Below are 72,089 nucleotides of genomic sequence, written 5' to 3' on the forward strand. Positions count from 1 at the left end.
CCTGTGTTTCTCTCATGCAAAGAGCATAGATGATAAACCCAACATTGATTCATTAGAAAAATTCCCCATCTCTCACCTTTCCTACTTCAGCAGGGCACTGGCTTTTGTCCCTTTTCACTTCCTACTCATACCGTATAAGGGATGCCTTTCCAAAAAGTGAACCTCTTAGCCCTGACCTGCCACATCCCAGAGTCTACCACAACTTGCAGGAGGTTTGGGCTATGTTGATTCATTTGCTCATTCAACAAAAGTTACTGAGCACTTACTCTACAATGGCCCCGGAACAAATGTGGTTATATACAGCAGACTGAGAAAGAAGCAAGGGGACCCTGCTTCCACAGGGCTCTTGTTGTTTCTTGAGGCAATAAATAAGTAGAAACTAGAATTGAGGCTTCATGAGAGTAGACACTTTGTTTTGTTGTCTTATTTTATCCCAAGACCCTGAGCAGAGGCAAGCATTAATGAAGCCTCAATGGATATTTGTAGTATAAAATAAAGTTATGATATAATGTGGGAGTAGCAAATGTAATGGAGTAAAATAAAGCAGTTTCAAAATGCCCTTTATTATACCATGATATGCATTTCAAAAAGTAATACTGTTCTTCTGGTTGTATAGTTAGCAAAAATAAAAGTTAGTAATACTTTATAAATATCTAAATTTGGGGAAGATGGGAATTTTCCTGGTCTATAAAATCAGCATCATAAAATTACTGTCACTGACAGTCCAGTGATAAAGAAGAACTACTACTACTACACACACACACACACACACACACACACACACACACACTCGTTTGTGACCTCATTGGGGATCAAATGGACTCTGTAATTTACATTTGAATTCTAAGCACTTGATGCTTGAATATAATACATGCTCATTCAATATTTATTTACTGAACAAAAAAATTCTAGGCTACCATTCACAGTAAATATAAAGAAGGAACATGGAATAAAGTAACATGTATGGGGTCTAAAAAATTTTTGGAATCCCATCGAAGTGCTGACCAGACCAGTTGGGACAGAAAATAAAGAATAAAAGAAATCAAGATGATGGATCTTTGTGGGTAACAAATAATGGATAAGGGAGAAGAAACAGGAATCTTCCGTTTAGTTAATCCCTATCCACTCCACCCATTCCCAGACCGGTAACAAGATAACTGTAAAGATTTGTGAAAACCCGTTTATACCTTATACAAACGTTACTACATGGGAATGACGAGTTAAGCAGCTACATAGGCTAGAGCCTTCTATAGGTTCAAATTGCAACACAGAAAATCATACAATCGATCCAGCTTTGATTTGATCACACTTAATAATTATGAGCTTATGTTGTATTTGCTTTTGCCTCTGCATACCGTCAGTCTTCCTCTTAATATCCTAGGTTATTATGGTCTCACACTGTCCAAATCATTGTTTCCATGATTAGGTCCCTAATGTTGAATGTGAAGAGATGTGGGGTTGTGAGTGAATGTACCCTGCTGAAATTTTATACTTCTGAGAAAGAGAGATACAGGAATTGGGATATCAACTCCTTGTCTGCCTCTCAAGACAGTAAATTTTTAAAATTACTGTCTTTGAGGCTACTCCTATCTAGCAGTCAGCTATACTGTTCATCAAACACTTTAACACAATAAAGTTGAAAAATAGGATAAAGAACCTGAAGACAGAAATAAAGCTGAACAGGCACATCGGCACTAGTGTGTGCAAAATTAAGACAGGGAAAAAAATCACCCTAACTTAAAAGCATCCCAAATGGTTCAGAATGCAACTGAGATAATGATATGCTATTTCATATAAATATCTAATGGCTCCAATACGAGTAGCTTAACTATAATGAACGGTCTTATTAAAATATAAAAATCACTGAGGGAGCATGTAGGAGCAATCCAATCTCGGCAGCACACTTTATGGGCAGTTCTTGGTTTGAAGATCAGTGAAGATGCCAGTGCTTCTTAATTTATGTTAAGCCCGATAATTTGCGGTTCTCTGCAACTTTTTCTCCTAACAAAGCAGAACTCACATATTGAAATGAAATCAAAGTAGTACAATGTTATTTTAAGGTGTTTGTACTGAAATTTAATTAAAACATAAAATCTCATAAAACACTAAAGACTAGTTATAAATAAAGCTCCTAGGCACACACAAATTAGATTTAAATAGCAAATAGGAGTTGAGACTTTAACTTTGGCTCGAAGCAGTGTTTGTTTGTTTAAAGGTAATTGGAGAAAAACATGATATTTACACTTTCCATAATTCATACAGATATCACTGAGCAAACCTTACAATAATAATAAAAACTAGAGTGCTCTGGCCAGCATTGACAGATTTAGCAAAGAAAAATATGGGGTGCACAGGAAAGTCTGAATTTCAGATAGGCAATGTTTTTTTTTTGTTCTTTTTTCTTTTCTTTTCTTTTTTTTTTTTTTTTTTTTTGGTCTGGCCCATACAATTTTGGGGAATATTTTACTAAAAATTACTTACCGTTTAGCTGAATTTCAAATTTAACTGGTCATTCTATATTTTATCTGGCAAACCTAAGATCACCCAATGCTGATGAAGATATATCATATGTATGGTTGTTTTAATGATTATTTTTTAAAGGCCTGTTTAAAATAGAAAGGCCTGTTTATATATTATTTTATCATTAATTTAAATTCTTGTATCCTTAATCATGTCAAAATAATGATTTCAAATAGATGATAATTGATAGAGACAACGTGTTACAGCTCAGCAGCATTTATATTTTATTTCTTCTTCCAGGAAACACCAATGGACCTCACTGTGCAAGCTGCTTGAAGTTAGGTAAAGTCACACGACTGAGATCTAGACAAGCGATTGTGGGCAAAAGTGATATTCACCATTTCCAGTCTTCTCTTTCTTTTCACTTGTCTGCCAGTTGGAGGCAAAGCCTTTAGTGGAAAATGCTGAGCCTCTGATGATACCAGAGCCACAGTATGAAAGAGGCCTGGGTGCCTGATATAACACATGGAGCAGAAGACTGACCCCTTGTTCCCTCTTACCACCAATGCCCAATAGATGGTGAGTGACAGAAAAACAAGTTTCTGAGATTCCAAGGTTGTTTCAGCAATTAGTGTAACTTGACCTATCTGATACAGATATTCGTACTTTGCAGGGATTGCTTTTGCAGTTGAAACTTGTAATATGCAATAGTCAGCTTGGCAGGCCGGATGTGGGTGGTGGGAGAACAATACAGCAGAGCTGCACAACAGTATCAGTCAGTGTCAAACATCCGATAAAGCAGTAAGTGGAAAGCCACACGTCTACTGGGCTTCACCCGTAGGAAAAGAGGTCAGTAAAAAGAATGTTATTGGTATCTGTTGGATATGGTTATTAACTATGCTGGGCGATGTACTACCCAAAAAAGATAAGTTTAGGAAAGAATAGGCCAATTGGCAGTATTAAATAAAAGCAAATAGAAAAAAAAAATCTAGAAATTTGGCTCTTTTAAAATGTTGGAAAGTCTGCTTGTCTAAACCGCAAACGTTACAAAAAAGGGAGGGGGTGGATTTAAAAAGTCTTTCAGTTACAAAAACCAAGTAAGATTTCCTAAACAAAGTAACTCAATTCTGGGATGGGTTTAGATCAAGGGTGTGAGTATCACATCTATTGCTTTCAGATAGTTACCAGGTTATCACTCTTAAAGTTTAAAAAGGGGAACTTGGAAGTGAGAAAGTAAATAAATATGTCTAAGATAGGATTTTGAATACAGTTACTTTTGAGTCACATGGGGACTACATAGATGAGGAGCCTGCTAGTACTTTATGGAATCTTCTTTCCTTCAATTGCTAAATCTGTAGCACATACTGGAACTCCAAGCTTGTTTCTCTAAGAAACAGGCTGCAAAAGTTATGTAGGATCAGTGTCTGCACTGAAGACATGGACAAAGAGAGTTAAAGACACAAAGAAGAAACTTCAAGGGCCAGGTCAAGAACCAAAGAGAATAATGGACAATATGCTCTATTGCCTGAAGATCTCAGACTTCGCTGCATTAACTAGTTGTTACTTTGTATTGACTCCCTTGGAGAGGGGTTTTGGGTATTTCATGGATAGAAGTCAATGGAATAAAAGGATATTTGGTGACTAGAAGGACAGAAATCCACATCTTTCCTCTTCTTTTAAACAACTAATTTCCCAGTGCCTTTGCAGTAAAGTGAGGTCATGGGACTGAGTTCTCACCAACAGAAATCAGGAAGAGGAATCTATTATACGTCTGTGAATGGCAGCATGTAACACACACGGTCTATCTGTCCCTTTATCTCACAGCTGGAAGCAGAGGAGCCAGGGGAGGACAGCAAGTCACTGATAGATGGAAAAGCCATGGGGATGGAAAGAATTGGGTGTGAATGACAGCACAGAGCCACACAGCACTCCTCTCCCCTGCCACCTCCCATCTTCTAGGTCCCCCTAGATAAAGGCATATTTTGGTAAGCCAGTGAGATTTTAGGATTAGCAATTGACTTGTACTGATGAACACAGTAATGCAGCAAACACAATCCTACAATACTGTATGGTGATGTTCATATAAAGTTTAAAAATCAATTTCGATACATTTGAGATATAAATCTTAGATCTGGTGATTTAAGACACCCAGCCAAAATGGTCTCTCATTTCTCAGAGCAAGCACAGAAACATTAAGCTTTACCCTTGATTTTGGACTGTATCTGTCATTAAATCTTTCCTTATATTCCAATCATTTTTTAATAATAATTTTTTATTATGTTATGTTAGTCACCATACAGTATACCCTTAGTTTTTGATGTAATGTTCCATGATTCATTATTTGCGCATAACACCCAGTGCTCCATGCAATGCGTGCCCTCCTTAATACCCATCACCAGCCTATCCCATTCCCCCACACTCCTCCCCTCTGATGCCCTCAGTTTGTTTCTCAGAGTCCGCAGTCTCTCATAGTTCATTCCCCCTTCTGTTTACCCCCCCTTTCTTCTTCCCTTTCTTCTCCTACCGATCTTCCTACTTCTTACGTTCCATAAATTAGTGAAACCATATGGTAATTGTCTTTCTCTGCTTGACTTATTTTGCTTAGCATAATCTCCTCCAGTCCCGTCCATGTTGCTGCAAATGTTATGTAATTGTTCTTTCTGATGGCTGAATAATATTCCATTGTATATATGGACCACATCTTCTTCTTTTTTTTTTTTTAATTTATTTATTCAACAGAGATAGAGACAGCCAGTGAGAGAGGGAACACAAGCAGGGGGAGTGGGAGAGGAAGAAGCAGGCTCATAGCGGAGGAGCCTGATGTGGGGCTCGATCCCAGAACGCCGGGATCACGCCCTGAGCCGAAGGCAGACGCTTAACCGCTGTGCCACCCAGGCGCCCCTTGGACCACATCTTCTTAATCCAGTCATCTGTTGAAGGGCATCTCGGCTCCTTCCACAATTTAGCTATTGTGGACAATGCTGTTACGAACATTTGGGTGCATATGGCCCTTCTCTTCACTACGTCTGTATCTTTGGGGTAAATACCCAGTAGTGCAATTGCTGGATCATAGGGTAGCTCAATTTTTAACTTTTTAAGGGACCTCCACACTGTTTTCCAAAGTGGCTGTACCAACTTGCATTCTCACCAACAGTGTAAGAGGGATCCCTTTTCTCCACATCCTCTCCAACATTTGTTGTTTCCTGCTTGTCCATTTTGCCATTCTAACTGGCGTAAGGTGGTATCTCAAGGTGGTTTTGATTTGAATTTCCCTGATGGCTAATGATTTTGAACATTTTTATTCACTTCTCTGGGTAACACTTTTGAAATGCAAGGTTCTTGAAAACTAGGTCATTTTATACTCTTCTCTCTTGAAACTTGATAAATCAATCTGGCTGATTATTTTAAAACTCTTTTCAAAGTTTTATGACTTGTCAAACCTTGTATCATGTTTATGATAGTCTTAAAGAGAAGTTTATGTAACAAGACAAAATCACAACAGAATGGGCCAGTTGAACATGCTACTGCTGACTGGATTTATACATGAAAGGAAAGGGAGTAGAAGACACTCTGCATGGAATATGGCATAGCCAACATGCATCAGCCTGTAGGTGCTCTTTGTAAACCTAAAAACACGACAAAGTAAATGGATTACTCAAGAACTCAAAGTCAGAGAACTTTCATCTCATTTATTTCATCAAAACTCTTAGGTTCCTCATTTGTTAGTCACTCAGTTTATAATTTCATACCACAAAAAATGTGGATGTCACTACATTGATTTTATCGATGTGTAAAAGTTTGGTGTTTTTCCTGATGCCAGGCTAAATGCCTCTTAGCTCAGTGGTCCCTACACTTTGTTCCACATTTAATCCACTTGAGAACCTTTAAAAAATATCAAGACCTCCAGATATTCTGATTTAATTGGTATTGAATGCAAACAGGGCTTTGGGAATTTTTAAAGATCTTCAGGAGATTCTAATACTCGACAGAGTTAATCATCAGCAGAGAAATCACTGTTTTAACTATATTTCTGGTTTCTACATTCACCAGATTTAACTTGGAGGAAATAATTTTATGAATTCTTTTGTTAATGTCTTCCATAAAGATGCTTGAGGCAGGTTTTATAACTCCAGTCTACCTTAGACATTTTAGGTAAGGTAAAATTTCTGAGTTATGCTGATAATTACAGTCAATTTGAAGAACAGCTAAAAACTCCTTTAGTTACAAAATACAATGAGAAAAGATGAGGTGTGATCAGTAAATGTTAAATAATTTCAATCTGGTGTTGGTCATCTCCTATGTATTTTTATGTGGACAGGCTTTTCCTTTAAAAGGGACCATCTAAAGCATTGATTATGCTTTTCTTTGTGATGAAGGACAGTAATTAATCATAGCAGAATCAATAAACATGGCTGTAACTAAAAGTAGCTAAAATGCAAGTTTGAAATTTTTATTGAAGAAAAGTTCCTTACAATAAAACTTGCATATTATGATGATCAAGATAATTCTGTTCCCTTAAGAGCAATAATGTATAATAAATGGCTTTCTTATTGATTTTCAATTTTCAAAATATTGGAAAATTTTTCTCATATAAATATGACCATCCTACCTCCACAATAATTTTAACAAATAAATTTGGCAACAGAATTAAACTTAAGCATGGTTATAAATATGCTAAGTATCAGTTTGTTCTGGCAAGTTCTTAATTTTTGGATGAAAGTTCTTTTTTTTTTTTTTTAAGATTTTATTTATTTATTCGACAGAGACAGAGACAGCCAGTGAGAGAGGGAACACAAGCAGGGGGAGTGGGAGAGGAAGAAGCAGGCTCCTAGTGGAGGAGCCTGATGTGGGGCTCGATCCCATAACGCCGGGATCATGCCCTGAGCCGAAGGCAGACGCTTAACCGCTGTGCCACCCAGGCGCCCCTGGATGAAAGTTCTAATGAAATGTTGCTAACATTTTTGTTCTTTTGCTGTAGCTTTCTCCTTTTTCAACAACTTTGTACTTATTTCTCCATCTGACCTTCCCTCACAAGAGGCAGTTACAGTAAATCAATCATATTTTCTTGCTGTGCTTGAGTGAAGATCATGTTTTTTCATTTCAGAAATAATTTCCTGATGCTTTATTTAAGTAGCACATTTTATGTCAATGGGAAAAGCAGTGTGAAAGAAGGAGAACAGGTCTGAGTTAAGAGAAAACAAAAATGATCTGGCTTGTGACTTTCATATATATTATCTTTGTGACTCGTTAATGTGGGAAAGGTTCACAGTGCTTTCTCTATGTTTATGTTTATTTTATTTATTTATTTATGCTTATTTTAAATATTTTCTTCATGACAATATCCAAAAATATTAAAGACTTTAAATCAATTAGAGACTTCTACTTATACATATTGTAATATGATAGCCAAGGTTACTCATACCCTCATCACAAAGACTATAGCAAGAGAACTATTGAATTGAGAAATTGCAGAAGCACTGAATATATTAGAACTCAAAAACTAAACTTGATACTTCACAATATTCCTGCACAAATTTTCAACAGAAATTTTTCTCATTTTAAAATTAGATTATTTTCTGTGCTTTACCTCTATTGATAGAAAAACAATTATGGAAGTTAAGATCTGTTCACTATTTTATATTATTTTATTTCAGAAAATGCTAATATTATTTTTGTTTTTAACTTGCACTAATCTTGGGGAAAAAGATGGAAAATAGAAAGGAAAAACCTTCTCTAGCGGGGTTCACATATTTTAATTTTGGCCAAATGATTAATTTTGAAATAGCAATTTATTAGGTTAATGATTTTCTTTTCCAAACAATGCCACACACCGACATGATTGTCAAAAGGTTAGAGTTTATGGTTACAACTTGTAAATTAGCTGGAAGATTGCTGATTCACACTCAAGTAAGAAATTTGCAGTCTCTTATTGTTAGAAAGAAACTCAATTATTTTAAGTTAGAGAAATTATAAATATTCAGAGTTGACCAAGATGCCCTCAATGTTCCCTCAGCTGACTGAACTTTAGACAGGTTTCTTCCAGACTCTAGGTCCCTGATCTCCCTTTTCTCAGATCATTTACTTTAGAATACTTGCAATTAAAACTTGTTTCTCTGCTTCTTTGAGGTGTAAACCCTCTCCCTGCCTCTTGCCATTTTTCCAACTTAGGAATGTCTTTCCCAAAGACCTGGGCTCTATCCCTCTGAAATGTAATCATCAAAAAAGATAAGGCCCCCTACCTCCCCCTAGAATTCTCCAGTACTTTTCCACAAGCTCACCCTAATGCTTAAAATTCCCACCTTTGTTTCAAGAGAGTTGACTTTAATCTCCCTCTTCTATTTCAAGAAACTTGAATAAATTCTTGCTTAACTTTTTTTTACTCAATTCAGTTTTCTTGGACAGAGTCAATGCTGTTACTCTGACAGTCTTATAGGGTGTGTATGTTACTTCTGTTTTATGCTTCCTAAATAATCTTATTGATTTCTTTTTAAATTATAAATTCTTAGAGGACTTTACCCACATAACACGAAAGTTGTGTGGCTCTGAGGATTGACTGACAGAAAATACAGATAGGAAAAATGTAAATGAAAGCATGGGCTTTATGATTAAGCAAACAGTATATTAATATAAATGACTCAAAATAACAAATAAAAGTTTTCATTTAGATATTGAAAATGAAATTTAAAAATATGTAAATGTGCATAAGTTTTACTTAGGAAAAGTATCCTTAGTATCTGAATATTTCAAAAAGAGTTCAAGAACAAGGAATTAAATTATTCAGACACGTGTCATTTCTGCACTCTACTTTTCATTAAATATAACCACAGTACCTTTCCACAAGATGATTTTTAATCCTTTTAGACTGGTGATGGGAAATGTAGTGCACTAATTTATGTAAAATGCTCCAGTTGCTGAGATAACTGACTCCTTTTAACATTTTGTCATTAATTATAATAGATTTTTAATTACCATTGGAAGGTTTTGTAATTAGTAACATCTAGCTTATATAATCAGTGACTCTAAGCTCTCTAATTGACATAACACCTAAAAATTATTCAAAGCATGTTGTATTGTTGCTCCATGTCAAGAAATGGGATCTGAATTACATTTGTTTTGGAGAGGATGGACTTGTGAAATCCATCAAGGATGTGCTGTGGCTCAGTGCTTTTTGGCACACCTCCAATTGTCCTTGAAGAGGCTAGAAAAGGAAATTCACAATGAAGAGTTTGAAAAAAATGGATTTATAGATACAATAGACCCGTTATTACTTAGGATGGACCAAATATCTTTTTTTATCAAGCTGTCTTCATAGAGAGTTACAAAGCATCAAATTATACAATGTACTTTTCAAAGGTACAAATAGCAAACTTGAATTTAAATTTTCAGAGCAATTTGTTAACAAGATTGATTTTTTCCCCCAATTCTTGTAGCTTTCAAAACAATGGTACATCAGGTTCTAAGAAACAGGAATCAGTGAAAATCTAGAAAAATTTTGGTGAACGCAGTTGCCATTTGCAATGATATCCCATCTGCATTTAAGCATAGTACCATTTGACAGTTAGGTTTGAACTCAAAGATAAACAATGTATTTTAAGTACATTAAAAGAATGGGGCTACTTTAATATGCTTAGTTCTTCAGGTAATCATTTCTCACAATATGTCACACTGAATTCATTTAATGAAATGAGCTTATACATTAGGCAGCATTTACATTTTACTTTTTACATTTTGCAAGGCAATTTCTAGGACAATGTTTAAATATCACTAATGGGTGTTTTTAACAGAATGTGATACTCTACAAAATGGTATGTTTTTATAAGTATCTCTGCAATAAAATTTTACCAAAAGTGTAGCAATATCTCAGAATATGTTTTCAATTGTATGCAGTTGATTTGGTACTTACAACATTGTTTTTTTCAAAGTACATAAAATTTGATCAAGTAGATGCTGCCTTTAAATGGAAAGATAAATGACATTGTTCCAAAATTTTCTTATCAACAAAGTAACTTTTTAGAATACTTGCAAAATTTATTTTTATGTTGATTTTTATGTATGGTTTCATAAACAATAAGCTGCAAATCCCCAATGTTTGGAAATATTTTCTTTAATAAGTATCCTAATTTATTTTTTAAATATCCTTTTATAATTTTTTTGTATCATCTTACTACCTCCTTCCCAGCCCTTGCTATGGGTTGCTTAATAAGAACATGGTTTTTAAATATTCAAAATTGAATATCACGTTCCATGAAAATTTCAGTGCAGTATAAGTATTGTTGAATATAATTGAAACATAATCATTGAGATATTCCCATATCAAGTGTGTTATGTGCTCTTTCTATGGTAGTATCTAAAGACTACACAGATGCTGTGGGAAAACCAGTGTATTTATGGGTTGTGTAAAAACAGCAATTATTCAGTAAAAGCTTCTATATGATCATTTCATTGAGAAACAGAATATCATAGGATGTTTCTCTGGTAGACTGCATTTTTCTTAAAGCTAAAATACTTTTAACAACTCTCCTCATTATACTTGTAGGATAATTAAAAGTATAAGTAGTATTATTCGTAAGTATATACTGCTTTTTGTGGATATAAACAAAGACAGCATACAATTATTTCCTAAAAGTTTATAAATGGTTTACTAGCTGATACTCTGAACTTTGTCCGTGGGGATTCCTCTTTATTGAGACAGCAGCATCAGAGTTCAGAAAACCTAAGTGTGTTTCAAATATAGAAGAAAGACTCAGTGATTTATTTTAGTTCAAAACATATTAAATTGAAATTACTTAAGAATTTGTTCTTGAGGGCACCTGAGTGGCTCAGTCAGATAAGAATCTGACTCTTGGTTTCAGCTCCGGTTGTGATCTCAGGGTTGTGAGACTGAGCCCTGCATAGGGCTCTGCACTCAGCACACAGTCAGCTTGGTTTTCTCGCTCCTTCTCCCTCTGCCCCTCCCCCTGCTCTCTCTCAAATAAATAAATAAATCTTTTTAAAAAATTTGTTCTTTGGGGCGCCTGGGTGACTCACTCGTTAAGCATCTGCCTTCGGCTCAGGGCGTGATCCCGGCATTATGGGATCGAGTCCCGCATCAGGCTCCTCTGCTGGGAGTCTCCTTCTTCCTGTCCCACTCCCCCTGCTTGTGTTCCTTCTCTCACTGGCTGTCTCTCTCTCTGTCAAATAAATAAATAAAATATTAAAAAAAATTTTTTTGTTCTTTATATCTAATATTTGATAACAAAATCTAAATTCTTACTTCTTCCCAAGACTATGCAGAAAGTGGCTTTATATTAGTAAGACATCTTTAAAATGTCTGAGAAATGGAAACCATATAGATGTCATTTATCTAGGAAAATTTAGCCCCACAGTGGTTTACTCATTTATGTATTTATTTATTTCTATAAACATATAGACCTAAATATAGACCTATGAAGAAACTAAGTTCATTACCCAAATTAGTGAATATGCTCTTATTAATCCATGGAATTTTTTTTAAATCATGAAATTATTTAACACTAAACATTTAAAATCTCATTAAAACCCCCACATTGAGACATTCCTACAGAAGAACGTTCTCTTTTGTACCCGCCTCCTTAATTTGAATCAAGGTCACACAGCACAAAGTGGCAGAGTCCAAATTCAAACCCCTGCTGTGTTATCTTGCTCTCAGCTTGACTTGCCCCATTAGTGTTAGCACTACATGCTAGACAACATTTCTTGAAAGACTCAGGAGTGAAAGTGCCCATATCTTAGAGGACTCTATCTGCCTAAGCATAGGTTTCCAGCAGGGACCCATCTCCCTGGTTCCAGTCCCTCCTTGATTTCTCTGCCTCAATAAAGACTAGAATTCCTCATCAATCTTTTCAAACTTTATTTTCATTTTGTGAAATTTTGTAAAGACATAAAAGATCAAAAACTAATATCACCTGTGTAGCCACCTCATAAATAAAACATTGTAAATATTGCTTTATTTACTTCAAGTATTATTTTATAAAAACAAATACACAATTATGAAATAAATTGAAGTACGCTTTGTACCTGAATTCCAGTTTTATTATTTACTGCCTACCATGTACAGCACATCATATACACAGTTCTCCTTCCTTAGTTACCTTCATTTCAACAACCTCCCTTCTTTTTCTTCCCTTTTACATGCTTAAGGGCTCATGCATATTTTTAATTTTGGGGATGGGGTAGGAGTTGGGGGGGTGCTTTGGAATAAGCTTACTTTGATATGATATGGCAATTTTGTATAGGATAAAGGCAGCACTTCACGTTCGTGGGGATAAAGATGGGTTTTTAATAAAAGAGAATAAAACATTGGATGGAAATACTGGAAAAGAAAAGTTGGATTCATACCTCAAATAAAGATCAAGAAAAATACCAAATGACTCCAAGTTTCACATGTAAAAAGGATATGTGAGCATTCTTAGAATGAAATATGAACAAATTCCTCCAGCTCCTTAGTGTGAGGAAGTCTTGCTTATCATTCAAAATCTAGACACTATCAACCAGAAGTTATTCTCGCTACTCTGCAGATGACTTCTAGAAATCAGAAAATTGAACTATATTCTTTTTTTTTTTTTTAAGATTTTATTTATTTATTAGACAGAGATAGAGACAGCCAGCGAGAGAGGGAACATGGGCAGGGGGAGTGGGAGAGGAAGAAGCAGGCTCATAGCGGAGGAGCCTGATGTGGGGCTCGATCCCAGAACGCCAGGATCACGCCCTGAGCCAAAGGCAGACTCTTAACTGCTGTGCCACCCAGGCGCCCCAGAAAATTGAACTATATTCTAATAGAAAATTGGCAATATATAAGTAGAAAAGAAATCCACATGTCCTCTAAAATTTTTAAATGACTTTCAGACTCATACATGAGGATAATACAAAATAAAACCCACTGAAATATCAGTTCACATATGTATGATTTTAAAAATTCAGTTTATCAACATTGACTTCTGTTGGGCCATTACAATAGTTGCTGGTTTTGCTTTGTTTTTGTTTTTGTTTTGTTTTTGAGAGAGAGAGAGAGAAAGAGAGAGAGCATGAACAGGAGGAGGGGCAGAGATAGAGGGAGAGAGAGAATCCTCAAGCTGAGTCTTGGCTGAGTGCAGAGCCCAATGTAGGCCTCAGTCTCACAGCCCTGAGATGATGACCTGAGCCGAAATCAAGAATCGGTTGCTTAACCCATTGAGCCACCCAGGTGCCCCACTTGTTTTGTTTTTAATAAACTTCATCTAGCTAAAGTTCTTTCCATTCCTAATTTCCAAAGAGTTTATATAAAAGCTCAGAGTGAAAACTTGAAAAAATATTTTTCTGTACCTATTGAGAGGATCATACTTTTTTAATATGTTAATGTAGGCAATTGTGTTTTAATGGATTTTCCCTTAAATTCCTCTGACACTTGCTAAATAGGTATCATATATTTTTTATGTCTAATTTTGACTTGTGCTATTTTCTTTTCTTGCATTGTCTGATTTTAGGATCAAGGGTATACAGGGCTTTTAAAATGAGTTTGGGTAGCCTTCCTTATCTCTGTATCTTTGTAAAGAATAATTATTGTCTTTTCCTTGCACATACTTTGAAATGTACCTGTAAAAAACATATGACCCACATTTTAAAAAAAAATTTTAAAGGGAAATAACTTTGTTTACCAAATTAAAAAAAATTTTTTTTAAGAATTTATTTATTTATTTGAGAGAGACAGAGACAAGGAGAGAGCACACAGGCCGAGGACAGAGGCAGAGGAAGAGGGAGAAGCAGACTCCCCACTGAGCAGGGAGTCCAACGTGGGCCTCGATCCCAGGACCCTGAGATCTCAATGGGAGCCAAAGGTAAACCCTGAACCGACTGAGCCACCCAGCTGCACCTACTAAATCAAATTTTTAATGACTATTAGTTATAACTGCTTATTTTCTACTTCTCCTGTCGATGCGTTTTCTACTTTTCTCTCTTCTATCTTTTTGCTTGATATATTTCCAGCCATACCCCCTCCCACAGCTCCAGTTCTCACTGGATTCTGGCCAAACAGTTCCTTTCCTCTGCAGCTGGAGGCGTTAACAGGTTCCCACTGTGGCTGCCTGCTGTGCACTTTTCCAGTGAGTTTGGATGTCTTACCTCTGCCCCATCTCTGTGCAGAGACTCTTCAGCAAATTACCTTCCCTTAAACCTTTGCATATATTACGTTTCTGTAGAATCCTGACTAATGGAGGTCATTTAGAATGTTCTATTCCTTTCCTTGAGTCAATTTTAATAATTTCTAATTTTATGCAGCATGATGTGATTTCTTCATCTAAAGGTTTCAAATGGCATGAAGTACAGTTGTTGGAATTATTACTGTATAATTCTTATTGTTTACATCTCTAGGTATTTTGTTTCCAGAAATCTTAATTCTGCATTTCTTGTTTTCTTTTCTTTTTTCTTTAAGCCTCTACCTCTGAGTTTCTAGTGAAATAACATAGTTGTGAAGAGAGTTATCGCTGGAGCGAGGATGTCTGAATTGTAGCTTCATAATATATTGGATGAGTGACTCTTTATGCCTTAATTTCTTCCTTTTTTTATATATATAAAATAGAGATATGACTAGCACCAGTCTCATAGGGTTTATTCTGTTTATTTTGTCTGTTTGTTTGTTTAAGGAATAACTGAGTTAATTAGGCTGGCAGAGAGCACATGTTTTATAATCTTAACTGTTACCATTATTATTTGCAAAAGTACATCGTTTGATAAATGCAAATTGCTGTTAGTGTTGGGCTGAGGGCAAAAAGTCCTTTTACATTTTGTAAGTTAGGAAATGTATTTTGCCCTCATCCTTGACTAAAGTTTGGTTGAGTATAAAATTCCAAGTTTTCAGATAATTTCCTTCAGTATCTTGACACTATCGCTACTTAGTTTTCTGGTATTAGCTGTTACTGATAAATCTGCTGACATCCCAATAACTGTTTCTTTTAGTTCACTGTCATTTAGTCTGAGAGCTTTTAAGATGTTTCTTCTTAATCAAAATATTTATTAGTTACTCTGGGTTTATATTCATTTTTACTTATGACTTTTGGAAATTCATGTTTATTTTCAATCTGAGGATGACAAAAGGCTCAGAATCACTTGCTCAAATATTGCTTCTCCACCAATCTTTCCATTCTGGTTTATGGGTATTTGAAACTCTGATTTAACTAGCTATTATTTGTATAGTAGTATTGTGAAAAAGAACTTTTTGTGATGATGGAAATGTTCTATATATGTATTGTTCAGTATGGGCACATGTGTCCAGTGACTACTACGCTGGATAGTATAGCTGTGGAGTACTAGTTTTTCTATTATTTATTTTCATTTATCTTTGTCTACATGTGCATGTGCTGAATTCTGAATAAATTCATAAGTACACTCTAGATGAATTCTTAAGTATATTTTTCCAAGTCATTAATTCTTTCTTTGTATCCATTACAGAGTTAATCCTGACAATTTCATGGTTTTGGCTGTTAATTTCCCCCCCAAGACTTCTAATTAATGTTCCTATACATCTTGCTCTTCTTGTTTCATTTAGGCTTATCTTTATCTTATTGTGCTTTACTAAATGAAAATTTTGAGAAAAAAATGAGTTTGCCCTTTATTGTTCTCATTGAGGAATTTGAACGTATACAGGCTTTGAAGTCTATTAGATATTTCTATAAAACTGTCTTTTTCCCTGGAGTTTATTCATTTTCTAATTGTTCATTTTATTGACTTTATAAACAACTTGTGAGTGCATATGTTTTTTAATGTTTCTAAAAATTTCAGTAAAAAGACATGTTTTGAGGGTTGGTTTTCCTTTTCACTTTTGCTTACTCTTATCCCCACCTGTCTGACATTTTTCTAGTTCCCTCTGTCTCCTCCCTGGACTGTTTAATCAAAAAATACATTTTAAGGTTTAATTTTAGGGTACTTGTGCCAAGATTAAATCAGTGATATCTCAGATCCAGGTACTACAGACCCGGATTGCTTGGTATAGTTTCAGATTGAATAGTATAATCTGTGTCTTCCTGCTTTTCTGGGTCAGTCCACCTTGGTGGTGGTAGTTGAAAAATAGTATTTGTTTGTTTGTTTATTTCTTTGTTTATTTATTCCTTTCACAAATAAAGAGATCCACCTGAGTTTCCGATTTCAAGCAGGGAGTCAGGGACCTATTGTAAAAGTCTTTTAAAATCTTTTTTTACGTTGGAAGAAACAAAACACCAGGTTCTGTTGCCTTTTTCTGACCAAGAACTGGGTAATCCCATGGTTCAATCCCATTCACAATTTTGTAGTTTCATTTTATTTCTGTTTTCTTCTGAGCCTAATTTTTTTCTTTCTGGTTTCTACTTATGTTTATGTACTGGTTTATCTATCATTGAATGTGAAGGGATGTATCAAATGTATTCTTATGGAGTCACCCTAACGGAAATCTAAAATGCATGTTTATAAAATAAGCCCTCTTATCTGTTGTCTATTATTAGAGGACACACTGCAAATCACTGGTTTTAAATCACATTATATCTCATTATATCAAGGATACCACTTTGAAAGTTAGAAAGTGGTTTCCTCATTATTGTAAACACAGCAAAAAGGTAATTTAGTTTGCTCTAGAGTTTTAAAAAATATTTTTGAAAGGTTGCTTTTGGCCTAAATTTACTGTTTTCCTTGTCATTGTAATGACTAGTGTAAGAGACAATCTGGCACTAAAATATGCGAATCATAGGTGAGTGTGTGACTTACATTAAACCCTTACGGAAATGAAATATGTATTTACCAAGACTTTAATTGAGCAAATAAGAACATTTTTAAATTAGTAATTCTTCCAGGAGACTTCTAGGTGGTATAGGGGATGTTGTGTTAATATTTGGCTAAATGTATGTGAAAACTTGATTTATATAGCTTAACATGTTTTCAATACCTTGGGACTTTCTATTTATAACGATCTTCTTTAAATGATCAATATGTTCTGCTTTAAGAAATAACACGTTAAATGTGCATGTGCATACCTGAAAAGCCTTATGATTGTTAAAATCAATGCACGTATAAGAATTGCTTAGCCAGTGGATTTAATGTAAAAGGTGATGAATACTCTAAGTCTGAAAATTCCGTTTAAGGCACATGAGGGAAGCTGTAAAAAATTGGCTTCCAGGTGGAAGAACTGCAATTTAAATGTTTACCAGCCTCAGCTTTCAAACCTTTGAAATTTAAAAGACAGTTGCTATATTTAATACATTTCTATTTTCCTCCATGGGAAAGTACATTTCCTAGGAACAATCCCAAGATTTCCTGCAAAATTCTTTTTTGTGACTACCACAAACTATATATATATATATATATATATATATATATATATGCAAGAGACCAACTTTTATATATAAAGAGCCGCTCCTTGTACAGAGAAAAATTGTTTGAAAAGTATATAGGACCTACTGTGCTATACTAAATTATTTTCTTATCATAGAATTTTGCCCTACTGTTCCTTAATAAAGAAGATAGGCATTAATAATTATCAAACACCAATGATAGGTCAGGAATTGTTCTAGGTGTTTTATACACGTTCTTTCATTTAATCTTTAGAAGAGCATTCAAATATCCATTTTTATCTCTATATTTGGATAAAGAGAAGGAGGCATAGCCAAACTTGAATCTGAATCTCTTAGGGTCTAAAATGAACTTTTACCATAGCAATGATTATATGTATATGGCTATTGACATACATAGTTAATTAGCCAACTTTGTGTCAGAATCTATTTCTCATATTTAATAATAATTAAAGAGGATAAAATTGTTTCATACTTTTATTTTAGAAAGAAATTTTACATAAAAAATTGCAGTGAGGTGTGGAGTGAGGGTTCCCACAAGAAATGATGAAGTCAATCACAAAAAGAGAGAGGTTAGATTGTTGTTATTTTTTTAAAGATTTTATTTATTTATTTGAGAGAGAGAGAGTGTGCACATGAGCAGGGGGGATGGGCTGAGGGAGAGGGAGAAGCAGACTCTCCACTGACCAGGGATCCCAACGCAGGACTCAATTCCATGGACCTGAGCCAAAGGCAGATGCTTAACTGACGGAGCCACACAAGCACCCAAGAGGTTAGATTGTTTTATTAGTACAAAAACACTCTCTGAAGTGAAATTTTTCAGCCCTGGAAGAGGGAAGATACTATGAAAGACATTTCATAAAATGTAAAAAACTCCAGAAAAGAACAGAGCTACAAGAGAAAGATGTTCTGCTGGAGGATTTTTCTGGTGGGATTGGATGGAAATGCATTCATTAGAATTTAGTTTGTTCTATTGATTGACTGGAAGTGAAGATTCCTTATTGTGAGCACAGGTCAATTGTAGTCGCTGTTTTTCCCTTCCTGTAGGCTACTGACAAATATTTTCTCTATGTTTGTTGCAGGGTGAAGTGTAAGAGTGGGTCCAAAACTGATTATGTTTAGCTAAGGCTCAGATAAGAAGAGAAGCTTGTTTAAATTCACACCATCAGTAAGTGCCGGCCCTTGGAGTCTGTGTTCTTGTTACCCTCTTCTTTGGCCTCTCTCTCCTACTTTTGGTCCTTCATTCAACCCTTCCTGCCCATCCTTCTCTCCTTTATCAACTTTCTATTTTTTAATATCTTTGAGGGTAAGGAGAACAATAAACGTTTTGGAGGCTTCGTTACTTTTCCAAACTGTTCTTTGACTCCTCTGATAATTTCTCCCACAAATACATTTTCTCCCTTTGAAAGTTCTTTTTAGTGACCTGACGTCAACTCCGTTTCTCTAATTCGCTCTGTGTCCTACTTTTTAAATGTTTTATAAAGTTGAAGGACTGAAGATGACTATCAACTTAGTATAATAAAGGAGGGCATTTTTAAAAATAAATTAAGCAGTTTAACTGCATCTAGTATCATAAACTTTAGAACTAAAAGAAATTGCCTGCAATTATTACTTTAGAAGAAGAAAAAACAGAAGATAGAGTGACATAGATAAAATGCATGACTAATATTAGCCTAATTTATTTGGTCAAAAGTGAAAATAAATTTTATTAAGAAATTAATCAAATTTTACTCTATTAAACAAAACTATAATCTAATGAAGGTACAGTAACTGATATTTTCACATTTTTTGGTGAACTTTAAGTTCAAATGACTGGAGGTACTGAAACCTTGATTAAGACATCAAAAATTACTTTGATGAGACAAATTAAACTTTTCCTTGGTGCTATCTAGTTAATTTGGGGTATTAATTTAGACATAAGTCAATTAGTATAGTATAGTTAAATGTAAGAAATAAGCAAATGTACTAAGCATTTATCTTCCTTTTTCAGCTTGTTTTGTCCAAGAAGAGATTTAATAGAGAGAATGTGGTTCAACGAATTATGAATGCTGTTGGAAAACATTACAGCTATGCACGTAAGGGTGTTTGAAAATAAACAAAGGTTACTAGTTAGAAAGAGTAAAATATATTACATTGGAAATTTTAAACAAAAAGGAAGCCATTATTTCCTTTTTATCTGAGACATTTTGTAAAATAATGCAGAGAAGGAAGTATGTAAGCTAGTAATGATGTATGGTTTAATTAAAATATTTTATTGATAATTTAATACAGACAATTCTAGCAGGCGACTGGTTATGAATGTGTTTCCTTTAAAACAACTCTCTAGTCCACAAAATATATGAAGTTCATTTTTGGCAAAATATAAAGAGCGTATACTTCATATCCTTATCTGTGAACCACTCTTGTTTCTATCTATTTACTACCACTATTTACAGAATTTATAGTTACACATTTATCACCACCTGCACAGGGTAACTGCTGCTTTTGTAAAGACCTATATACCGTGGCAAGTATAACCGAACAAGCTTCCATTGTTGCTGTTAGTTGCTGTCTCTCGTGTTTAAGACCCCGGCTATTTATCTCAGTGTTCACACACAGAAATTGAAATGTATAAAAGTGGACATTATTAAATAGAGACCACACAGGATACCTGTTCTCCTTCAGTGAAGACCTCTCCAGGATGCCAATTCAGCTGCAGTTATCTCAAGTCGTACAGTGGTGAAGCCAGAATTACTATATAAGGGAAGAAGGGTTTGGGAGCTGTGTTCTGATGGGGATAGAAAAGGGTGAGTCTCATCCCCAGAGATCTAGTTAGAAAACAAATTCTGATTTGCTTGTCTGCAGTGGAGTCTGGGATTCTCCTTTCTAGAAAGCTCCAAAGGGCTCAAAATGCTCAAGGAACAAACACGGAGTAGCATGGTCAAGTAAACTAGTTGGAAACTGCATATGAAGCACGTGGTGTTTCCTTAGGTTGCTGGTTTATGTGGTGTGGCTGTGAGAGAGTGGGAATCTCAAGTGTTAATGTGGAATCTAACTTACATTCTCCTGAACCCTCAGTCTCTACAGCTACCTCATATTCTTGCAACTGAATTCATGAAATCGCAACTCAAACTCAACTGTGACTGAATCAGAACATATTATGGACTAAATTATCCCTCCAAAATGCATATGTTGAAACTAATCTCCATTGTGATAATATTTGGAGGTGGGGACTTTGGGAATTAATTAGGTCCTGAGAGTGGAAACTTCAAGAACGAGATTAGTGCCCTTTCAAGAGACCCCGAGCATTCCCTCACCTCTTATGCCGTGAAACAGCACAGCAAGAGGAAAGCCATCTATGAACTAGGAATGAAGCATCACCAGATATTGAATCTTTTGGCACCTTGATTTGGTACTTCCCAGCCTTCATCACTGTGAAAAATAAATAAACCCAGTCTATAGTTTTTAGTTGTAGCGACCCAAACAGACTAAGACAAAAATATCTAAAGAAATAAACTGCGATGGAGTTTGCATCCCTGCTCAAGCTTTGAGTAATCAACAAATTCCTCAAAAATGACAAAACTGTTCAATTTTATTAGTTTCTTAAAGAAACAATAGGATTTCAATGTAATCAATATAAATACCACATTTCTTGTTTTCCTAATTCCTTAGATTGTAACTAACAACAAAGGAAAGTCTGGGGATGCCTGGGTGGCTCAGTTGGTTAAACGTCTGCCTTTGACTCAGGTCCTGATCCCAGGGTCCTGGGATGGAGTCCTGCATCAGGCTCCTTGTTCAGTGGGGAGCCTGTTTCTCTCTCTCCCTCTGCTGCTCCCCTTGCTTGTGCTCTCTCTCTCTCAAATAAATAAATAAAATCTTAAAAAAAAAAGTCTGACTTTGCTACAATGGTACTTATATTAGCAGGTGAAACTTACATTATACAATCATAAAACTAATTCATAGAAACAAATATAATCTTAACACTAATAGCACTACCCAAAAGAAAAGTGTTTAATGGTAAACAGATTTTGAGGTCTGTATTTCAAAATGTTTGGCATGACTTTTGCCTTTTTAACTCTTTCCTGTTATAGACTTACTAATACATCAGTACAAAACATAATAATTATTTAAGTGTTTCTCAAGCTAAGGTGCACGTAGACATCAATTGGGGAGATATTTAAAAAAATCATCCCACCCACTGACAAATGAAATCGGAATTTATTTGGGCAAAATCCAATCATCAGCGTTGTTTGAAGTGGCCCACGTGATTCTCCCACGCATTATGATTAAGAACCTATAGGGCATGTAGCTCCCGCTATCTGCTTTACGCAGAAGATAAAGTAATGGCTAAGGAAACAATACATCGGTGCTTACAGTTATCAAAGCAAAAATTGCACCTGACAAAGTTAACCAGGCCAAGACGGCTTGATTCTAAGATATTGCAAAGAATGCAGGCTGAATTCATCACCACTGAAACAAAGGGCAGGACAGTTTTTAAAAGTTGAGGTGGGAGGATTGTAGGCCATCTCCATTTGCTAATTGGTCTCACCCAAAGGAAAAGCAAACTTTCTCTTATCTTCATGGCAGGAGATGTTTTTTACATCTTGGAATAAGGCATCCATGGAAATTAAACTTCTACTTTCCCACAGAGACTGGGAGACTGGGAGAGTAAACTCTTTTGGTATTGACATTTCAAAGATTCAAAGATGTGGCCCCTAGGACCTTGAGAAAGACACTCCCAGGTTGCAAAACTGTCCAGAGATTCAAAGGGGTAAAGAAAGAATGTGTATGTTTCTAAAGCACATGCTCTAAGGAAAGGAGGTCGGGAACCAGAGTCAGGAAGAACCCTGTCTAAAGTTTAATCAGGCTGAGGGGAATATTGAAGTCATCTTGGACACAGGTAATGCCAATGTGCTCTCCTAGAACCAGGTTCTCAAACTTGGCTGCACATGGTATTCACCTGGGAGTTTTACAAAAATACAGATGCCTGTGCCTAACTCCACAGCTAACTGATTTAAATATTGACATAGGCATTGGTATCTTCTCAATAGTTACAAAATACACCAAACTTGAAAACTACTATCTTGCAAAGAGCTGAATTTCCCTGAGAGGATAGGAAGATGTGAAATAAATTCATCTCAGAAATAAATAATGCAGCATATTATTGCTTAATTGTATACCAAATATAAAAATAGTAAGTGGAAGAAAGAAAGAGAGAGAGGGAGGGAGAAAAGGAAAGGGAGGGAGAGAGAGAGAGAGAGAGAGAGAGGTATTTTTACTTTATCTGAAGAACAAAAGGAAAGAAAAGAGAAAAAGAAAGATTGATTCTGCCACATCAAGGACTAGAGGCTACTGTCACAATTAATGAATCATCTATACAAATATTAAATGAACATTTTGATAAGCCAACTGAGAAAAAAAATTAAATAAATTAAAGCTCTCTCTGTACTATTTTTCTCTAATTTGTACCTGGTCCATGCTTGGGTGCTTTTGTCTTATTCCTAATCTCATAGACTCTCTTCTTAAATCTCCCACTTTCCCTCGTTCAGACTGTAATTGTCCTCTATTTACCCTATATTCCTATATTTTGGTGGCAGATGTATTAACTACCCCAGCCGGGAAGCTTATTTGTGATAATGTGCCAATGGAATCAGGACAGTGCCTTTTCTGTAGGTAATATTTATGCAAGTTTGGTTTTCCTGATAGCAGTCCCCCAGGCTTTTCAGCCCAAAGAAGGGATGATTTCACTGGTGGCACTATCAGTCCAGGCAAAAAAGGCTAACAGTATCATGTTAGGTTGACAAGTGACATGAATCGTGTGTGTGTGTGTGTGTGTGTGTGTGTGTAGACATTTATTCTATTAGTTCCATTGTTGCACTTTTACGAGCTGCAGTATTAGTCCCTAACTTTTTTAGGTCACATTCCCCTTTGAGAAACTGACGAATGCTAGGGAATATCTTCAAAAGAATGGGAAAATACCTATTATCTACAAAACTTTGCGAATAATTTGACCATAGTCACATATTCACTGAAACCCATTCATATACTTTAGCATTATGGGACTCCATTAATAACCCTTTATAAAATGAAAGGGAATTCTGCATCAAGGTCCCACTTAATGGCATGTTTTAAACGAAGAAGATGCTCCAAAATGAATGATCCAAACAGTAACTTTAAAATAAATAATTATCAAAATAACTTTTATTTTATTTTACTTCATCATTTACTCTCATACAAGTATAGATTAAATTCTTAGTGTACTAATGTATCTTTTTTTAAAGTTGTGAAATTTAAGAAATGGAATAATCTCAAACACTCGTTAACATTTTCAAGCATTGGCGAAGCTTAGAAGTAATTGTAAATAAAATGAAGAAAAGAATATCTTTGCTAATATTTTATGCATTTGTTTTTGTACCCCTCAATTCATTTGGTATTCTCCTTCCATGAGAGGATATTATTTTTTTCCCAGTTTTTCTCCTCCTTTTGATATTTAGCCTTAGCAACTCTGTTTGAGAGGTTAGAAATGTCGGCAACCACGTCGCACTGACGTCGTGGCTCATGAAGAAGCAGGTGCAGCGTAGAGTGTCATGACAGCCTGGAATGGAATTCCAGCCACGGGAAGGTAAAGTTCCCAGCCGCGCTAGCACAGATTGAAATAACTCACTCCTGACTGCTGCCGCAGAAAGTGTCAGTCTATATCTCAGACTGTAGCTATCAACCACTTTGTACTGATGCCTCCAGCAGACACACAGAGATTCCAAAGTAACACGGGGAGGCTAATGCATTTCCCTAAAGGAACGCAGAGCATTTAAACAGTTTCAGAGTCTCCACTTTTTCTACTAAAAATTATTGTCTCAAGGACAAGAACATTTCTATTTTTTATATTGGATGGTCTGTACCTCTTACAAGGTACCGATTTACTATTTCTTGTTTCTATTAAAACTAGACATGTATTTCTAAATTTTCTCCATTTTAACATGGAGGAAGTAAGGAAACAACATGAACAAACAAGGAATGCCTGTCAAATTTCATGATGAAAGTTTTAACAGTTAAAATTTTGTATGGGGTTTTTGTTTCTGAGCTTCAGTTAAATTGCAGTGTAACTTTTACCGAATACTTTTAAGTAAGCAAGAGTTAGCTTTTTCTAAAAATAAAAATTTTGATTCTTTCTAATTGGCTTCTAAGAAAAATTGAGGCATTAAACAGTGGCTCTTATTAGAGTCAGCTCTTCCTGGCCCTTGTGAGCTAGCTATGCACACGTCTTCCCATCCTCCGATCAGTGGCGGCACTTTGATAGTTTGAAGGAGGCCATGGTGGGAGTACTTAAGGCACAGAAATTGTAAAGGCTCCAAATTCCCCTTGCCCTCCGAAGCCATGTGTTAATCATTTGCCAGCATACTCTAGATTATCATACTACAGCATAGAATAATACATATATTATATTATATGTAGAATCATACTCCACATAGTATGCTGCAGATAGCATACTATAAATGTGTGTATAGTTATACAACATGTATTAGGTTCTTTAGATGTCAATAAACTCAAGTGATTAGAGGTGGAGGGTTAATATGGATTTCTCTTCTACAACTTTGTAGTCAGATGATATGTTACAATAAAAATGAGTCTTAGACCATACTCCGGCAATCATGTACACATTAATAAGGAAAAAATAGTAATATAAGCAAATTTTCTAGGATCAGTAGATCCCAGTCTGTATCTGCAGACACTCTGGCAAGAACCTTCTGTGAAAGATGTGCTCCCAGGGGAACACATCAAGATGGCAAACCTATTGAAACTTTTTTTTTAATTTATTTTTTTAATTTTAAATTCAATTAGCTAAAATATAGTACATCATTAATTTTTGATGTAGTGTTCAGTGATTCATTAGTTGCATATAACACCCAGTGCTCATCACATCATGTGCCCTCTTTAATGCCCATCACCCAGTTACCCCATCTCCCCACCCATCTCCCTTTTGTAACCCTCAGTTTGTTTCCTGGAGTCCAGAGTCTCTCATGGTTCGTCTCCCTCTCTGATTTCTCCCCATTCAGTTTTCCTTCTCTTCCCCTATGATCCTTTGCACTATTTCTTATATTTCACATATGAGTGAAACCATATGATAATTGTCTTTCTACTTTTTTCACTTAGCATAATACCCTCTCGTTCCATCCATGTCCATGTAAATGGTGGGTATTCATCCTTTCTGATGGCTGAGTAATATTCCATAGTATATATGAACCACATCTTCTTTATCCATTTGTCTGTTGAAGGACATCTCAGTTCCTTCCATAGTTTGGCTGCCATGGACATTGCTGCTATGAACATGGGGTACATGTGCCCCTTCTTTTCACTGTATCTGTACCTTCGGGGTAAATAGACAGTAGTGCAATTGCTGGGGCACAGGGTAGCTCTATTTTTAACTTCTTGAGGAACCTCCATACTGTTTTCCAGAGTGGCTGTACCAGCTTACATTCCCACCAGCAGTGTAAGAGGGTTCCCCTTTCTCCATATCCTTGCCAACATCTGTTGTTCCCTGTCTTGTTAATTTTAGCCATTCTAACTGTTCAAACTTCTAAGGTGAGTTTACAGAGTCCTTTTTGATACAGTGGTGAAAACAAACAATTGAAAATTATTCTCTTAGAGTCCTGCTCTAAAAACATATTAATTCCTTTCTAGCCAATTACATATGTTAAATACTATTTATTTCACCAAAGGAAAAAATATTCTAAGTCCGCTTGTGCTCATTAACATTTCTGTGATGTAGATTTTAATAACGATATTTGAAGTACTCATGTAGCTTCCTTTGGAACAGAGGTTCCTGATTACATTGCCACAAATACTCACTATAGATTCCAATCAGCACATATACACACGTACATAATAAAATGGCATTCATTACCAAATGGTCAATGTGGTATGATGCAAAAAAAAAAAAAAATCTAGATTAAAAAGAAGTTACTAATTCTGCATATGAGGGGATTGATTATTCTCCATGGTGTTTCTGCAGGCCATATCAGCTTTTGCTCCGGAATATCCTGTCAAGGATGTTTGCACTATAAACAGCCTTGGATGATAAAGATAATGTCTCCCCCCTGGGCAGAGGGCAGATTTGTTTCCTAACAAGGATAGTCAAAACAATGTCCCCTTTAGGGGTAAAGGGTGGGCAGGTTTGCCAACAGTTACAAAGATTAGGGATTTCCTAAACTCAAGATTCTTTAGCTGTGATACAAAGGTGCTACATGTGAAATATCTGGCTGGACCTGATTCCTCATCACTCCCCACAGGACTTGAAAGGCAGGAAAACTGATGAGAACATGAAGATCATGTTTGCTTTGTGATAAAGTCCTCTGTCTCTGTCCCTGAGTCTTGTGTCTTCCGCTAGCACCAATAAAACTATTTTAAGCAAGTGTATTAACTTGCAAGTAGTATGAAATCTCAGATCATTAACAGGTTTTGATACCGTAGACAGATAAGTATAGAACTTATGATTTTATTGGAAGCCATGAAAGCCAATCACAAATTGAAGATGTCACATTTATAAACTAGTTATAAATTCATCTGTCTATAATTTAAATTTATAGACCTTATATAAAAATCCTAATTAATCATTTCTCTCACTTTTATACATTGGGAAAAATGGAAATTTTAGAAAATTTTAATGCTTATATATTTATATGCTAATATAACAAAGGCTCAGCTTTGTTATTCAATTTTGCACTGGGAAGCTTAAAGCCATTATAAAAATGCAGCCAGATATTTTGTTTGACACGAAAATATACATTTGAAAAATTCAGATATTTAAGGTAACATTTGTCTTACTGGATAAATTTCATAATTTTTTCATGAATAATTAGAACTGACCAAGATGGCCTTAACATTTCCATCAGTTTGACTAAACTTTACAGAAGTTTCTGACTATGAGTCCCAATTTCTCTTTTCTTAAAGCATTTACTTTATAAAACTTGCAATTGTAAATTATTTCTTTGCCCCTTTGAGATGTAAATCTTCTCCCAGACTCCCAGTTTTACAATGCCCCTCTGTCTTTCTCCAGAATCTGGGAGCCATCCCTTTGAAATGTAACCATCAAAGAAGATAGGGCCAGTACCTGAAAAGATGTTCAGCATCACTAATCAGGGAAATGCAAATCAAAACCACAGTGAGGTATCATCTCACACCTATTAGAATGGCTATTATCAAAAAGACAGGGATAACATTTGTTGGCAAAAGATGTGGAGAAAGGGGAACCCTTGTGCACTATCGGCGGGGATATAGATTGGTGCATCCACTATGGAAAATAGTATGAAGATTCCTCAAAAAATTAAAAATAGAAGTACCATACGTTCCAGCAATTCCACTTCTGGGTATTTATCCAAAGAAAACACAAACACTAACTCAAAAAGTATATAAATCTCGATGTTCATTATTTACAATATCCAAGACATAGAAACAGCCTTAAGTGTCCATTGACAGATGAATGGAATAAGAAAATGCAACATACACACATAGACACAGAAGAATATTATTCAGTCATAAAAAAGAATGAAACCTTGCCATTTCCAATGACACAGATAGACCTTGAGGGCATTAAGCAAGTGAAATAAGTCAAAGAATGCTATATCACTTATACAAGGAATCTAAACAAATAAACAAAAACCCCACAAAAGCAAGCTCATCGATACAGAGAACAGATTGGCGATTGCTGGAGGTGGAGTGTAGGGAGTGGGAAAAATGCATAAAGGTAGTCAAAAGAAACTAACTTCCAGTTATAAAGTAAGTCTCGGGGATGTAATGTACAGCATGGCAACTATAGTTAGGAATACTGTATGTGTATTTGACAGTTGCTAAGAGTAGATCTTAAAAGTTCTTATCACAAGAAAATTGTAACTATGTATGATGATGGGTGTTAAACGCACTGTGGTGATCATTTTGCAGTGGATACAAATATGGAATTATTATGTTGTACACTCAAGACTAATATATCAATTATACCTAAAGGAAATTCAGTAGGAAAAAAAAAAGATAAAAAGCCCTTAATTCCCAATCTCTGTGGAAAGACAGGATGGCCTAATCACATTGACCAGCCTTGCTCACAAAAGTCATCCAGTACTTTTCCACTAGTTCACCCAGCGCTTAAAAACTCTCCCACCTTTTGTTTCAAGAGAGTTGAATTCAGTCTCTCTCTCCTATTATGATAGTCTGAAATAATCACCTTTGTTTGTTTAATTTGTGCAGGATAATTTTTCTTTATCAGAACCCAATAAAAATTAATATATCTTATAATCATAAGAAATGTATATACATACACACATGTATATAATTATTAGGGGTCACCTTAAAAAAAGACATCGAAATATTTTTTTAAATGACAGAAAACTATTAACAGGAATAAATAAGTGAATTTTCAGGTCCATAATCTGGTTTTTAGTCTTTAAAATTGTAATATGAGTTAGTTTTTTGACAAGATCACCATAAAAAGAAAAAAACAATATAAAAGACAAATTACATATGGAGAAAAAAACAGGTTTAATTTGTTTAAACGAGCAAAGGAGGATTTTGATTAAGTTTTTCATGCAGTTCCATTAATAAAACCAAGGAAATCATAGGGAGAGAAGTTAAAGTCTGATTAAAAGATAGAGAACAAAGAAAAGGCATAATTAGGCAATTCTCAGGACACAAAGAATTTGCCAGTGGGGTGCCCAAGGGATCCGCACTACATAGTGCAATTCAATATAGCTCTAAAACGTCTGTAACTAGGAGGGAAATTTATGCTTTGGTTAGTTGGGGCTTTGTGTGATTTCTGGAAAGACTTAAAAAACCTAAATAATTGGTTTTGGGGCAGCAAATGAAATTCAGCCCAAGAGTAAAGTATGTCATATTAAAACGATCAGCTTAAGCTATTTATAGTGACTTGTAAGTTCTAAATTAGTTGTAACCTCTCAGAAAATTGACCCCAGTCATCTCAAGAATTCTCAATCAAGACATCTCAAAGTGAAATAGAGCTCATTTATATTAACAGTCCAAGCACAAGTGAGTTCATCTTTCACCATGACAGCCATGGTCGAATAACGAGGGACAGACTCAGTCAAGACAGATTAATCCTAAGGCTGTTGGCAGTCTCCATTCTACTGCTAACCTATGTTCTAAATTTGGGAAGCCACTCTGACACTCTTAAAACTCTGAGAATTAAACCCAACTGCCAAAACATTTCCTAATTAAGAAAATAATAATAGAACTAGTGATTGGGCAATTAAGATCCCCAAGACAATTTTTTAATATTAATTAAAACTGAGTACTTTAGTCTTAATAGACACAAAATACTCAGCCTCTGATCTTGCCTCTTGTCTTATCATTTGATTATTTGTTGATCAGAACAAATTAATTTACATTACAATGTGAATGGAGTGATATAAAAGATTTGAAAAAAATTTAAATTCCAAAGAAGGATGAATGGGATGGTTCTGGTAAAAATGCAAAGTCACATTGTTATTTTGGGGTAAGAAAAGTGCTAAAATGTTAAACCTATTTGCAAGAAGACCAGCAAGCTTCCATATTCTAGGTTTCCATATTGAACAGAACAATGTTACTTTAACTTTGAATTAAAATTTTCTTATTGGGGGCGCCTGGGTGGCACAGCGGTTAAGCGTCTGCCTTCGGCTCAGGGCGTGATCCCGGCGTTACGGGATCGAGCTCCACATCAGGCTCCTCTGCTATGAGCCTGCTTCTTCCTCTCCCACTCCCCATGCTTGTGTTCCCTCTCTCGCTGGCTGTCTCTATCTCTGTCAAATAAATAAATAAAATCTTTAAAAAAAATTTTCTTATTGGAGAAAGTTATATGAATTCTGTCCTAAGACATTAATTCTTGGTCAACAAGGAAAAATTACTTTTATATGAGAACTGGAGTGTTGCCTTTAAATGTCGGGTATGTTCATGAGAAAATTGTTTTCATGTTCTTACTAGGAGTCTTAAAAAAAGGAAATACTCCCAGGCCACACCAATAGCAAAATAACCCTAGTATTACAGTCTTGTGAGCCCTCTCCCTGCAACTGATGAAGGACAGTTGAAAGGCAGGTAGGCAGGGACAAGGGGCCGCTGCCCTAAGAGGAAACCATCCTTAAAAGGACTTTACATCACTCTGGAAGGAGCCCTCTACTCTTTCCCATGTGATAGATAGGTGACAAAAACCTGATTGGATGACAGGTACAGGGAGGGTTAATCAGATTAAAACAGCCAGCCCCATAAAAATCCCTAGGTTTAGAAATCCCCGTGGCAACCCTCTAGGGCCCCTCCCCCCTCCGGGGCTTTGTATCACTTTACCCGCTTCGCTATCGCGCAATAAACCTTGCTTTGAGGCCCACCACTCTGTCTGGTCTACTTCTTCATTCTTGGAGGGGTGTGACCAAAATCCTGGGGCACCAAAGTCGGAGGAAATCCTCTAAAGCTCTGTTTCCTAAAATTTTCACCAACCTGATGTTTATTTTCCTTGAAAAGTTTGGGCAATTTTGTTAGTGTAACGCATAAATTGTGTAAACAAAAGCATCATGACTGGGATAATTAGGCCAGTCATTGGAACAAAAATATTTTCTTCTGGAATAGTTACTAAATAGAGGTTTATTTTAATTTGCTTGAAATATTTAGGCAATTCGCTACCTACAGTTTACTTTGTTAGTATAAATTACATATGGTATAAATGAGAACTACATCAAGCTAATTAATTTCATTGGAACATAGTTTTCAAAGGTTAGAAAGAAATGAAAAATATCTCTTACAATGAATTCATCTAACATGTCCTTTGCTTCCAACTCCACAACATGGCCTTTAGCTGACATTTCCAGAAGAAGTATTCCAAATCAGTTAATTTTAGTTAGCTAAGTTTCCTCTTTCAAACGGCTAAATATTTTGACAGAAATATGTCCATCGCTACCATTGACTAAAGTTAGAGAAAACCTGAAGGCAGTGAGCAAAATGGGTTGAGGATAAACAAAACCAGAACTTGGATTCAGGGAAAGGAGTAGGGAGAAGGTGAGGCAAAATTGAGAGAAATTTTCCATGTTCCCCTGCTTTCTCTACTAGCATATATTTGATATAATTTAATCTGTGCACAAATATTGAGCACCAACCCTATGAAAAGCCGTAAGAACTGAACTGTAATACAGTCATAATTCAGTAGTTTTGCAGTTACATAAAATACTAAATAACCTCATATTATCCTTTAATTATTTTTTTTCAGTTTTGCAGTCTGTTTTTATGGGTTTTCTTTCACCTCCCTCATCAGCAAATTATCAGCAGTCAGTTCTCTCTGCTGACAGTGTTTCTGCCTGTGGCACTCCTATCACCTTCTCATGCTCTGTTTTAAATGTATTCTGAGTTGAGACATTAGATAAGTTATAGTGACATTGGCTGTACATTTCCTTGCAATCTACGAACCTTTCACCCATATTCTATGTTCCATCATTTTACTGTGAATACATTGAGTTAGATTACTGTTGGCTTGCTGGTTACTGAATTCTTAGAAGTCACTTAGAATCATGTCTAAAATAATATTAACTAGAGAATGGAAGATGCTCTCCTTTGAGTTATCTGCATGGATTTTAGTGCATGAGCTTTGTGTCATCTTTGAGCTGATCTATGTCATTTTTGTGCTATTTTTAAAAAACGAATTTTCAGCCATCTTTGGTAGTTGAGGTTATTTCACTATTAATAATATTAAGGATTTGAAGGATCAACACAGTAAAAGGACTTTGAAGATGTGAGTTCTATTTAAATGATTATAAAGTTATTAGGTAAATGGAAGAAGATTAAAAACCAGCAGAACTTACTTTGAAATGTTCTATTTTACAATATCAGAAACTTTGCATTCCCAAAGAACTGCACTTGGAAATGGCATTTTCTGGAAGCAAAGATTTAGAGGGGGATATGGTTTTCAGTCCACTAGAAAAACAACTATACTCCGGAGTAGCTTTCGAGAAGACAGAGGAGAGTGAGTCATTAGTGTGCGCACCGCCAGCAAGGAAGCAGGTACCAAGTGTGGCATTGCCATCACGCCATCTCAGTTTTTTTTTTTTTTAAAGATTTTTTTATTTATTCGACAGAGATAGAGACAGCCAGCGAGAGAGGGAACACAAGCAGGGGGAGTGGGAGAGGAAGAAGCAGGCTCACAGTGGAGGAGCCTGATGTGGGGCTCGATCCCATAACGCCGGGATCACGCCCTGAGCCGAAGGCAGACGCTTAACCGCTGTGCCACCCAGGCGCCCCTCATCTCAGGGTTTTATTTGCTTGGAATATTGAAGGAAATGTGTGCTTTTCTCTGTCCACTTCATCTCTACTGTCATTGTGAAGCTTTCAGATCTCAAGTTTGTCAGCTAAAACAACTTGGCACAAATGAAGCTAGTCAAAATCAGTGTGATACTTAATTATCCCATTTTTCTAAAAGATCCTTTTTTTTTTTTTTTTTGGTTATTTTTTTCTCTTTTTTTCTCTTCTCTCTAAAACTGTTTTCTGAAATGGGCTGTCCGTCAGCACTCCCATACTCAGGACTAGATTCCTATTTCAACTCTGAATATACTCTCCAGTCTCAAGAAACTTTGTCAGTCCAACATTACTAAGCCTAATTCTCACAGGCCCTATACAGTACATAAAACTTCATACATCATGTAATTACATGAACTGCATTACCTGTAAATTCAACATATATTAAAAAAAAAAAAGAACTTAACATTTCCCTTCCCAGAAGTGCTTCCTCCCAAATCTCTTTATAAGAAAGATCTGGGATTAGAGTCAGCAACATGTTTAGATTGAAGATCCAGGAATTTATCTTACACTTGCCTGACAAGTATGTATTGTTACTGCGTCCTTGTATTGTATGTACGTGGGGAGTGGAGGCAGGGGCATGGGCTTCAAGGACCACTGAAGCCATGGTTCTATTTTGTTTTAGGAGGGGTGAAGCGGGGATGCAGGATTAAGCACACTTATCTTAAACCTGTCCTTGGCCTTCTGTTGGCTCTAACCTTGCTGGAACCACAACTCCTCACTCTTGTTAATGGCGCGATTGATTTTACATCTCTAAGGCTAGAGTCGAAACATTTTTAATTCCTTCTTTATTCTTTTTATCTAAACAGTCACTTTTTCAGTCTTGCATAATCCTGTCACTTGACCCTGAGATCCTAGTAGCCTCTAAGCTGGCATCTAATGCTAAGTTCTTTGGCTCAAATTCCTCCGCATATGACCATCAGCAGTCCTTACTGTGTTATCATCCTTAGGGGAAAAAAAGAAAGAGAGTGAGAGGACCCAGGGAGACAGAGATTCTTTATTTCCAAGTTGATCTTAATTTCTCATGTTTTCTTATTGAAATGTAAAGAGTACGAGCTTCAGTATTAAATAGAATTGGACTTAACTTCTGATTTTAATAAGTAGGTAGGTGAACTTGAAAATACCGCACTTGTAGCATTTGAAAATGAAATTAAAATTACATCTTTTCAAAGAGGATTTCTCAAATCGCCCCAGACAGAATTAGTCTCTTAGTTCATCTAAGAATATTTGTATTTATTATAATATTTATCACATCAGTGTCTTAATACAGAAATTTTTTGTAGCTTTGTTTTTTCCAATAGTTTATAAATAATTTATTTAGGCAAGGGTTTGTCTCATTAATTTAATTTAAATTTAAATTTTAAGATTTTATTTATTTAATTTTAGAGAGAAAGCTAGAATGTGAGTGGAGAGAGAGGGCAGAAGGAGAGGGAGAGAATCTCAAGCAGACTCTGTGCAGAGTGCAGATCCCAACACGGGGCTTAATCCCAGGACCCTGAAATCATGACCTGAGCTGAAACCAAGAGTCAGACACTTAACCAGCTGAGCCACCCAGGCACCTCTGTCTTGTTAATTTTATTTGCTACCCGTCCTCTATAGAAGGCATGTAAGACAATCATCAAATCACAGATGCATTGCTCTTTCTGGATTATCAGCATCAGGCATTACAAAGAAATCCAAAGCAGGACTTGATAGGGATTATACATTCATTTCATCGATAACTTGCTCTCTACTACTGTACAAACCATTTAACTTTTTTCCACCGTATTCTTTAATCCATGAAGTAAAAAAATAATGCCATTGCTTTCTAATTTTTCCTTGGAGATACTGTGTGTGTATATGTGGTGATGGGGGAGGGTGTCATTTTGGAAACATTTAGAGGAAAAATACCAAATGGATTTAAGTTAATGTTTTCTCAAAATATTGCCATCATTGGCAATTTGTTTACTAAACATTTTACCTCATTATACTTTTAAAATGCTGTGGGTTATATCCACTTTGATTATTTCTTTCCAAGGGAAGTTTCAAAAATGATTTAAGGTGCTCTCTTATGTTCTATAACAAATAATCATTTTAGAGTGTTTTACAGTTACCAAGTAAATAATATATAATAAAGAGTTTGTACTCCTTAATTAAAACATTGAGGAGGATTTTTAGAAGTTAATTTGTATGTGATAGTTTCAAAAGTAATAAAAAATAGAAAGCTCAACTTTTTTTTTTTTTTTTTTTTGACAGAGGGATAGAGAGCACAAGTACACAGGCAGGCAGAGGGAGAGGGAGAAGCAGACTCCCCAGTGAGCAGGGAGTCTGCGGGGCTGGATCCCAGGACCCCAGGATCATGACCTGAGCTGAAGGCAGATGCTTAACTGACTGAGCCACCCAGGTGCCCCTCAACATTCTTTAAAGTCTACACATCAAATGGATTTGAACTTTTCTGTAGACTTCTCCATTTGTTGTTCCTTTATCTTGGATGTCAGGATCTTGTATTTCTGGGTGATCCTGTTAAATGTGAAATCACACCCAGAGCTCTCTCTTTAAAGCATTTTTAAAGACTAAGATTAGTTTGAACTTTAAATAATGTTTAGAAATAGAGAAGGAAAAATAAGTTTCTTGAACCTGCTCTTTGGAATATTCTGTTTTGAATTACATTTTTCTTCTTCCAAAGTAAAAAGGCATTAGTGTAATAGCAATAATACATGACCAAAAACAAGAAACAAACAAACAAAAAAAACACTAATTCAATTTGTTTGCATCATCTTCTACTTCAATCCATACAACTCTTTAATTAAACATGCATACAAATTATATTCACATAAAATTCCTTGCACCATGTTTATTTAAAAATGAACAATCTCCCCTGTTATTTTATGGATCTCAAAAGACTTTGTTTTTTATCATCAATCACCGAGATTCTTAGTTGTAGAGAATTTCAATCAGTATTTATTGAACAACTATTATTTGAGCAGTTGCTTCACTATCCATATCAAAGGTATTCATTACAGATATTTTAAATAATATAATAAAATGAGACTAAAGAAAGTGGATTATTGTTTCTACTGAAAATATCATACATTACATAATAGCACTTTAATTTTTAAAATTACATTAGTAGTAATGATATCTGCTTTCAAAAAATATAAATAATATTATTATCAACATTGATAATAATATTTCTATTTTCTCCTTTCATCTTCAAAACAACCCTATGAGTTAGGATTTCATGGATGAAAATCTCAAGCCACAGAGAATTTAAGCCACCTGCCCAAATCAAAGCACGTTTTAGTGCATCCCTTTTTATCATCTTGTTTACTTGCCACAGTCAGAACCTTAAATCAAACTGGCTTAGGGAGACAAATTGGAGTTGATTGGTTTATCTGTAGAAGAACGTGGATGTGTATGGTTTCTTTTTGCGGCTTGAAATTAGGTCTCTCACCTTAATGGCATACCATGTTTGTCACTTGTGCGATGCTGTGGCACGGGATGCCTGTGGCAGTTGGCTCAGCACTGGTGAGCATCTGCAAATGTTTGTGTGGTAAGGGGCATCAGGGGCCATGTTCAGCAAGTGGGGGATATGAGCCAATGGAGAACGCTTTAACTCTTCTTCATTTGGAGACACTTGAGGTCCAATCTGATCACTCCTCAGAAGGTCCTGGAGGCACAGGGCACCAGCTGAGCAACTTGATAATTCACCTTCACTTGGCTTTCCATCTTTCCCTATTCACCGTCCTTAGTTCCTCAGCTCTTAAGGGTTACTTCCCCAAATCGGTCATCTGTATATGAACCCATATCTCAGCCTCTGCTTTCAAGTGGAATCAAGATTAAAACACTCATATAGGATATAATGAGAAAATAAAACTATGGAAGTTTGGAAGCATTTTTACTAAAATTCTGTATTCGCAAAGTAAATGCTACTTTCAGTTCAGACACAATCGAAATAAATTAGGCAAATACATTCCTTTAGTAAAAGGCCATATAGTTAAATAAATACATTATTTAAATAAGATATAATACTGAGCATGTTATGGGTTGGTAATAACTACTTTGAAAATTTGGGAAATAAGTAATATTCTTGACTTGATTTAAAAAAATACATTTATGTTGGCATATATGTGTACTTCACTTATTTCAAAATATAATTTCAGAGACTAGTGATATTTTAAAGAGGCAAATATTTTTAATTCAAACTGAGAAACACCCAGTTAAAAAAAAAAGGAGTGAGAAGCAAAGCATGAATAGATTGTTCATGAAAGAAGAGACACTAATTATTAATCAGCATATGAAATCTGTATAATTTTAAAGAAATAATTGCAAATTAAAGAAATAAGAGAAAATTATCATCTATAAACCTAACAAAAACTTAGAACCATACTATATAATACTCAGTGTTGGTTAGGATGTAATAAAACTGTCCTCTCTTACTGTAAATGGGACAATACACTTTGACTCAGTTATCATACTTCTAAATTATATTTCAATAAAACAAGGAAAAACTCAAGACAAAAAATTACTTTGCTTTGTAAAAACATTGTCCCCAACAATACATATAATAGCAGAAAAAGGGGGAAAAACTAAACATTCACGTATGGTGACTTACTAGTTTTCTCTCTCTACTGTACAAATTATCAAAACATAATGGCTTAACACAACACAAATGTATAATCTTACAGTTTTGTAAACTAGTCCACACTCTTAGTAGTTGACCAACCCATGATCCTGGAATTCCATCCAATCAGGTGAGCATCCCACCCCTTACAGTGAAGTAGGGAGGGAGCTACTTGAAAAAAAGATAAGGCCTCTCCTTAATATATGTTTCTGGTATAAACCTAGGAAACTACAGACCAATATCTCTCATTAACATAAAAACAAAATTCCTCTACAAAGTATTAGCAAATTAAATCCAACAATATATAAAAATAATTATACATCACTACAAAGTGAGATTTATCCCAGGTATGCCAGGCTAGATTAACATTAAAAAATCAGCTACTATAATCCATTACATCAACAGACTATAAAAGAAAAATCACAGGATTACATCAATAGATGAAAAAAAAAGCATTTTGCAAAATCTAACACCTGTGAATGATAAGAACTCTCAATAAACTTCTAATAGAGGGGAACTTCCGCAACTTGATAAAGAATATCTACATAAAATCTACACCTAGAATCAAATTTAATAGTAAAAATGCAAAGCTTTCCCACTGAGATCAGAAACAAGGCAAGAATATCCTCTCCTACCTACTCCTACCTACCTCTCCTACCTATTCCTTTTCAGCATCATCCTGGAAGTTCTAGCTAATGCAGAAGACTAGGAAAGGAAATAAAATGTATACACATGGGGCAGAAAGAAATAAAACTGTCTGTGTACAAAATCCTAAAGAACTGATTTGAAAAAATCTCCTGGCACTTACAAAATAATTATTGCAAGGTTGCACAATACAAGGTTAATATATGAAAGAAAATCACTTTCATACCAGCCATGAACAAGTGAAATATGAAATTAAACACAATGCTACTTACATTAGCACCCAAGAAAATTAAATAAACCAAAATATGTACAAGACCTATATTAGAAATACTATACAACTCTCTTGAATAAATTCAAAGAACTGAAAAAAATGGAGAGATATTCCATGTTAATGTATAGGGAACCATCCTATTGTCAAAATGTCAGTTCTTCCCAACTTAATCTATAGAATCTGCAATAGAAATCAAAATGCCAAGTTATTTTGTGGATATGGATAAACTGATTCTAAGGTTTATATGGTGGAGCAAAAGATTCAGAATGGCCCGCACAATATGGAAGAAGAACAAGTTGGAGGACCGATACTACCTGACTTCAAGGCTTCCTATAAAACTACAATAATCAAGACATTGTGATATTTGTGCAAGAACAGACAAGTAGATTAATGGAATAGAATAGAGGGCCCAAAAAGAGACCTCAATGAATACAGTCAACTGATCTTTGACAAAGGAACAAAGTGATACAATGAAACAAAGATAAAGTCCTCAACAAATGCTGTTGGATCAACTGAACATCAACCTATAAAAAAAAAAGAAAAAAAAAAAAAAAGGATCCAGACATAGTTTTACACGTTTCACAAAAATTAACTCAAAATGGATGGATCATAAACCTATATGTAAAACACAGAACTATCAAACTCCCAGAAGATATCACAGGAAATCTAGATGACCTTGGGTATGACAATGACTTTTTGGACATGATACCATGAAAGAGATAATGGATAACATGGACTTCATGAAAATTTTTAAAATTCTCTATACAAGGAACAATGTCAAGAGAATAAGAAGGTAAGTCACAGACTAGGTGAGAATATTTTCAAAAGGACACATCTAAGAAAGACTGTCACTCATAATATATAAAGAACACTTAAAATTCAACAATAAGAAAACAAACAATCCAATTAAAAAATGGGCCAGGGTGCCTGACTGGTTCAGTCGGTTAAGCCTCCAATTCTTGATTTTGGCTCAGGTCATGATCTCAGGGTTGTGAGATAGAGCCCCACGTTAGGCTCTATGCTGGGCATGGAGTCAGCTTGGGATTCTCTCTCCCTCTCTTTCTGCCCACCCACATCCCCACCCCAGAAAAAAAAAAAAAAAGAGCCAAACGTATTAACAGGAACCTTACCAAAGAAGATATAGAGAAGGTAAATAAGCATATAAAATGATGCCCCACATCATATGTCATCAGGGAATTACAAATTAAAGCAACAGTGAGATACACACTACACACCTATTAGAATAGCCAAAATCCAAAACAGTGAAGCACCGAATGCTGATGAAAATATGAAGCAACAAGAACTTTCCCACATTTCTGGTTGGAATTCAAAATGGTACAGCCACTTTGGAAGAGAGTTTGGCAGTCTCTTACAAAGCTATACAAACTGACCATATGACCTAATAATTGCACTCCTTGGTATTTACCCAAAGTAATTGAAAACATGTTTAAAAAAATAAAAAAAACCCTACACACACATCTATACCAGCATTATTTGTAATTGCCAAAACCTGGAAGCAACCAAGATACCCTTCAGTCAGTGAATGCATACATAAACTGTGGTACATCCAGACAATGGAATATTATTCAGCACTAAGAGAAATGAACTATCAAGCTATGAAAAGACATGGAGGAATATTAAAATGTCTATTAGTAAGTGAAAGAAGTGAATCTGAAAAGGCTACGCTGATCAATCTGTGTGATTTTGACTATAGCAAAAACATGGAGACACTAAAAAGATCAGTGATTGGCAGGGGTCAGGGTGAGGGGAGGGCTGACATAAGTGGAACACTGAGGATTTTGAGAGCAGCAAAGACACTTTGTATGATATTATCATGGTAGATACATGTCATTATAAAACTGTCCAAACCCACAGAATGTGTCATACTGAGAGTGAACCCTGACATGAGCTTGGACATTGGGTGATTATGATGTGCAGGTTCACTGATTGGAAGAAATGTACAACTTTTATGGGCGATGCAAATAACAGGGAGGTTATGCATGTGTGGGAGCAAGGTACTTAATGGGAAATCTCTGTACCTTCTCAGTTTTGCTGTGAATCTAAAACTTCTCTAAAAAAATAAAGGTTTAAAAACTACTAAAACTAAAAACATAACCTGATTCACTCCAACTGATTCTTAAAGGAAACTTTTTAGACAATTGGGGAAATTCATTATGGACTGAACATTAGGAAATACTAATAAAATGTTTTAATATTATTATGAGGGCTAATGACATTTTTAAATGTCTGTTTATTATATAAAAGTATGCTGAAATTTGTGGGATCATATATATGATATCTTGCTTTAAATTACTTAAGCAAGAGAAATATATATATATATATATATAGCAGCCAACTAGTAATTGTTCTGAGCAAAAGGCATGGATAAGAAATCTCTCAACTGTGTATATTTGAAAAGTATAATAAAACTAAAAATAAAGTACTCAGAGAGAAGAATTAGCCTTAATAGGACTGGAGGAGGTTTATCTATCCAGGATACGAAAGTACACTTACTCCCAACTTCAGACTCCTTACCATCCTTGTGGCACTACCAGAGGATATGTTATCTTTCCTAATCCTTCAGTTTAGTAAAATTATGACGCTTCAAAGAACTCAATACTGGCAGATATAAGGTACCATTCCCTTTGGCTTAAAAAAAAAAAAAAAAAGATGCATTTTAGACTGTCACAACTTCTAGAGGAGGGTGAATTTGGTATCATTTAGTAAGAAAAGAAATATCTCACCAAAAATGCTAATAGCACTCCCTTTATTTTTAAAAAGATTTTGTTTATTTATTTGACAGACAGAGAGAGAGCAAAAGCAGGTGGAGCAGCAGAGGGAGAGGGAGAAGCAGGCTCTCTGCTGACCAGGGAGCTGGACTTGGGGCTCGATCCCAGGACCCTGGAATCACGACCTGAGCAGAAGGCAGACACTTAACTGACTGAACCACCCAGGTATCCTTAATAGCACTACCTTTAAAAGACACTGTCTATAATAAAATATTCTGTAAGATGAAATGATTTTCAAGACATCCTGAATAGAATTCTTAGGTACCTGAAATTCCTGAACTCAGACCTGAATAAGCATCTCCAATAACACCATTCTGAAAAACTGCTGTTTTCACAAATCCAGATATTCAGTTTTTCAGAAATCCTTCAAAAATTTCTACCATCATAGAGTCACCAGGGGTAAAACCCCACACCCAACATAGAATCAGGCAGATGGACACAAACTTCCACCTTATATTTCTGTCTCCAAACTACTAGCCCACACTGCCATCCTATGGTTTAATTTGTTCCTTTATCACTTGATTTTCTGAAAATAAAATTTTGACTTTAGAATAGTTTTAGATTTACAGATAGTACAGAATTCAGTTTCTACATTCAGTTTCCACTTATTAATATCTTATATTAGTGTGATATTTTTGTCCCAAGTAATGAGAGAATAGTGATATTACTTATGACATGTAGTCCATACTTAGTTCATATTTTCTAGTTTTCACCTAATGTCATTTGTTGGTGTTGTTCCACAGTCCTACCAAGGATACTAGACTCTTGGGATGGAGCCCGCATAGGGCTCTGCACTCAGTGAGGAGTCTGCTGAAGGATTCTCTCCCTCTGCCCCACCCTCCCACTTGCACTTTCTCTCTCTCTCTCTAAAATAAATACATAAATCTTTAAAAAAAGAAAAGAAAGAAACCAAGATCTGGGCCCTAGGTGTATTTATTGCTACTGAGAGTCCTACCTTCTATGTCTTCTTAGTTGACAGAGCAAGGAATTACATTCATGTATACTGAGCTGTATATATACACATATCTATAAATATTTCTACATGTAACCATCTATATATCTATAGTAAGTTACATATGAGTTCATATTGTAACTGCCCACACTAATCCACTACCACACGGATCATTCTTTGCTTCCTCCTTTTGCTTATCTGTAACATCCTACTCTAACACTAAGAAACCTGGCTCTCATCTGCAACTTATTTACTTACTTGTTCAATCCAGTATATACAAATGATATTTTAGGAATCATCAATAATTACACTTTAGGAAAACAACTTTATCAACTAGAGTACAGTGCTTGTGTATGGTTTATCTTGCCTTTAGTCTTACAAACTATACTCATTTCCAAAGGCAGCACCATTTTCTCTACTCCCCCTTCACTGGGGACATTTTATTCATTCATTTTTAATGCAGTCAGGCTCTTTTATAACACTGATAATCCTAATTTTGGATTCTCCAACCTCCTAAATAATTTTGTATACATTTGCATACATTAAATTTACATTGGGGGTTATAAGATTCTAGACAAAGTGTCATATATTGACCATTGTAATACAAATAGTTTTATCACCCTAAAAAATCCCCGGTGTTTTTTGCTTATAAAACTTTCCCACACACTCCCCCCCTAAAATCCTGGCAATCACTGATCTGTTTATCATCTCTGTAGTTTTACTTTTTTCCAGAATGTTGTATCACTGGAATCATACAGTATACAGCCTTTTCAGGCTGTTTATATTTCTTCACTTAACAATATGCATGAAAAAATATGGAAATTTTTTCATGCCTTGACAGCTCATTTCTTTTTATTTCTGAATAACATTTTATTGTGTTAATATGCTATAGTTTATTTATGCGTTCATCTATTGAAAGACCTATTGGTTGATAACAAATTTTGGCAGTTATGAGTAAAGATTCTACAAATATTTGCATGTAGATTTTGTGTGCTTATAAGTTTTTAAGACAGTTAAGCAAACATCTGGGAGCATGACTATTGAATCATGTAGGTAGACTATGTTTAGATTTGCAAGACATTTCCAAATTATCTTCCAAAGTGGCTGTACCATCAGCATGAGAATTCCTGTTGCTCTATATTCCTATCAGTAATTGGTATTGTGAGTTTCTTTGGATTTTAATCATCCTAATAAGTGGGTCATAGTATTTTGTTTCAACTTGCATCTCTTAATGACACATGATGTTAAGCATCTTTTCATTTGCTTATTTTCTGTCTGTATATCTTTTTTGCTGTTTAGATCTTTTGCTCACTTTTTATGGGTTGTTTTCTTATTGTTGAGTTTTAAAGGATTTCTGTATATTTTGAATATAAGTCTTTTATCAGATTAAGCCCTTTGCAATTATCTCTGAGTCTTAGGGCTATTTTGATTCTTTTAACAGTGTATACTGCAGAAGTTTTACATTTTAAAAAAGTCCAACTTACCAATTTTTTCTTTTATTGATAGGAGAACGCTTTTGGCATTATATGTAAAAACTCATCACCAAAACTAAGATTGTACAGATTTCTCCTGTTATCTTCTAGAAGTTTTATAGTTTTACATTTTGCAATTACATCTATAATGCATTTTGAGTTATTTTTTTGTGAAAGGAGTAAAGTATGTAAGTATGTGTTTAGCTTTTTTTTCTCTTTTTTTGTTTATTTTTTGGTATTGTATCTAAATATTCTAGCACAATTTGTTGAAAATACTGTACTTTCTTCATTGAATGCCTTTGTGCTTTTGTCAAAAATCAACAGACTATGTATGTTTCAGTTTACAAGGTCTCATTTCTGTTCTATAGATCTTTAGGTCTATTTATTTTCTAATACCACATTGTCTTGATTACTGTAGCTTTATACTATGTCTTGAAATAGAGTAGTGTGAGTCTTCCAATTTTGTTTTTACCAGTATTGTATTGGTTATTCTAGGTCTTTCACATTTCCATATAAACTTTAGAATCAGTTTGTTAATATCTACAAAATAGCTTGCTGGAGTTTTGATTGGGAATGCATTGAATATACAGATCAAGTTGGGACAAACTGACATCAATATTGAGTCTTCAAATCAATGAACCATGGTTTATTTCTACATTTGTTTAGATCTTCTCTGATTTCTTTTATCAGTGTTTTGTAGTTTTCTGCAGATAGATAAATAGATACTAGATAGATTTTGTACACGTTGTTAGACTTATACCTAAATATTTTTGGTGTGATTATATATATATATATATGTATATTTCAAATTCCAGTTGCTCATTGCTGATATATAGGAACACAATTGGCTTTCGTATATTAACCTTGTAACCTGGACTTTGCTAAAATTTCTTACTAGTTCCATAGTACCAGAGTTTCCTTTTAGATCACTTGGAATATTCTACCTAGACAAACATGTCATTTGTGAATAAAGAGGTTTATTAAATATTATTGTTATTATTATTTTCAGTCCATATTTCAACTTCCAATACAATATGGACAATAATTTGTGAGAAAACATATCCTTACATGATTCTTGATCTTAGAGAGAAAGTGTCCAATCTCTCTCTAGTAAATATTAAGTTAGGTGTAGGATATTTATAGATGTTTTATAAAATTGAGGAAATTATATTTTTAATTTGTGAGACTTTTTATGGTGGATACATTTTAAATTTTTTCATCTGTTTTTCTACATGAATTGATATAATTATATATTTTCCTTAGCTTATTTATTTGGTAGATTAACTGACAGGTTTTTTATTGTTGAATAATCCTTGCACCCCTGAAATAAAAATCTCAGTCATTGTATATAATTATTTTTATATATTATTGGATTTTATTTGCTAATATTTTCTTGAATGTTTTTGCATCTATGTTCATCAGAGTTTTCGGTCTATAGATTTCCTTTCTTGCAATGTTTTGGTTTTGCTATTAGGGTAATGCTAGCCTCATAGAATGACTTAGGAAGTATTCCTTCTGCTTAAATTTTCTAAAAGAGACTGTAGAGAACTGGTATAATTTTTTTTCTCCCCAACTATATTGAGATATAATTGACATATGACATTGTGGAACTTTAAGGTGTACAATGTGATTATCTGATGTGTATCATGTGAATCATTGAAATGATTACCAAAATAAGGTTGCTGACACCTCCATCATCTCAATAATTACAATGTTTTTGGTATTAAAAACATTTAAGGCCTAGTTTCTTAGCAACTTTCAAGTATATCATATGGTATGGTTATCTGAGTCAGCATGCTGTAGATTAAATCTCCAAAATTTATTCATCTTATAATTAGAAGTTTGTACCTTTTAACCAATATATCTTTATTTCCTCAACCCAGTAGTATCTGGCAACCACCATTCCTCTCTGTTCCTATGACTGCTGTTTTTTAATTTATTTTTTTTAAAGTTTTATTTATTTGAGAGAGAGAGAGAGCACGAGCGGGGAAGGGGAGGGGGAGAGGAAAAGGGAGAAGCAGACTTCCCCAAAGTAAGGAGTCCAATAGGGAGCTCAATCCCAGGACCCTGAGATCATGACCTGAGCTGAAGGCAGGCGTTTAACTGACTGAGCAACTCAGGCGCCCCTCTATGAGTGCAGCTTTTTTAGATTGCACATACAAATGAGACCATATAATATTTGCCTTTCCCTGTCTGATCTATTTCACTTGGCGTAATTCATCCAATTCATCCATGTTGTAAATGCAGGATTTGCTTTTTTTACAGCTGAATATTTCATTCTATGTATACACCATATTTTCTTTATCCTTTATCTATCAGTGAAGACTTAGATCATTTCAATGTCTTGGCCACTGTGAATATGATGTCATGAACATGGGGGTGCAGGTATCTCTTTGAGATAGTGACTTCAGCTCCTTCAGATATATATCTAGAAGTGGAAATGCTGTATCATATAGTTCTACTTTTAATTTTTTGAGGAAACTCCATAATGTTTTCCACAGTGACTGTACCAGTTTACATTTCTATCAATAGTACACAAGGGTTCCACTTCCTCAAAATCTTGCCAGTGCTGATTATCTCTTGTCCTTTTGATAATAGCCATTCTAACAGAGGTGAAGTAATACCTTATGTGGTTATACCTGAGCTTCCCTGGTGTTTAAAGATGTTGAGAATCTTTTCATGTACCTATTGGTCATTTGTATATCTTTACTTGGAGGAAAAAAATGTCTATTCAGGTCCTCTGCCCATTTTTATTTAGATTATTTGGGTTTTTTGTTATTGAATTGTATGAGTGCAAGGATGATTCAACATATTCAAATCAATAAAGATATGACACATTAATAAAATGAAAGATACAAATCATATGATCATTTCAATAAATGCAGAAAAGGCATTTGACAAAATTCTACAACCTTCCCTGATAAAAGAATAAAAAACCCTCAACAGTTGGGTGTAGAAGGAACAATAAAAGGCCATATATGACAAGCCCACAGCTAATATCATAAGCAACAGTGGAAGGTTGAAGGTTTCTGTTCTAAAGAGTCACAATCTCTTGTTCAGATTCTGGACTTGAACCAATTTTCAGTTCAAAAACCATGGACTGAACAGGTGACCAGATCCCTAGGAGGACGGGCCCCACAGCATTGTAACAGGCATGTATTATAACAACTCCCAGCTTTCCCCAAAGGGACCTAGAACCATTTACTCAGGTGATTGACACTGAGGAAAGGGAACTACTTGGAGAACAATTGGACAGAAGGTCTGAATTGACAATGATATATGCTTAGCCAAAAGATTATCATGCTCCCCCTATTCTTCCATAGATAGAATGCAGGCTTATCGATGCCAGGTAATAAATGGAATACTGTGTAAAACAGTGGATCTACGAGGTCTGTGGATCCATGCGATGGTCCTTCCCCTGGTGCCTGAATCTGTAATTTGGATCGACAACCTGGCAATTGGTACAAACTCGGGGTGTGTGGTAAGAGCTATCATAGTGTGGAAGATCAAGTAGAAGCCTCTGCAATCATGTTCCTCACTCCCCAGGCCCGCCCTGGAAAACATAGTAAATCAAGAACAAGACATCCCAGGGAAAATGACAGAGATTAGTGCCACCTTTAGAAATCTTAAGAATGCACGTATGGAAGCTCCATTGTGGCACCTTTTAATTGGCCAGTCTGGTCCCTGTAAAAACCAGATGGAACCTGGAGAATGAGTGTAAGCTACAGCAAGCTTAACCAAGTAGCAGCTCCGACTTTAGCTGCTCTGCCAGACGTCGTGTCCTTGTTAGAGCAGTTTAATAAGGTCTCTGATACATGGTATGCTGCCATTGATTTGGCATGAGTTCCTTTCTATTCTGATCAGAAAAGAGGATCAGAAACCGTTTACACTCATGTGGAAATGACAATATTTGTTTACAGTTTTACCCATGACTCTGTTAGCTTGCCCTCATAATCTAAAGATATCTGGACCATCTGGACATCACACTGATCCATTATATTGATGACATCATGCTCTTTGGAAGTATGAGAAAAATTGGCTAGTTCATCAGTGATCTTAATAAGATATATGTGCTCTGGAGGATTAGAGATATTCTCTAAAAAGATTTAAGAATTTGATACTTTATTGAATTTAAGGGACAATTATTGAATTAAGATCAGGGGTGTAATGGGATATCTGTCCCTCCATAAAACACAAACTGTTGCATTTGGCATTCTCTGCCACAAAGAAGGAAGTTCAGGGCTTTGTAGGTCTTTCTGGTTTCTGGAGGCAATACATTCCCCACCTGTAATATAGCTCTGGCCCAAGCACTATGTGACATGCCAGACTGCCAGCATCATGCCCACTAGAAAGCATTTTCCATGCAATAAGCACTGAACACTAAAAAATTTGCACCATGGGCATGAATATAATGAATGCCTAGCTATCTATTGTTACTGTTGAATGCCCAACTTGCCAGCAATGGAAACCAGTGCCAAGCCAGTAAAATGGTAATATTCCTGAGGAGACAAAAACCACACACTGAGAAACAAGTCAAATACATTGGTCTCTTTTCTGATTTATAAGGGCAATTGTTTTTTTCTTACAGGCATAGATACGTATTCTGGGGATGAATTTGCATATCTTGCTTTTGAAACTCAGTCAACATGACTCTTCAGCCCTCAGAGAATGGCCTGGTTCACAGGTGTAGAATTCTACAAAATGTAGCATTTAAGAAGGGGAATCACTTCACAGTGAAGGAGTTGTGGGAATGAGACCAGAACCATAGGACCTCCTGGTCATATCAAGCACTGTACTATCTGGAAGCTGCAGAACACTACAAGAGCCTGCTGAAAGTACAGCAAAAGCCCCGTTGGAGGCAGGCAAGTCACTGCAAGGTTTGGGAGCCATACTTCAGGATGTTGTGTGTGCATTAAATCAGAGACCTCCGTGTCCCCAGTAAGAAGAATACATGGTGCTGGGGATAAAAGGGTGGAAGTAGGAGGGGCTCAATTCACCATCATTCCCAATTATCCACTGAGGTACTTGGTACTTTCCATCCTTGCAAATCTGGGCTCTGCAGAGTTAGAAGTCTTAGTTCCCAAGGAGGGTATGCTTTTGTCAGGACCCAGCAAGGGCCCCATTGAACTTCAAATGAGAAAAGGGTTTAGTCTCTTGACAGGATTAATGACCCTGGTTAGTAGAATGAGGTGAGGAAGGTTTTATATAGATCCATAATAACAGAATGGAATAAATCTGGAATTCAAGAAATCAATTTGAGTATCTTTGTGAATTTCTTTGACCAGCGGTCACTTTGAATGGACATGTGAAGCAGTCTGGTCTGAGAAATTATGAGTACTATGTGTCCAGATCCCTGAGGAATGATTACCACACATTCTGACCCTTGGGGAATGAAGATCTGGGTTACACCACCAGGTAAACCTCCATTACCTGCCAAAGTGATAGCAAAGGTTAACAGGAATGTAGATTAGGCAGGGGAGGAGAGGGAGGTATAATAACAGTTGCAGCCATAAAACCAACTGCAGTGATGGGGGCTGTAGTTCATTCCCCTATGTCCTTCTTTAAGATGACCCTCCAAAAGAAGGGTTCATGAAAACCATGAAGGAGTTGTTTCCCAAAAACATATAAAGCAGTGGGTCTATATGTAGCAAGGGATGGATCCTGATGACCATGGAGATCACTGCTCAGATCTTATTCAAGAGAACCCACTACAAGGAGCATAGTTTTATGACAGTCCAGCTGCCTCTTTTGGCTGCTTCTAATGAGGCTACACTGCTCTCGGGCTTCCTCTAGCCTATGACTAAGCATGGTAGAGGGTATTAGAGCTGGCTAATTCTTACCCAACATGGAACTCCTCCAATGGGTAATCTTTGCTTGGATGTTCCTGACCAACATGGCTAACTTTCTCAGTATAGTATTGTTGGTCCAACACTTTACATACCCAATTCTTCTTTTTTTTCTTTCACGAGTGCCCTAACTGTATCATGTTATGAAGGCAGTCTCTGCCCTCTAGATCCGTCCCAATTTCCTGCAGAGGTGTTTTCCCCAATATATCTTATCTCTTATATATCTAATGTTTTCTTGGTGTCTGCTTCCTTCAGGGCCTCAATTGACACAATTACAAATTAATCTTCTTACAAAATGCATAAAAACACACAAAGTAAAAGAACAAAGTGGAGGCTTTTAAGAGCTCAAGTACAGACAAAAATAATAAAATAAAATAAAATAAAATAAAATAAAATAAAATAAAATAAAACTACCTTGAAGACTGCATATTGCTGGTATTGCCTTCCCAGAAAAGTGGTTGGGCATTCTTAGGGAATATAAGGACAAGGGTTAGATCAGGCAAAACTGCTATCGAATCCTTTCTGACTCTTCCACTTACAAACTATGTAATTTGGGGCTTAGTTACTTGGCATTTTAGAGCCTGAGCTTCGTCAATTTAAAACTAAAAATCATAACAGTTATCAGAGTAATGTTTGCTGGAAACACCAGCAGTGCCATAATAGTGATTTAAGGCAAGCAACAATGTTAAAAAAGATATTAAATCTTTTTAAAAAAACATTTCTTTGATAAGACTGTGAGGAATATAATATGACAAAACTACAAAGTTTAGATTACAATCCCTGAATAGGGTTAAAAATGAAAAATATAGTTAAAAATTAAAGGTGCCAGATTAAAAGCTGGCAGATATATGGCCACAATTCATTTGACACTCTTTCCATCAAGAAAGGTAAGATTTATTTTCTTTTCCCGTGAATCTGGGCTGGCCTGTAACTGCTTTGGTCAATGGTGCATGGTGGAAGTGACACTACACTGGAACTGAGCGTAAGTTTATATCTTGGTCTTATATCTTGGTCTACCGGAGGCCACCATGGAAGAAACCTGAGTACCCTAAGACCATTATTTGTGAGGAGTTATCTGGAGGGAAAGAAAAGTTAAGAAGCACTGAGGTGCCAGATATGTAAGTGAAAAGTTCATTTTGAAAGTGTATCCTCCAATCCTAACTGCCCCAGCTGACACCACATGGATCAGAGTCTAACCACCCAACTGAGCCCTTCCCATTTCTTTTTTTTTTTTAAAGATTTTATTTATTTGTTCGACAGAGATAGAGACAGCCAGCGAGAGAGGGAACACAAGCAGGGGGAGTGGGAGAGGAAGAAGCAGGCTCATAGTGGAGGAGCCTGATGTGGGGCTCGATCCCAGAATGCCGGGATCACGCCCTGAGCCGAAGGCAGACGCTTAACCGCTTTGCCACCCAGGCGCCCCGAGCCCTTCCCATTTCTTGAACAACAAAATCAAGAGAAAAATAGAATGATTTTTTTTAAACCATTAAAGTTTGGGGTAGTTAATTATGTAGCAAGAGACAACTGAAATAGTTGATATTTTTCTAATCAAAACTAAAAAAAAAATTAAGGGAGTTTAAAGAGTTATGGAATAAATTTTAAACACTAATATTATTGAAGGGTGATTCCTTAGACTTTATTTTTGACATCAAGGGTAATAGTATAAGTTTTTACTATATCTGTTACCAAATAAGCCAGACTGAAATGAGTTTAAACCCCAGCTTTGCTACTTGCTGGCTAATAGTACATGAAATAAATCTCCAATACACAGATTTCTTATTACTAAAATGAAGATATTAATAACCTCTAAGGTTATCGTGAAGGTTTAAGGGTAAGATGTGTACACTTTGATGCATTTTCTGGCATATAGCTTATTAGATCGTCTCCATTAGCAACTATAGCTTACTATTTACCTCCTCTATTTTGGAGGTTTCTCTGTGAGCTCAGAATCACAATTCCTACTTCATACTGTACCCAGTCTGTTTTCCGAGTCATTCCATATGTTTCCTGAGATATTAAATTGATAGCTAATATTTTCCATAGATAGTATGTATCAGATAGATCCTTGTCCAAGTCCAAGGGAAAGAAAAAATAGTTTCTGATGATTGCCCTTAGAAGTCAACATTGGAGACCTGGTAGATAGTGCTGATTTATAAAAGTGAAGAAAAGAATGGCTTCCTTTTGAAAAGATGTGCTGTTTTCTTTGAAACCAGTTTTCAGTAGTTATACCAGTGACTTGTATCAAGAAAAAATGCACTGCTTTTCAGATTTTGGCACCATTCAAAAATATGATTCTATCAAATGTTTTTCAAGAAATCTCTCATGACTGCCTCTATCAGATACAGTCCAGCAGGACATAAATGTGTGTTTGGAGTGGTAATTGGAGACAGTTTGATGGATGGATCACTTGTAGGGTTTGAGATGGGGTCAAGGGACTCACCAAGATGGGTACAGCACCCAGAGACTAGCGGCTAGAAACTACTACCTCGCCAAAAGCTAAAGGGGCAAGGAGATTGAGAGAAGTGTTTCCACCTTCCAACTGCTCCCAGGAATTTCTCTGGCCAAACCTAAATTGAGACAGAGAGCTGGAGGGGTAAGATGATGCAAGATAGTGTGTATCATCAACCTCCTGAGACACAGAGCAAAGCAGAAAAGAACAAATAATGTACTTCAGGACCCAAGCAGGGAATAACCAGTGAATTGCCTGAGTGTTGAATTCAATATCATGTGTTTGCTTGGCTGCTCTGAATGACACAGAGCTTGGCCTGATGTTGAATAGCTGTCAGACATGTTTGCCCTATTTATATTCTATTGCTTTTTTTCAAGTCATCATTCACGAAAGACAGGGTGAAAGAAAGTCAAAATATGTAGATCTGAGAGACAACAATGCAAATAAAAGTTCACCAGTAATCAGAAAAAATGCAAATTAAACTTATAATGAGATATTGTGTGCACGGATCAGATCAGAAAAATTATCAAATTTTATATTACTATGGATTGGTGTGGACATGATCCCCAGGAACTCTCCTAACACTGTCCATGGGAGTGTAAATTTTTTTACATTTAAGAAATTAAGAGAAATTTCATCCATCACACCACCCCCCTCCAGTGCAATGGCAGTCAACAGAATTGGATTGGCCTGTCTAAATCTCAGGAATCCTTAGCTCTTATGCCAGGCTGCAGCAGGCCCTGCTTTATCCGGGAACTGTGATCTGTGAGCTCTGAACTTAGCTTCCAAGAGAGACAAGTCCTCGCCTCTACAGCTGGTTCCACAAGTCGTAGACCTCCTGGCACAAAAACAAATGCCACTCTGACCTGCACTCTTCTCTGAAGCTTCAGAAAAATTTATATGCTCCAACAATCCCTCAGGCCCTGCCAAGAAGGTTACCTGAGCAATTGTAATTTCCGAGAAGAGATTTAGAAAGAAAGAATTATCAACATGTGCTCCTGCCATTTATCCAGAACATACTTTGCTGTGAAAAAAGACTTACTTTAGGGTGGAGGAATTTTAAGTAATTTATTGTTATTCTTATCTTCATCTTTGCACTTTTCTGTACATGTAAATGTTTTAAATTTTTAAAAATTTTTAATTTACTTATTTGAGAGAGAGAGAGAGCCAGAGAGCATGCATGTGCAAGACAGAGGGAGGGAGAGAGCATGTGCTGGCACAAGCAGGGGGGAGGGGCAGTGGGAGAAGGAGACTCCCTGCTGAGCAGAGAGCCCTACACTAGAACTTGAACAACAGGACCCTGGGATCATGACCTGAGGTGAAGGCAGGTGCTTAACCGACTGAGCCACCCAGGTGCCCCTGTACATATAAATATTTTAGAATGAGTAGATATCATTTTCAGGTGTACAAACCAAATAAAACTAACAAAAACAAACATAGTGCTTATTCCTAATATAACTTAAAGTTTCACAAATAAACCAAAATTCTTTCTTGGAGATGCAAGATCACTGACAAGAAAAAGGTAACAAAACAAAACAAAACAAAACCTAGTTTGTAAATTGTCCTCATTTCCAGAGATATAGATAACGTGTAAACAATTATTATTCTCATGTTATAGAAAAATATACGGAAATCTGAGTTGGGAGGTAAATGATCCTACTCATGAGAACTGAAATGTCAACATCTCAACTTTTAATTTTATATTACAATTAAAAAAAACAGTAAGGCTCATTTGTACAAATTCACCCATAGAAGAAAAATTCCCACTGAGAAAAGTTCTCTCAAATGAAACCTTAACTCTTCAAGGCCTTAGTATATATACTTTATTGTTTCTATTACTGATCTTTATCTTTAATATAATCAAATGACATTTTTACTCAATGAATGATCTTATTGATTATGTTATAAACCTATGACATGGACACTGCTTATGAAAAAAATATAAATAGGCTTCTTTTCAAGAATGAAGCATATAAAGCTTAGAATATGAATGAGTGGTCAAAGAGAAAATGATTTTAGTCCATTAGATTGGTTTAAAGTATAGTCTGAGATAAATGATTCTTTACGTACCTACCTAAAAATGATAATTTTCACAGTATATATATTCCTCACATTAGTTTTTTTTAAAACTATCATGACATAGTGGTTTTCATCAACTCTATATGACTTTCAAGGAAATGAACACTGTATGTTCAATAGGACAGTGGTACTCAAATGTGGATGAGAACAAGATTTATCTGAAGTACTTACTAAAAATGGGGATTCTTGCACTTCATGCCCAGAAAATCTGATTCAGGGCAGAGTCACAAATCTATATTTCATAGAACGAGTGAATGTCAGGTCATCATAATAGAAGAGGCCTATGAAGGTACCTTATATAGAAAGTATTAGTGCAATATTTTCTTTTTCTATTTTCTTACAAATTCACACAAGTTCCAAAAACATATAGATAGCATGTATATGTATACATGTTTGTTAATAGAGACGCAGTTCCTATTTCCTTTATCATTTTTCCATGAAAGTCATTTAATTCTCTATATCATATTATGAAATTAAAGTTAAAACAATACTGCATGCACAGTGGAACAGTCATAACCTTCTAATTCTGCCCTATGTTTCTATTTATACTGAGTTGAAGAGAAGGCAAACTGTCTTTCCATTTTGTAGTTTCAAGCATCCTAGAGAAGGCTTTGCACTAGATTGCTCATGAGGTGGTTTAAGGGAGAACACAGGGAGTTTAATATTGAAATTCATCACACGTACATCATGGGGCTCAATAGATACTACTACATGATAGAATGAATGAGTCGTTATTAGCTGCCTCTGTTCTCAATCTTGACAAGGTCATACTTTTCCACTCTATCTATGGCATAAATCATTGTTTCCCAACAAGCTTTTTAAAATATACAGATAAGTAGTTTTCACCCCACTTCTCTAATTCCATATGTCAGGGATAAAACCCAAGGATACATTATTTCAAAAAACCACCCAAGTGGTTCTAATTTGAATATAGGGAGCTATTGGTCTATAATCCTTGTTCTCAACAGTTCATATTTTATTTACAAATTACTAAGTGAATCATCGATAAATCATACTGTAAAGATCTAGGCAAGAGATACAGAAATTTAGGAATTATTAGCATGGAAATAAGGGCTGATAATCTTCTAGGTAATAATCCAATTAAAGTTATAGAGAATTTCCTTGAAATTGTTCATAATATTTGGCATGCACAGTTACCAACAGTGTTTATAATCTAATCTAGGGACCTGAAGGTTCACTTCAAGCATATTTGTGTACATGGTAAAGGCCATGGATTCTAGGTTAACAACACCAAGGGATAGCAGAACACCTAAAACCATGCCCTTCTGACAATCCTTTTAAATCTTAATTTTCACACTCAGATTTTTGATGATGCTTAGATAAAAAGTATGAGATTGTAAATTTTGCAAGAAACATGAGAAAAAACATTCTGTACTTCCAAAATCAAGAATACACCCACATATTTTACAAAATATCTGTGAAGAGAATATTATTTAAAAAAGCAAGACACCTAATTAAGACTCATGTATAGATACTTAGCAATACTACGTCTGTTTATGTGTCCCCTGAGGGGCACCTTCTGGCAGATCTTATAGTTCTGGGTCCAGTCTAACTCATGCAGCAGATCTTGCTTTTCAAAATAGGTATTACTAATTGCCAAACTATTGATACAGACATCTCTAAAGTATATACTCATAGCTAAGCAAATTTTATTACATTTAAAGGGGATGAAAACATATTTGTTGTAAATCTAGTGTGGCTTTAAAACACAAGTGAATTAAAATAGGCATAACATGTAGCAATGGCCTTTGCAAATTCTAAAGATAGTAACTGAAATTGCTCTAGTTTTACGAAATGTGGTCAACAAGAGATTGCAAGTGTTACCTGCAGGTATGCATATTCATTGTAAAAGCATGAAATTTTAGTAACCATTAGGAAGATTCTTTGTCCCCTTGGAAGTAATTCTGAATCCCACCTGTAGTATTTACCTCTTGTTTAGAAGCACAGCTGAGAGGGAATCTAATTTTACTAAAATCTCAATTAATTTTTAACTTCTCTACATGCGTTTATTGACAAACAACCATATAATATATAGGAGGAAATTCAATGCAATCTAATAAGCATTTATTAGGATTAGAAAGTGCCAATTTATTTAATGTTCCTGAGAAGGAGGAGGAAGGCTTGTTTTCTTCAATAAATAATTTCTATTTTTTTCAGATATGCCTGAATAAAAGCAATCTACCACATGTTTTTTGGCCATTGCTAGATATTATGTATATGCATTATGAAAGCTCATTAAGAGGATGCTAAACATGAAACTGAATGGTAAACAACTGTTGTGTAAATGCTTTGGATTTTCAGTCTAAACAAATGAAAGTTATTTTATAATAATTTGGAAATTAGGCTCTTTGGTACCATATCATTGCTACCAATTACAAGGTACATTGTCATTTAATGAATATGCATTATTCTGAGTATTAATTTCCTATTATTATAAAATGGCAGGCCAGCACAATGGTGAGCCTTGTCCTCTTATAAAATTCCATGATGCAACAGAAATCTGGTCTCTAAAGCAATGGATTTATTAAAGGAATAAAAGAATTTCAATAATTTTTTAAAAAATTATAAGTATATATATACATATATATATAGCAAATTTACTCAAAGCATTGTGAAAACTCTTCACATTTATGCTTATTTATACTTATTTCTAAATAACACAACCAAAAATAAAACTAACTTTGGAGATATGTAAGAACATGCATATCAACTCAAAATGGAATAAAAACTTAAATATAAGACCTGAAACTGTAAACATGGGTCTTTGAAACACTGGAATGAATTTTGGGGTATAACACCAAAACATGGGCAAAAAAAGTAAAAATAAGTGGATTGTATTGAACTAAAAACTTCTACACAGTAAAGGAAACAACATAAAAAGACAACCTATGAAATGAAAGAAAATATTTTGTGAACTATATATCTGATAAGGAGTTAATATCTAAAATATGTAACTCAATACCAAAACACCAAATAACCCAATAAAAAATGAGAGAAGGAGCTGAACAAACATTTCTCCATAGAAGACATACAAATGGCCAGTAGGTTCATGAGGAGATGCTCCACATCACTAATCATCAGGGAAATGCAAATAAAAAAAAAAAAGAAGATATCGCCTCATACCTGTTAGAGTGGCTATTATTTTAAAAAAACAAAAGATAAGAAGTGCTGGAGAAAATGTGGAGAAAAGGAAATCTGTACATTATTGATGGGAATAAAATTGGTGCAATCATCATAACAAGCAACTACCGTATGGCCCAGCAATCCCAGTTCTGAGTATTTAGCGAAAAGAATTGAAATTGGAATCTTAGAGAGATACCCGCGCTCCCATGTTCGTTGCAGGATTACTCACAATAGTCAAGATACGGAAGCATCCTAAATATCTACTGATGGATGAACGGATAAATACAATGTAGTATGTACATATAATAAAATATTATTCAGCCTTTTAAACGAAGATACTACTGCCATTTGAAAAAAAACATAGACGGACCTGAAGTAAGTTAGACAGAGAAAGACAAATACTCTATGATTTCATTTCTATGCTAGTCTACGTAGTAAACCCATAGAAGCAGAGAGTAGAATGTTGGTTGTGAGAGACTGGTGGGGAAGGGGGAAACGGGGAGATGATAGTCAAAGAGTACCAAGTTTCAGTTATGTAAGCTAAATAAGTCCTGGAGATCTACTACACCACATAGTGCTTATAGCTAACAATATTGTACTGCATACTTAACATTTTTGGTTTTTTGCTAAGAGTATAGATCTTGTATTAACTGTTCTCATCACACAAACGGATACAATAATTATAATAAAGAGGCAGGAGGAAACTTTGAGAAGTAATGGATATGTCTATGGCCTTGAAGATGGTGACGGTTTCACAGGTGTATATTTATTCCCAAACTCATGGAGTTGTATACATTAAATATGTAGAGATTTTTATATGTCAATTATACTTCAATGAAATCATTTTTTAAAAGCTAAAAGTTTGAAAAAGAAGAAAATTTAACATTGTTTACAAGTATAATTTTATAATTGCATACAATACAGCTCTATTGTATAACCATAAAAAACTCTTCAAATTAAAGGTAAATGGATACATATTAAATATATGCAAGCTAAATACAGATACTAATAAAATATAATTGAAAAAATACCAATTATCACAAATAGAAAAAAATATAAAAATACTAAAATAATGGGTAAATATAAAGAAAATTAAAATTTACACTGGCTATATGAAGAAAAATGACAATTTCAGTATTGGTGTATGGGGTTAAATAATACTCCTCCAAAATTCATGTCTACCTAGAACCCCAGACTGTGACCTTATTTGGAACATAGAGTCTTTGAAGATGTTAATTAGTTAAGATGAGGTTATAGTGAATAGGGCAGACCCTAAATTCAATACCTGGTGTCCCTATAAAAAAGTTATATGAGGATGCACGGAGGAAAAGAAGTCCCGATGATGGCAGAAATACAGATTGAAATGACGCAGCTACAAGATGAGGAATGCCAAGGTCAGCTTGAATCCAACAGAAATTTGAAAGTAGCAGGGAAAAATTCTTTTCTAGAGAGTTTAGAGGGCACATAGACTTACAGACACCTAGATTTTGGACTTCTAGCAACCAGAAGTGTGAGAGAATTAAATTTCTGAAGCCACTCCGTTGGTGATTATTTATTACAGCAGCCCTATGAAATGAATGCACTTGAAAAAATACAAAAATACTTTTAAATATCCAACAGATCATCTTTCTTGAAATAGATATTGATATGCCGGTGTTACATGAATAAGTATATCTCTTAGGTCATATAAATCTTGATTACGAAATGTTTGGGAAAACATCTAAGTCTAGAACTTAAAAACAATTGCTATCAATGTATTCTTTTCATATTATGTCATTTATACCAGGCTTTGAAAACACCGCCTTAGCCACGGGTGTAGAACAAGTGCTTACTGGTTGCCAGAGGTTAGTTGTTAAGTTGCCCCCTCTTCTTACAGTCTCGAAATCTAATCACAAAACATTTTCACTGATAGAATTATTTTAACTCTGAGAGCTTTAAGAAAAAAAAAAGTAATAATTGCTCCTAGGGGAGCAATTGCTACTTGAAGACTTTCGTAAGTATTCCTTTATTAACTTTATCAGTGTAATGTTGCCAACCCATTATCAAAAATGGAAACTTGACTCATATACGTTGACTGTCAAGGCCAACAGTAAAGCTACTGAGCTGGGAGGGGAGCCCATGCTAAGTTCTTAGTTGTGCTTATATTCACAACTTCAAAGTGTAAGCGTTGTGTCTTTTCAGTAGAATTCTAGCCTTTCTACTGCTTTTTAATAAAAGACATATGTACAATAGTGGTTAAATGCAAATCAATTGGGCAAAAAAAATTTTGCTTGTTTAAATACATTCCAAACAATAACTGACTTGCTTATTTAAATACATTCCAAACAATAACTGACTTCCAACATTAGAATTTATCCATGCGTAGAACTCTTCCCTCTGCTCTGGACATAGACAGAATTAAACACAGCTGGTTTTGATGACACCAGTGTTGTGACTGAGCTTTGCTCCTGACCCAGATTATTGTTGAAAGAAATAAAATGAGTCAACAATTATTTGTATGGTGTGTCATGCTAAATAATTTGGTCTTTTTTAAAAAAGTTTGTTCTTTCTTCTGCTCTCATTCCTTTTACCACCATTGTTGTTGTCCTTGTTATCATCATCATCTTCACCATCCTCAATCTGCATCTCTTACTTCGTTTGATAGAACTAGGCAATAAGGCTACAACAGTGAATACTGATCTTACTTTTGCGAGGGAAAAACAAAATGGACAGTTTCAATAAGTGTGATATGTGATAGAGATTACATGGCATTGCAGTGTGCTCAAAAGCAGTTTACATGTATTTGGAAGTTCATCATTTAGTCAGGATAATTCCTATTTATACTTAGCACAGGTTAGTTACTCTGCTTTGAAGTCATATTAGAACTATGACTATGAGGGAGAGCATGATACTTTGCAGAACCAAAGGAAGTTCAATATAAATGCATCAAAGAAAAGAATGGAATTCAGTGTAGCTTAAGGATGGAGTTCAAGCCTGGAAGTTGTGATAACTGAGGCAGGGGATGCATTATTAATGGTGCTAGATCATGTCCTGTTTTGTAAACTCTATAATTACATGTAGATTTATTTTCCAAAGCTAGGTTGAGCTTTTAAGCTTCTGAGATTCTCTATGGTCTCTTTTACCTCCAGGCTGTGCGTTTGGCAGTTCCTTAGGCTATGACGAATCTACTGTCATTCTGCCTGCAGAACTCTAACCCATCTTTTAGGTCTCAGCTTGCATATAGAATCCGAAGATGATCCACACGAACAGGACTCTGCATAATTTCCACTCCTTCAGTGTGGGTAAGAACTATGAATAGGACAGAATACCACTCAATGATTAGGTTACTAATCAATTGACTTTGTGTTAATCCAAGGGGATACTATCCTGGGTGGATTTAACTTATCCAGATGAGACCTTCAAAAAAGATGAAGTGTCAGAGAATTTCCTCTGCTTGGCCCGGAAGAAAGCGGTCATATGAACTCCTTTGCAAGTAGCCACAGGGGATCTCAGTCTTACAACCGCAAGGAACTAAATTCTATAAGAAATCTGAATAAGCTTGGAAAACAAAAAAACAAAATAAAAACAACAACAACAAACCCTGAGCTCTAAATGATCCTACAGAGCTGGCCAACATCTTGACTTCAGTCTTATAAGATCCTGAGCAGAGAAGCCAATTAACCTGTGCCTAAATGCCTGCCCCATATAAATTGAGACAATAAATATATGTTGCTTTAAGCTACTAAAATTGTGGTAATTCTTATGAAGCAATAGGAAATGAATATACTTCTCAAACCCTTACAATATGGGTTTCCCCTTATAACTATTATGGCACTCAATTCTTTCTGTTTTGTTCACACCTGCACCAAGTACTGTACCTGGCACACAATATGCACTCAAAAAATATTTATTAACCAAATGAGACATGGGGAGCCATTGAAAAATTTTAAGCATTGGAATGAAATGGCAAATACCCTGAACATTAACTATAATTACAAGCAATTTTGTATATCACTTGTTTCCAATGTATTTGTTAACTCCATCTTTCAGCGTTAGTAGATTGTCTAAACAGCACCACATCTTTAGACATTTGTCTGACATTTGTGTGTCTCTCTAGGTGCTATTTCTCTGATGATACATTGTTTTCTCTCTGTCCTACTCTCACTTGCCTATTTTCCCCATTTTCTTGTGTTTACTTGAAAAATACTTCTAAATCCTGCCCACCCTTCACTGACTCAACATATCATATGACCAGAAAAACCTTAATTTTTAGATCTGTTTTCCATCAAAGTCACCTTTAGTATGCAGAAGAGAGAAATGTTCGCTTAGAGTTGCCAAAGTCAGAAATTATTTCACTGATACCTAGCTCTGGATTTTGGCAGAGTGAAATATCACCTGCTTGTTGCTTTTAGGTTTAGAACTGTCCACCCAATAACCAGAAACATCAATCTTGGAAGCTATTCAGCAACTAGTGGCAAAAAAAAAAAAAAAGGAAAAAAATAAATATTTTCAGTTTGAATTCAGGTATCCTCAGATTAGATTCGGAGAAAACACTCTGATTCTGATACACTCTTATGTGACTTTTATAGACTAAACACATATTTCTGTTGCTTTCATGTGAATGTTTTGTTTTTGTGTTTCTGTTGCTTTTAACATAAGCAGTATGCATTTAAACTTTGCACATTTGTATATTACCATGGAAAAATGTCAAAAGTTGGTTCTCCCCCCAAAAGTGTCCTTTTAAACTTTCTTGCCCCCAAAATGTTTTTTGTACAGTGGAAAATATAATTTACACAATTTTGCCACACCTTATGTCACTTTACTCTCTTCTTCCCTAATTATTTCTCATTTCCCTTCTTTTGTGATGTCCCAAATATGGCTGCAAAAATCATTACATAGCAAGTAACCCCTTAGGTGAGGCTATTACTGGCCTATAATTTTCTAAGAAGTGGTGGGTCATGAGGCCCTTTTAAGCAAGCTGCTTGAAAATGCACACAAACGAGCATATGTTATTAGTGAATAGAGTCCTCAGAGAGCCATTGTGGTGGCTAAACTTATATTATGGCTCATTCTCTGCAATTTAATTCCAAAGTAGTTATTGGAACTAGGAATCTAAAAATGAGAAATCTTTCCTCTTTCAAATAGCCCTCTCTCTCTCTCTCTCTTTCTCTCCCTCTTTGAGTCTTTCATCGATACAGATGCAAACACAGAAGCTACGAGATGTTAGGAATAAACATGGAGCTTGTGAATCCATGGGCACTGGGATTTCAGGTGTTTGTCCTCTCCAAGAAGGGGGAAGTATGGGTCAGAAGAAATTGAGACAATGTGCTCACTCTGGGGAAAGAGTGCCTGCCATTGTAAGGGTTACACCTGACAGGACACAGGATGAATATACAAATGACCAGAGTTGAGAATGGTGCACAATGTAATTGTCACATTAAAGGAACACAATTAATTCAACAAGAAAGCATAACAAGACATATTTTTATATGTCCCGTCATGATAAATTCTTCAAGGAGCTCTGTTCATAATAATATAATCTCTCTCACAGAAAATAATTTATTTAGCAAAAATTTGCATTAATCTTAGTATAAATACTTGCAGAATGCTTACATATGTAAATATAAAAACAATACAGAAGTTAATTGATATATCACAATGATTAGTAACATGAAATATCGCAAATATCTCTACTCAAACTTCTTAAAAATTTTTCTATTTAAAATATTGGATAGCTAAAATTTAAAATGATTGTAGGAATAAATAAAACCTGTAAATACAAATAAGATTAATTAAAGGAACGATTTCAGACATTCAGAAAGAAAGAGCTAATTTCTCCAGGATTGAAAACATTTTCTAGGTCACAGCAATTATAGTCGAAGTTAATAGAAACAATTTTGATTTGCACTAAAGATCAGCTAGCTAATTTATAAGCACAGCAGAACTCTACATCTGCATTTTGTATCAGTCACAGGAAGGCAGGATCAGAATGCGCTAGGTAGATGCCGGAGAGGCCTTCACGTGCTACCTGACCAATGGGCACACAATGGAAAAGGTGGGTGTCATGTTCTTTGTGTAATTTAGACAGCCACTAATTGTCATGCAGTTGAAACTTGGCAATGCTTTACTTTGAAAATAAGTTTAATCCTTGAGTTTCTGATAAGGAATAAGCAAATGGCTAGAGTTTCTGAAGTCCATTTTGTCCAGAGAATGGTGGCTTAAGTCTGATGACTACGTATTCATTTTCTTTTGTACCTCTCTCAGTTGAAACAAAGCTGAAATAACTTTGAAGTTAATGGGCTTAAATAAACTCAATAGGTGATTCAGAGCAAACAATGTAAAAGAAAATTCCTGGTATTCAACAGCACAGTATAGAGAAAAAAAAATACTAATTTTTAAGAAATTTTACTTCTCTCAGAATCTAACTTAACCTGAGGCCCATGTAGATGATATTTTCAATTTCAATTTCTTGAAAAAGAAGCTAACATGGAAGGAAAATATATTGTTGTTGATTTTTTCAGAATATTTTGAGACTCAGAAAATACAATTTTCTCCTTCCTAATCTATAGCTCTAATTCAAGGAAAGCTGTCTTTAAAAAACTGGAAGAAAATCATGAGTATTTATGAAACTTAGGACATGAAGGAAAACCTCATTAAAAGCTTATTATGGGCTAACAATATGTCTATGCATTGATAAAACAAGGTAGATAGAGCAAAGTACAACCCTCAGAAAAACTTCAGTGTGGTGTAACAAATGACATATACACTGATTTTTTAATATGATGTGGTGGCATAATAAAGCTATGCATGGAGTGCTGATTAAGTGTAAGGTACTATTTGTCTTAAACGATGTGCACAAATAAATGAAGAGTAAAAAGTCAGGCTGTGGGAACTCAATTGTGGGAGATATTCCAAACAAAGCAAAAATAATGCCACAGAAGTGAGAAACACCATGCTATGTATAAAAAACTATAAGTTATTCAGTTTGTTCAGAATATGAAATAGAAACTGGGCATACAAATTGGAAGTTGTGGCCAGATAAGTAGATAAGGGTCAGATTATGAAAGACTTTGTAAACCATGATAATGAGTTTGCTAATTTTCCTGTGGCAAAGAGTTCACTAGCGATATTTTTACATTTATACACACACACACACACACACACACACATATATCCTATTTATAGGATCACATTAATGACAGATATGAGGGAATCAAGAGTCATAGCTGTTAAGAGGCTACTGCCATTGTCAATGCAAAGATTGCAAATATCTAAATCAAATGATAGAAGAGAGAAGATAAGGTCAACATCTATTTAAGAAATAAAATGAATCACCAATCAAAATGTTAGCAAGGGACACCCATGATGACCATCAAGAGACAACCAAAAATAATAGAAATCTAACGACTGACATAAGAGATCTAATAATAAAACTAGACAATTGAAAAACAAGTGGTTTACAGGATATTGTGAAAAAACAATCAAATGTACACTCCAAGAGTCCTTGCAATTATATAAATGTGCGCTTAAGTGAAAGAAGAACAATATTTTATTTTTTTTAAATATTTTATTTATTTGTTTGAGAGAGATTGAGAACCCGAGTTGGGGGAGGAGCAGAGGGAGAGGGACAAGCAGACTCTGTGCTGAGCATGGGCTCAATGTGGGCTCTGTCTTACAACCCTAAGATCATGACCTGAGCCAAAACCAAGAGTCTGACGCTCAACTGACTGAGCTACCCAGGCACCCTGAAGAGCAATATTTTAAAATTGAAATTTAGACATGGGGTAGAAAGCAAAACAAAACCAAACCTCTTGGATATCAGATAGCTAATAAATGTAAGTTTGTCCTATCTACCTCCATGAATACTACACAGTCTTCTATTAAAGATAATTAACACAATGAAAGCCTAGGAAAATAATATTCATTTTTATTCTCTTGATGACTAATATTAATGTACTAATAGTTTGGCTATATTCATTGCTATAGATGTTAAGGATGGCCAAAATGAACAGATAGGACAAGCAGACAACAGGATAGTCAAGCATAATCAAGTCTGAAAAAATGTGCTTGGCTTCATTCTAAGTTGTAGTCCTAGGAAAAATTTAATATCCATTCATTACTCAGTGTGATAAAGTCTATCTATAAAGCCCCACAGCTAACATTTTGCTTAATGATGAAAGACTGAATGCTTTCCTCTGAGATTGGGAAGAAAACAAGGATGTCCAGTCTCACTATTTCTATTCAGGATCTTGTTGGAGGCCAGGGCAATAAGGCATGAAAAAGATACAAAAGGCATACAGATTGGAGAAAAAGAAATAAAACTGTAGACAACACAATTCTTTAAATAGAAAATCTCAAAGAATCTACAAAAGAGTTATTAAAATTGATAAATGAATTTAACAAATTTTCAGGATATAAGGTCTCTCGCTATATATATTAACATGTTTATATGATAAAAAATAGTTGACATTTTTACGAAAAATGCTATTTACACAGCAATAAAATAATTAAATACTTAGGCTTTTTTTTTTTTCAGAATATGTGTAAGATCTACAGGCTAACACTACAAAACACTGATGATAGTAAAACAAAGAAAACTTTAATAACCAGATCTATAAATATACATTGTTCTTGGGTTAGAAGATATAATATTATTAAAATACTAATTCTTCCCAAAATAAATTTAATACAATAATGAGAATCTCAGCAGAATTTTTTATAAAAATCTACAACCTTTGTTTAAAATTTACATGGAAAAGTGGTGCCTGGGTGGCTCAGTCGGTTGGGCATCTGCCTGAATTCAGCTCAGGTCATGATCCCAGGGTCCTGGGATAGAGCCCATGTTGGGCTCCTTGCTCAGTGGGGAGTCTGCTTCTCCCTCTGCCTCTGATGCTCTCCCTGCTTGTGCTCTCTCTCTGTCTAATAAATAAATAAAATAAAAATAAAATAAAACAAAATTTACATGGAAAGGCCAAGAAACTAGAATAACCAAAACAGTTTTGAAAAAAGAAAAAAAAAGCGCAGAAGACATATACTACTTGCTTTCAAGATACTGTAAAGCTGTAGTTATCATGATAAGGTGTTCTCAGTGAAAAGATAGATAAATGAAGTGCAGTATTAGAATAAAAGGAACAGAAAAAATAAATGGAACAGAAATCAACGCACACATATCTGGTCAGTTGATGTTCAATCAAGATGTGAAGGAAATTCAAGAGAAAATAGATAATCTTTTCGACAAATGGTACTGGAATAAGTGAATACACATATACAAAAAATGAACTTCAACCCATACTTTATACCACCTATACAGAAACAAACTAACAGTGGATTACAGATTTAAAAGTAAAATACAACGTATCTAGAAGAAAAACATAAGAGAATATCTTTGTGACCTTAAATTCAACCAAGATTTCTTTTTTTTTTTTTTTTTAAGATTTTATTTATTTATTTGACAGAGGTAGAGACAGCCAGTGAGAGAGGGAACACAAGCAGGGGGAGTGGGAGAGGAAGAAGCAGGCTCCCACCGGAGGAGCCTGATGTGGGGCTCGATCCCAGAACGCCGGGATCACGCCCTGAGCCGAAGGCAGATGCTTAACCGCTGTGCCACCCAGGCGCCCCTCAACCAAGATTTCTTAAGTATGCCAGAAGCATGACTTGTTAAAGGAAAAAAAAAAAAAAAAGATAAATTGGACTTCATGAAAATTAAGAACAAGAACATTTTAAAAGACACTGTCAAAAAGTGAAAAGAAAGGATGCAGGAGGAAAATATTTGCAGAATATTTACCTGATAAAAAAACTCACATTCAAAATATAAAAATCACTCATAAATTTCAAAAAAGAGGATAACCAAAAAACTGGCAAAAAAATGTAACAGATACTTCACAAAAGATACACGGATGACAGATAAGCATATAGGAAGATGTTTCACATCATTACTTATTAGGAAAATGGAAAAAAAAATCTAAAATGAAATTCCGCTACACATAATTAAAGATTTAGAAAAGAAATAAAAGGAAAAGCTTGACAATATCAAGTTCTAGGGAAGATGTGGAACAACTGTAAGTCTCACATATTGCTATTAGAAATGCAAAATAATGCAGCAAAAGATTAGCACACAGTTACCATAGGTCCCAGTAATCACAATCCTACTCATTTGAAATGAAATTAAAATGAAAGCTATGTTCACACAAACCCATATGTAAATTCTGAATACAGCTTTATTCATAATTCTCCAAGCCAGGAAATAACAAGTATGGTCCTCAACTGGGATATATATATTTATATACACAAACTCTGGTATATCCATACAATAAAATACTACTTATCAATAAAAATGAAATAACCTATTCATACATTCATCAACATGGATATATTTCAAATGCACTATACTATATTAAAAATGGTTCAAAAATGCAGTATTCCATTTATATGACATTTTTTCAAAGAAAAAAACTATAAGGCTAAAGACAAAACAAAAACAGACCAGTGGTTGCCAGGAGTGAGACAGAAGGAGGTGTGCACTGAAAAGGGACACGGGGATATTTGTTAATGCAGGAATTATTACATAACTTGATTGCAGTGGTGGTTACACAACTTTAAACATTTGCCATAGCTCACAGGACTACACACTGAACAAGTTATACTTTTCTGTAATGAAATTATGTTTTTTATGAAATTATGTCTTAATAAAAGAATAGGAGAAACTGAAATTTCAGGGTGAAAAAAATCCATGATAATACAAAGGAAACCAATAAAATACTCATCAATAAAACTGTTAGAATTGAGCTCAAATCCAGTTTAAAGAAATTAAAACAGAATCTTTATTCAAGAGTAATTTGGTGAAAGAGAAAGCTCAGAGCTGAGACCTGTCAGTGTGGGTTTGGAGGGGAACATGGCGGATATATAAGGCCCGTTAGCAGGTGCACATAGAGATGTAACCCAGGCTGTACACCATTGCCAGGCAATATATGTGAGGCTATCCCAGCTCCAGGAAAGGGTCTCTGTTTCCTAATTTGCCATTCCAGAAGGGGCAATTTTTTTTCTAGTTCACCACTTGGGAGAGGGAAGATAGCAATCAGGAGTTTGTAGATCCCTTTGTGACTTCAACCAGAGTAACTTTAGAAAGGCTAAAGATGAAATCTTTCATTGACCCCTGTGGAACTGTAATTGCAGCCATGACCCAGGGCTCTGATATGTCTTAACTGCAGGTAACTCTAAAGCAGTTACTTCAATCCAGAATAATGTGAGCTAGCTACATTTGGAATACTTGGTACCTTTGTATGTTATTTCACTCACCTTTCAAATTGTCATTAGTAATTCACTATAAAATATAAAACGGCAATTAATTTAAACTTATGTTGGTAGCATCAATATGGTTAATTTAATTAGTACCTATGTGGTAACCATGTTAGCATATGGCTGTCATAAAAATATATTAAATGATCTTCACGCAGTATTAACATTAGAAGAAACCTTATTCTAAGCCACTTACTTTGTAATTGAGACAATGTGAGTCCAAGTAGGCTCAGAGAGGTAAAATGACTTTTCTAAGACCAAACAGCCAATAAGCGAACAAATTAGGACTAAAACAAAGTCTTCTACATGTTAAAAGTGGATTTTTTCCACTATTTATATTAAAATAACTCCATTTTCTTCCTTTTTTTAAACATTCACTTTTTGTCAGTAAGACAATATATGAGATTATGCCAATTTATTAGTAATTAATAAGGAAAAATACCAACAATCCACCATGATGACCATTAATATTCTGGAATATTCCTTTCTCTGTATGTATAATTCTGTATGACAATATGTAGACTTTTGTATTCTGCTTACTTAACATGAACTCATAACATGTCAGAAGTGAGTTTTTTCCCATGCAGTTCTGCCTACTTGGTAATTGTTACTTCAAACGGCTGTATAGAATTTCTTCAAATGGATATGTTACAGTTTAATGAGCTCTTTTCCCGTTGTTGGAAATTTAGGATATTTAGTGCTTCAGTTGAAAACTGTCACCACGTTATCTTCAAAATCCAATACCACCTGATGGACTGCAGTGCTTCCTTTCGTAAAGCAAAACTGGCCAGCTAGAAAAGCCTGAGCATAGAAGTCAGGGCAGATAATTTAAGGTCTAAGTAATAAACAGACTAAATCACACAAAACAATTCATAGTCATTGAAGGACGGTTCAAGAAAGTTTCTGACTCAAGAAAGACATTCTGATTTTTATGCTCATTAATAACTGATGTCTAGATCATTAATTCTACATTTGTTCTTTGTGCATTCTACATAACTAATTGGAATTCAAATTTTAGCAACAAACATCCTCTTCGCATTATGATTTCCTTCTCATGCCAGTATACCTCCCCCCACAACCATTAACCCAATAACATTTTCTCATAGATATCCATACACTTTGGGGGCTGAAAAAGGAAATCATGGGTTCCCTATTACCTAGGAGCCCAATAATGGTTAGACCTATTTGAAGTGACATATCTAGTTAGGGCAGTGCCAGTTCTCCTGGTTCTATTTCTCAAGTTCTTTTCTCTACACTAAGCAAAGAACTCTTAGAATTCAGCAGTAGGAAAGCAAACTACCCAGTTATAAAACGGACAAAGACCTGAAAAAAGATGCCTTAAACAAGATACACAGACGGTAAACAGACATATGAAAAGATGCTCCACGTCACATGTCATCAGGGAATTACACATGAAACAATGATGAGATGCCACTACACGTCTAATAGAATAGCCCAAATCCAAACTCTGGCAACATCAAATGCCGGCGAGGATGTACAATAATTGAGAGCAATAGGAACTCTCATTCACTGCTGGCGGGAATATAAAATGGGACATCCACCTTGGATAACAGTGCAAGTGTTTCTTACAAAACTAAACAGACACTTGTCACACAATCATGCTTCTTGGCATTTACCCAGTTTAACTGAAAACTCATGTCTACACAGAAAGCGCACACAGAACTTACAGAATCTTTATTAATAATTGCCCAAATTTGGAGGCAACCAAAACGTCCTTCAGTAAGTGAATGGATAAATAAACCATAGTTTCTTGATTTATTTCATTGTCCAGACAATGAAATATCATTCTGTACTGAAAAGTATTGAGCTCTCAAACCATGAAAAAATATGGGGGAAACTTAAATGTATATTACTAATCAAAATAAAGCAATTTAAAAGGGCTACACATTGTATGATTCCAATTATATGACATTTGGAAAAGACAGAACTATGGGTATATTAAAAAGATCTATGATTTCCAGGGGCTAGGCCAAAGAGAGGGATAAATAGACTGAGCACAGAGGATTTTTAGGAAACTTACACTATTCTGTACAATTCTACAACGGCAGATACATACCATTATATATTTGTCTATTTATATACATAGAATATACAACACTAAGAGTGAACCCTAATGTAAACTATGTGCGTTGGATGATAATGATGGGTCAGTATAAGCTCCCTGATTGTAAAAAAAAATGTGCCCTGTGGTGTGGGAGGTGGATAGTGAGGGAGGTTGTGCACCATGGGAACAGGGGATACGTGGGAACTCAATTTTGCTGAACCTAAAATTGCCCTGAAAATAAAGTTTATTCATTTAGAAAAATAAGATTAGAAAGTAGTTTTTATAGGATCATCCCCACAGAAAAGCTGTTTCCCCCTAAAGTTCGTAGCAAAATATTGCCACTGTAGCCATACGACCAGTAACCACAATACATGGGCATACACAACGACTTGCTACGGAATCACAGCCAAGAATTTTTGTTCTTTCAGAAATACTGAAGAGGTAACCGTGTAATTGTTCAATAGCAAGTGCCAAGGCTTGCACACTCAATTCCTGATTGGCTCTTTTCCTAGAGCTTGGCTATCAGTGTTTGCTTTCACATAAAGTAGTACCTAAAAATAGCACACTCATTTTTACTTCTCATCCTGCAGTCTTCTCTGCCCCCTCAAATATTAGCTCTTGCCAGGCTTTTCAGAACTTTCTGTGACTCTCAGAAGAGGCTCTTAATTCTTGGCTAATCTTGCCTGGATGTCTCACAGGTGCTATAGCCTCATTTATCTTCTTTCTCTCCGGAGTTGTACAACCAAGAACTGTCACGCCCACCAATAAATCTAGCCATAATTGTGTTAAGAGCTGGAACTCAGCTTCAACTTCCCACAAAGTCCATTTTATTTTCACTGTCTCTTGGGGGTCAGATGGAGAAGAATGTAGTCAGGGATTCACCAAACCAGAAGCATGTCAATTTTCTCTCCAAGGCCACAAAATGTGAAATGCAGTTTCTAAAGCCCTTATGACTATGATTAGAAATTAGAGATTAATAAGGATTGACATTGAAATGTTGCAAAGAATCTGTAATTATACCTGAATAAAGGAACAGGAGGGAAAAAAGGGGTCTGATTCATATGATGCCAGTCAGATTTTTAAAAAAATTACACAGAAATATTTCCCATTTCATTTTCCAAAGGTATTAAAAAAAAAAAAGAGTGCTCTGCTGGAAAGAAATCGAATGACAGTACATACGCAGGTTTCCAATCTACCATTTGCATTGTGACACCTACACATACTCTGCTCTGATCACGTTTCTATATTTTTGATTGGAATGAGCTGTTATTAAATTTGAAAAGGCTGAAATGCATGGATAATGGCTATTAATTATCACAATTTATTAAATGAATAAAGGCAGCTGGGGCCTCAGTTTGTCCCTGATACTGCACATATGAAGCCGTAGATGAGTGTACACATAGAAAGGTTATTTCCAGTTGTTTTATAGTGCTTTATTTATATCTCG

Source organism: Ursus arctos, unplaced genomic scaffold, assembly GCF_023065955.2.
Source record: "Ursus arctos isolate Adak ecotype North America unplaced genomic scaffold, UrsArc2.0 scaffold_3, whole genome shotgun sequence".
NCBI lineage: Eukaryota > Metazoa > Chordata > Mammalia > Carnivora > Ursidae > Ursus > Ursus arctos.